The sequence below is a fragment of the Hibiscus syriacus genome, unplaced genomic scaffold (assembly GCF_006381635.1).
Source record: "Hibiscus syriacus cultivar Baekdansim isolate YM2019G1 unplaced genomic scaffold, ASM638163v2 tig00001818_pilon, whole genome shotgun sequence".
NCBI lineage: Eukaryota > Viridiplantae > Streptophyta > Magnoliopsida > Malvales > Malvaceae > Hibiscus > Hibiscus syriacus.
Genome location: NW_024061892.1, coordinates 650,380 through 722,468, shown reverse-complemented (window position 1 = coordinate 722,468; position 72,089 = coordinate 650,380). Strand labels below are relative to the sequence as shown.

Here is a 72,089-nt window from a genome sequence, read left to right as displayed (position 1 = left end):
AAAATTAGTTTATTTAACTTATCAATTTCACCTCTATTCTCATACATCTTGTAATTTCTGTTGCTCAAACTCAACATTCTGACTTCCTTTGTCTTATAATCTGATCATCGATATACTCATTCTTAAACTCTTCTTATCAATCCTCAACTTTATTCAAATATGCAAATCCTTACTTCCGTTTTTTTTACTATACCACATTATTATGATCCAAATATACAACTGTATCCAGATCCATTTCATATTTGGTTATCATATCCTGACAATATCTTATAATCTTATAATTCCAGTACATTTTATCACGTACTCTGGTTAGCCAACGCTAACTCTTTCCGTCTTAACTGCAAACCCTTATCATATAAACACTCTTGCTTATACACAATACTATCCCTTCGTTTCAAACTCATAAGCTCTGACTTTATACATTTTATACGCTCGTCACTGATACACTTATTCTTGAACTCTTCTACCAATTCTCACTACATCATTTGATCTTTTAACGCTCTTATGGTGACACTTGTTCACCTTATTTTATCTTATCCACGAAATAATAAAACTACTCCCTATCATTTTTCCGATTCAAAACAATTAAAACCTGCTATCACTATTCTAATATGATTTCAACTTTCTGAAATCAATCTTTGATCTTACGAGGCATTTCCTGATGTGTCCGCTCTTCATCCTGCCTGGTCAGGGCAGGTGAATTGCTATTACAATCAGATTTACCTCTCACTTCATTTCGAAACTATTGCAATCAGATTTCAATAATATCATACTATTCTTATTCTATTAGCAAGACAGTATACTCCTTACACTTATCAGATCAGAAATTATTGACTTTGTGTTGGCATGTACACATTTTAAATCTCATTTAACTTCGGTTTAAGCCTAGAATCGGCTAAACCTTAGCTCTGATACCATTAAATATAACATCCCCAACCCGTATCTGACTCGAATCCGAGTCCAAAGTGTCACATTGACTTTTCAAAACCTTTACTAGTATAAAATAGTGAGTAATTTAAAATTTATTATTACATATAACTTATTCAAAACATTTACCGAACTATTCAGAGCTTAATATATTATTTTGAATACATGCCAACTAGAACTTTATATATTAAAATACATATTATTCACCTTTCTTATGATTTGACCTTTGGTAAGGAGAACTGACATGTCTTGCTCCACATTGCTCTTTACTCTTCTCACTTCGGTAACCTACGTGTGAAACAATCACACGCTAAATCTATGACTTAGTGAGGCAATAAACATAAAATATAAAGTATAGCTTGTAATCATGCATGAACAATTACTACTATCACTTATACCCTTATTCATGTAACAAATCCCTATAACACATAAGCAATATATCATGACATATAAGAACATATACACACATATATTCATCACTCATCATTTCCATCATTAGCCTTATTTCATTATCAATATTATTATCGTTTATATCACTTAATACATATCCTCTTATACCTAGTATTTTAACCAACATTTGACTCATTTAATCATACAATCCACATATCATCATATAAATCATATAATACCATTTATAGCACAAAAGCATACAAGTCACATGTAATATATTTGTTGTTATTTCTTTATTAGCCCGTGTACACATGTGAGAACTATAGATATGTGAGTATATAGAGGTTGTGCACTAATGATGTCACCACAGCTCGTATAAATGCACCGAAGTGCCTCATAGAATTGCACCGTAGTGCCGCATAGAAATGCACCGAAGTTCCATATAAGGTTGTCCCTAAGGACCACGTAAAAAATTCCTTAAGAATCATATACATATGCCAAGGATCAAGTATGTGTCTCAAAAGACCTCACACATGTTCCAAAGAATACATATATGTCCCGAAGAACCGCGTAGACTCTCGACTCTTGGCATGCCAACTATACCCTAGCTCTCATGACACATAACATGGGCATCATCATTTATGTCATTTCACATTTTCACATAAACACGTAGTTCACTTTCACATAGCACATAGATTATGTCACATAAGTTGAATCACATATACGTATAAACACGTAAATCACTTTCACATATCACGTAGCTCATATCCACTTTTCATACTATTTTACATTTCTTATCACATTGCTTATATCTTATTTTTATGTATTATCATATATATATATATATATATATATATATATATATATATATATATATATATACATATTCATATAATCCATCATTTCATCATCTAATGTGTATTCATATAATTCATCTTCCTATATATATATATCATTTTTCCTATACTTGTATTCACATCATTTATATTCTCCTTCTCATAATCTCATATGTCCGGATTAATAGCTTATATCATATATGTATAAAATAACTTATATCATGTCATATAGCTTATACCTCATTCTATGATATTCACCTAGATCATATCACTTCTGTCATACTCATAAACATATATCACTTCTATTATTTCATTTATATACTAATCTAATCTATTTACCTAATTCAATTCATATAGTACCTATAACTTTCTAATATGACTACGTAGATTTCCTTCATACAACCCATATATCATAATTTTATTTACGCATATGTATCTTTCCCATCTAACTCATCTTATATATTCCTATTATCACTTATGTTCAAGTCTCCTATTTGATCTACTATTCTCATACCATCATATAGGTCAATATTATCTATCTTGTCATACCACTATTCACTTACCCAACTCACATTCTTATTGTTTATATAACCTTTACACTTGATTACTTCATTCCTATCATTTCTTCTAAACTCGCTTTTTACTATATTCCCATATTATTACCTAATTTATCCCATATCATGTATTCGCATAATCTTATATTCCATTTCTATATATCTCAAAGATCTTATCATATAACTTCTCTTTTATATTCATATAATTTCTTATCATATAATATAATTTATATCATCATAACATAGCATATATTCACATCAACCATGAAATACATATACAATAACATGTCAACACATACCATAACATATAACTCAGACACTCATAACAAACACATGTTCATGTTCATGCTTCATGCACAATACTATAGAAAATAGACTTGTCGCAAGTCTTATTTCCCATTAAACATCATATATAAAGTAATGCGCACTCACTTTGGCCTCACTAAGTTCCAATCCATTTTTATAATTTCCTCTCTTGCGATCGAATTATAACTTGATAATCGTTCCGAGACTTGTTCATGCTCGATATCTATATAATCATACATTGATTGTTGAGTTAATCGATTGATGGAATTGGCCAAGAGGGGGTGAATTGGCAATTAAAAATTTGGTGGAAGCTTTTGCAGAAAATTGAAAGTAATTGCACAACGATTTAGAGTGGTTCGACTTTCTCAATCAAAGTCTACGTCCACTACCTTAGCTATCCACACTAAGGATTTTCCAACAAATTCACTAATTTGTTCTATCTTTTAAGGCCAAAGAGATAACCTTACAACACCCTCAAGAATATACCCCAATTCTTGAGAACACTCTTTCCCAAAGAGAAGATTACAAATTTGCAAACTTACAAGGAAAACCTCTAAAGGTAAGATGTTTGCACAATTCTAGAACAAGAAAAGAACACTCACAAATAATTACAAATGAGCACAAATGGTGTTCTTTGAAAGCAAAATGAATATTGAAAGGAAAATTGGCTTGATTTGCACAAACTTGGTGTTTGATGCTTTCTCTCTTGTTTCTCTATAATTTCTTGTTGACCAAGGGCTTCAGAACTTGTTTAAATACACTTTGAATCACTTTTGAACGTTGGGGATGATTAGTGAAGATCATATAGTCGTTTTAGTGTGAAAACAATTAATAAAACAGCTTGGAGCGTGGGGGGAATCGGTACCCCCTATGGGGAATCGGTTCCCTAAGTGTAAAATTCAAATATTTCGACCGTTATACAAGGGGGGATTCGGTACCCCCTGGGGGGAATCGGTTCCCTCCGAGCATTCTGGAATTCTCGGAGCCAAACCATTCAGGGGGAATCGGTACCCCCTTAGGGGGGAATCGGTTCCCTCTAAGCAATCTGTAATTTTTGGCTTTGAAATGGTTAGAAATACTTTGTAAAATTATTTTGAAATTGTTTTAAGATTAAAACTTAATTTTACACTTTGAGTAAGGATTAAAAATGATCTTTGAAAGATTTGGAGTAATGTTTTGATATTCGAATAATTCTATCGAATATACTTAGAAAATCATTTGGAAAATCTTAAAATTCATTTAACTTAATTTGTTATATCGAAATATCAAAATGTTTTCAACAATCTCCCCCTTTTTGATATAACAAAACATTTTAGTAATTTTAAGATTTTGAAATCAAGTTTTGAAATTACTCCCCCTTACTTTAACACTTCTCCCATTTATCATTTAAAAAACACTTTAACACTTCTCCCCCTTTTTGTTAAATCAAAAAGACATTTTAAAGAATTTAAACAAGGTTTTGAAATCATTTAGCCAATTGATTATATATAATATAAGATGCTAAGATCACAAGCAAGAGAAACGTTAGCCATTAGTTTCATAATCAATATTCATAATTAATGTGAAATGGCAAAATTGGTCATATATCTAATCATGAAGTAAATGATGCAATAATGAATAAATTTAATCACACCAAATAGATAATTTCTAACCATTCATAGATCCAAACAAATTCAAAGTCAATCAATCCACAAATTTAAACATTCCAAAATATTCAAAAATGTTAAAACAATAAGTTTGGAGTTCAAAGCAAAACATTGAATCACATATTCGGATCAGGAGGAGGAAAACGAGATCGCATAGCGGCCATTTCGTTAGTGAGGTCATTAATACGTGTGTTGGTTGCTTCATTATTTGCACGCATTTCTCGAAGAATTTCTAATTGTGGATAAATGAGACTCTATAGAAGTAAAGCGCGAATCCATAGTAGCGTATCGAAAATCAAATGTCTCCATAAAGGATTGGAAATATGGAGGCATTGGATTCGTTTGTTGTGCTTGCTCTTCGGGCTGCTCCTCGGGTTGCTCAGGCTCATCTTCGGCTTCATCGATGTCTCGCATTAATTGCTCAAGCTCGAGATCTTCGTCAGCTTCGGGTGGAGCTTGTGAAGAACTAGCTCCCAGAGTATTTTCAGAAGATCGAACCCATTCACCGGTTTCCTTATCCTTAATCCATCCCGCTCTCGTTAAGGAAAGTAGGTTAATTTGTTTCTTAAGGGGAAAAATGACATCTAGACCGACTCTAAGCCCAGCTTTGGAAAACAGATTACTCAAAATGCAACCGTAAACAAGAGAGGAACATAGTTTCTTGTTAGGAACAAGATTTACGGTTTCAGCAATCTCAGCAAGAATAATGACCTCTGGATGGTCGAAACCACCAAGAAATCATTAGATGAAGAAAACGTTCATGAAGGTCTAGGACACTTGCACTATCCCTTCTTTTATAACGAGATCCTAAAACCTGTTTTTCATTTGAAATACCATCATTATCTAATCCGAATGTATTGGCTATGTAAGCCGAGTCAATATATAAGAATTGTCCTAGAAGGTAGGAACGAATTCCTATGGTTTCGGTTTCAGTTTGGTTTTTAACACAAACGGCATTAGAATAGAAAATACGAACAAGTTGATGGTAAACGATGGGTTCAAGGTTAAAGAGTTTATCAAATTTTCACTCTTGTAAAAGAGGAAGATATTTAAAATTGATAGCTAACATAGCTTGACGAGAAGGAATACGTTCTTCCCGGATTTTGTAAGAGTCGAAATATTGATAATACCAAAAATGATGATTTCTAGGACCAGGATGATTGAAACACAAATTTTGGATAGTCAAGTTAGGATCAATGGGGATTAGGATTAGAAATTGGAATAGAAGGAGGATTTGGAGGTGGATTTGGTTGACGGTGTGAACGACTAGATGAAGACCTAGCACGTTTAGGATTGGACATGGTTTAGGAAATCGGAATAGAATTGACAACCTGCAATTTAGAAAACACATGTATGCAATTTAATCAATCCCAAAACTTAATTGAGTCTTTAATAATTCAAGGTTCTCTAAATCAATCCTAATGAGCAAAGTTTTTGAAAAACTTTTGAAAAATATGGTTTTGAGAAACAATATATGTATAGTTTTCATAATAACAACATAATTTAATCAAAGCACAATAATTTGAAAATTAATTTTTTTTATTTCAAAAATTTAGAAAAAATCTTGTGTTTTTGATGAAATTAGTTGTAATATCTAGTTTCTAATCACTAAATAATCAATGCCCGATCAAAAATTCAACCTAGAACTAATTAAAACTAGTTATATGTTCATAAATTGATAAAATAGAAGTTTTGGAAAAATACCTTGAAGGATTTCGGATTTGAGTGAGATTAGATGAAGTTTGCACCTTTTTTATGATTCCAACAGGTTTAGAGGATGATATTTGAAGTGAATTCTGATTAAAAACGTTGATTTAAGGCAAGAATGGAGATTTGAGAGAGTAGAGGTAAGAAATGGTGTGAAGGAAGAAAAGGGTTTTGAACAAAAAATAAGGGTTATGCCCATGTTTATCCAGAACCCTAGGGGGGTATCGATTCCCCTGTGGGGGGAATCGGTTCCCCTTCAAAGGGGGAATCAGTTCCCTCAAGGGGGAATCGATTCCCTCTGCACCAAAATGCTAAAATCCGATTTTAAACACCAAAAATGCTAAATTAATTTCCTCTAGTGGTATTGGCAACTCATATATTGAAAATTAATCATGTTCAAACAATTCAATTAATCTTTAAACGATATTTGAACATAAAATTAATTTTTCATCACGAATCATAAACTCCCCCTAACTAATAGCAATGAATGCAATCAAAAATTGCTATTATAAGCATTTTTCATTTATTATTAAAAGTGCTAAAATTATTTTAAACACTCAGTGAAGATAGATTGGCCAAACCTAATTCTCTCCTAAGTGTCGAAAATCGTTCCTTGTCTAAAGGTTTTGTAAAGATATCCGCTAATTGGTGCAAAGTATCAACAAATTCTAGAACTTCATCTTCCTTAGTGACATGGTCTCTAATGAAGTGATGTCTTATTTCAATGTGCTTAGTTCTAGAGTGTTGGATGGGATTTTTAGTGAGACAAATAGCACTAGTATTGTCACACTTGATAGGAATGGTACCAACTTCAATTCCATAATCAAAAAGTTGTTGTTTCATCCATAAAACTTGTGCACAGCAACTACCAGCTGAAATGTATTCGGCTTCAATGGTAGATAATGCAACACAATTTTGTTTCTTTGAAAACCAAGAAATTAGCATATTTCCAAGGAATTGGCAAGTACAGGAGGTGCTTTTCCTATCTAATTTGCATCCTCCATAATCCGCATCAGAAAAAGCATGCAAGCTAAAGCTAGAGTCTCTAGGATACCAAAGTCCTAAACTCGGAGTGTCTTTAAGGTATCTGAAGATTCTCTTAACAGCTAGTAAATGTGATTCCTTAGGACATGAACTAAATCTAGCATATAAGCAAACACTAAACATAATATCCGGTCTACTTGCAGTTAGATAAAGTAGAGATCCAATCATTGACCTATATAATTTAACATCTACACATTTACCTACTTCATCTAAGTCAAGCTTTGTTGAAGAGCTCATTGGAGTGTCATGAGGTTTCCCATTTTCCAGTCCAAACTTCTTGAGCATATCTTTGACGTAATTAACTTGATTGATGAAGATGCCATCTTTTCTTTGCTTCATTTGGAGTCCCAAGAAAAATGAGAGCTCCCCTATCATGCTCATCTCAAACTCACTTTGCATTAGCTTAGAAAATTCTTGGCAAAGAACATCATTAGTAGAACCAAATATTATATCATCAACATAAATTTGAACTACTAATAAATATTTACCTTTATGCTTCAAAAACAATGTAGTGTCAACCTTCCCTTTTGAAAAACCTTTTTCAATTAAAAAATTTGACAATCTTTCATATCAAGCTCTAGGAGCTTACTTTAAATCATAAAGAGCTTTTGTCAATTTTAAAACATGATCCGAAAAATTTGAATCTTCAAAACCTGGAGGTTGTTCCACATACACTTCTTCTTTTATAAAACCATTTAAAAATGCACTTTTAACATCCATTTGATATAATTTAAATTCATTGAAACATGCAAATGCTAATAATATTCTAATTGCTTCCATCCTAGCTACGGGAGCGTATGTTTCATCATAGTCTATGCCCTCTTCTTGAGTATACCCTTGAGCAACAAGTCTAGCCTTGTTTCTCACTATATTACCACTCTCATCAAGCTTATTTCTAAATACCCATCTAGTACCTATAATAGATTTATTTCTAGGCCTTTCAACTAATGTCCATACTTTACTTCTCTCAAATTGATTTAACTCTTCTTGCATAGCCATAATCCAATGTTCATCATTTAATGCTTCTTTAATATTCATAGGCTCTATGCATGAAATAAATGCAACATAATTACAAAAATTTCTAAGAGAAGATCGAGTTGTTACCCCTTTTGATGGATCACCTATAATTTCACCATCCTTGACATAGTTGTACTCTCTTAGATAAGATACTTCTCTTTCTTCAATGGTTGGATTCTCAAGAGGATCATGAGTTTCCTCATTTTTCGTTTCTTCCTTTGATGATGGTTCTCCAACGTTATGTCTAACGTTATTTGTATTTATAACACCTACATCATCATTCACACAAGAATCCTTCCTCGGAAGGGGGTTATCATCGAAAACAACATGTATAGACTCTTCTACAACTAAAGTTCTTTTATTAAATACACGATAGGCTTTAGAATTTAAGGAATAACCCAGAAAAATTCCTTCATCACTTTTAGCATCAAATTTGCCAAGGTTTTCTTTACCATTGTTTAAAACAAAACATTTACATCCAAAAGGATGAAAATAACTAATGTTAGGCTTTTTGTTTTTGAAAATTTCATATGGAGTTTTCTTTAAAATTGGTCTAATCATTACTCGATTTACAACATAACAAGCGGTATTTGTGGCTTTCGCCCAAAAATATTTTGGCAAATTATTTTCACAAAGCATGGTTCGAGCCATTTCTTCTAAAGTTCGATTTTTCCTCTCAACAACTCCATTTTGTTGAGGGGTTCTAGGTGCTGAAAAATTATGGCTAATACCGTTAGAGTTACAAAATTCAGTAAATCCAAGATTTTCAAATTCAGTTCCATGATCACTCCTAACACTAGTTATAGAGTAACCTTTTTCATTTTGGATTACTTTTGAAAATGTGATGAATTGTTCTAATGATTCATCTTTAGTATTTAAAAATAGAACCCAAGTATATCTAGAATAGTCATCTACCAAGACAAATGCATATTGTTTTCCACCCAAGCTAGTAGTTCTAATTGGCCCAAAAAGATCTAAATGGATCAATTGTAAAACTCTACTAGTTGATACATCATTAATGGATTTAAAAGAAACTCGCTTTTGTTTTCCTTTAGCACAAGCATCACAGATTTTATCATTATCAAATTTAAGCTTAGGCAACCCTCTTACTAGGTCTCCTTGAATTAACCGTTGCAAAACACTCATACTAGCATGTCCTAGTCTCCTATGCCATAACCAACTATCATGTTCATCCTTAGCAACTAGGCATAAGTTAGTCATATCAAAAGAATCTAAATGCACCATGTATATGTTTCCTATTCTATGACCAACAAGCATAATCCGATTAGACAATGACTTTACAACCATTAATTTCAAATAAGACATTGAATCCTTTATCGCATAATTGACTAATACTCAATAGATTATGCTTTAATCCATTCACATATAAAACATTTTTAATTTGTATGGAAGAGGTATTACCTATTGTACCAATACCTTCAATGTGACCTTTTGAATTATCTCCAAAAGTCACTTCTCCTCCATTTTTGGCGTTAAGCTCAATGAACCGGCTTTTGTCTCCGGTCATGTGTCTTGAGCATCCACTATCAAGGTACCATGAATTTGAATTTGTTTCCCGTGCCTTGTAGCAATGCTCCTTTCCCTACAAACATAGATTAATTTTTGATTTTTGGTACCCAAATTCTTTTGGGTCCATATTCATTAGTTTCCAAAATCCTAGTCCCCTTAGGTATCCATTTGTGTAGGATATATTTTTATCTTTAGTAGTAATGAGTTCATTAGGAACCCACATACTTCTAACGATTTTTCCATTAGAGGTTCTTTGGGGACCTCTATGATTGTAGTTTCTAAAACTTTTTCTAACAAAGTTGGATTTTGAATTTCCACCTTTTTCAAAATGTTTTGTTCCAACTTTATCAAAAGAAGTTTTAAGATCATCAATTTTCTTTTGATGATCATCATTGATCTTTGAAAGTAAATTTTGCAAATCTAAATTTTTCTTTTCAAACTCTTCTAGTTTGATTTGCAAATCTTTGATTTTACTTTCAAGATCGTTGTTGGTTTTGGATATGAGTTTGTTTTCATTTTCAATTTTGAAACATCATTTTTATATTTTAAAAATAATTTCTCATAATCCAAAGCCAACCCATTATATTCCCCTAATAACTCATCATAGGATAAATCATCAAAATCGGATGAGTTAGAGGTTACCATAGAATCTTCCCCAAGTGCCATCAAGGACAAGTTAGCTACTTCTTGTTCCTCTTCATCGGAACTTTCTTCATCGCTCCATGTAGCCACATGAGCCTTATGCTTATTCTTTGATTGACCCTTTTTCTTCAATTATGGGCAATCATATTTTGACATGCCCTGGCTTTTTGCATTCGTAGCAAATGATTGGGTCCTTCTCTTTCGGTTCATTTTTGAGGCCTTCATTTCGTTTGAATTTTCTTCCTCGATAAGGTCTCTTCATTTTTCTGAACCGTTTGGCAAACAATGCCATTTCCTCGTCATCGTCATCGTTATTCGAATCACTCTCATCTTTTATGGATTTGAGAGCAACTCCAATGTTTTTCTTCTTCTCCTTCTCCTTTGGTGTCTCGTCAATCTTGTTGAGGTCCACCTCATCTTCGAGCATCATTTCATGAGTGAGGAGTGACCCAATTAGCTCTTCAAGAGTTAAGGACGTTAAGTCCTTAGACTCGATGATTACCGTCTTCTTTGATTGCCACGATTTTGGGAGGGAGTAGACTAACTTCCTCACAAGCTTTTCATTTGAAATGATCTCTCCATATGATTTGATACCATTGACAATCGTTGAAAATCTATCCATCATAGCTTTGATATCTTCATTTGGTTTCATCCTGAAATTTTCATAGCTGTGCGTTAGAATACTAATTTTAGATTTCTTTACCTCATCGGTACCTTCATGAGTAACTTGAAGTTTGTCCCATATTTCTTTGGTGGTTGTACACGATGAAACTCTTCCATATTCATCTGGTCCAAGAGCACAAAAAATGATATGGATGGCTTTGGAGTTGAGCTGGAACATTCTTGTCTCTCCTTCACTCCACAACCTTGGATGAGTGAGAAGTTTGATGTATCCTTCTTCTACAGCATTCCATGCTCCCATGTCACTTGCTTGAATGAAGTACATCATTCTATTCTTCCAATAGGCATAGTTAGCTCCATTGAAGAAATGAGGCTTGTTGACGGGAATCGAGTCGAGACCGGAGTCGAAGTTTGAAGCGGAGGCCATTGATGACTTTGATTATCGATATAACTCTTCCCGAATCGACTCAAGAGGCGATTAAACCTTCAAATGAGTTAGGCTCTGATGCCAATTGTTGAGTTAATTGATTGACGGAATTGGCCAAGAGGGGGTGAATTGGCAATTAAAAATTTGGTGGAAGCTTTTGAAGAAAATTAAAAGTAATTGCACAGCGATTTAGAGTGGTTCGAGTTTCTCAATCAAAGTCTATGTCCACTACCTTAGCTATCACACTAAGGATTTTCTAACAAATTCACTAATTTGTTCTTTCTTTTGAGGCCAAAGAGATAACCTTACAACACCCTCAAGAATATACCCCAATTCTTGAGAACACTCTTTCCCAAAGAGAAGATTACAAATTTGCAAACTTACAAGGAAAACCTCTCAAGGTACGATGTTTGCACAATTCTAGAACAAGAAAAGAACACTCACAAATAATTAAAAAATGAGCACAAATGGTGTTCTTTGAAAGCAAAATGAATATTGAAAGGAAAATTGGCTTGATTTGCACAAACTTGGTGTTTGATGCTTTCTCTCTTGTTTCTCTATAATTTCTTGTTGATCAAGGGCTTCAGAACTTGTTTAAATACACCTTGAATCACTTCTGAATGTTGGGGATGATTAATGAAGATCATATAGTCGTTTTAGTGTGAAAACAATTAATAAAACAGCTTGGAGCGTGGAGGGAATCGGTACCCCCTATGGGGAATCGGTTCCCTAAGTGTAAAATTCAAATATTTCGACCGTTATACAAGGGGGAATCGGTACCCTCTGGGGGGAATCGGTTCCCTCCGAGCATACTGGAATTCTCGGAGCCAAACCATTCAGGGGGAATCGGTAGCCCCTTAGGGGAGAATCGGTTCCCTCTGAGCAATCTGGAATTTTTGGCTTTGAAATGGTTCGAAATACTTTGTAAAATTATTTTGAAATTGTTTTAAGATTAAAACTTAATTTTACACTTTGAGTAAGGATTAAAAATGATCTTTGAAAGATTTGGAGTAATGTTTTGATATTCGAATAATTCTATCGAATATACTTAGAAAATCATTTGGAAAATCTTAAAATTCATTTAACTTAATTTGTTATATCGAAATATCAAAATGTTTTCAACATTGATACATATTAGTATCCAATTGATATATACTAATCTATCATTTCTTAGACCAAAAGAAAAGTATAATTCTATTTCCCTTGAAGTGCATCGATGCACTACCCATGCATCGATACACAAATCACCTTCGATGTTTTCATTTTAAGGGAGTGCATCGATGCACTCCTTATGCATTGATGCACTAATTGCATTCGACGTTTCCATTTTTAATGGGTGCATCGATGCACTTCCGGTGCATCGATACACACTGAACAATTTCTGGAAATTTACCCTTGATGCATCGATGCACATAGCCCAGAATTCATTTTTACGCCCGAAGATCTACTCAAATTTCATCTTTCATACCCTTTCATGTTCTCAACTCATATACACATGCTTAAACCAATTTATATCCATATAAACCATCTTTAACTTCAAAATTCTATTCCTCATATGTAACTCAAGAATTAAACCAACTTTGCAATATGTTTTAATTCCAATTCTATGGCTTCTAACTTCTTAATTAGACCCTTGACAAGTCAAATTTAACTTCCAACTCTAGTTATGAACTCTATTTCAAGATTTCACCCAAGAACCTCAAATCTTTAATCCCTCCTAACTCCATTATACTTTGATTTTAAGATAACTTAAGCTTTCCTTAAGCTTAGTTATCACCTAATAATCAAAACCCAACCTTAAAATCAACAATTAATCCATAAACAAAGAAACTCACCTTTGAGCTTGGAGATACGGCAGGTGGAAGAAGAAGAAAGAAAACTCTGGTTAATTCTCTCCTTTCCCACGTGGTTCCTTTTCTTATATAAGGAATAACAAAATCTTACTTGTTAATTTACCATTTTACCCTTTAATTCATTCAATAATTACTAAATAACCTTCATCATATTTTCAATAAATCATTGAACTATTCAATTATCCTACTTTAATCACCAATTTTTGAAAGTTTACAATTTGGTCACTAACCCGGTATTGAGGATGTTACAGCTTTATAATAATAATAATTATAATAATAATAATAATAATAATAATCGGGACGAAAACCACTTTCTACAGGAATATTTTAGTTATGAACATGTTTTCTCTTTGAATACGGAGTTTATCACCGGTTTATATAGAAAGCTTGTATGAGGAGGGTTAGAAAAGAGAAAGTAAATTTTGGGAGAATTTTTTTAAATCTTTTTATTTAGGAAGGAGTAAAAATAAGTTTTAAAAAATTTGGTGATTAAATTAGAAATTAACAATTTTTGTTAATGTGCAACATTAACAATCTAACGGACGTTAACGTCCGAGTGATCAAAATGTCTAAAAAAGGGACAAAAATGACCATTTGTAATAGGTATTGATTTTATCGCTGTCTTTTTTTAAACACCAACTTTCAATAAAAGAAATACTATAAATGATGATACAAGTAAATGTAGATTCTGAAACAATTTTTGGTTAGATATAATGTTAAAAAAAATGCTCTTAACGTTTGACTAAATAGTTATTCTGGTCTATGTTCTTTCTTGGAAAATTTTGGTCTTCAATATTTTATTTTAGGAAAAAGTATCCAAAATATTTAACTAATTAGTCACTTTAGCCCCCTTTTTGGAGTATTTTGGTCACCAACACTTCATTTTAGGCGGGAAAAGCCTTTATTTTGGAGCATTAACCATTTGTTACTAACAACTTTAATTTACAGATGAACTTTAGAATAAGAGTCAAAATAATCATTCGGACAAAGTGACTATTTAGTTAAATAATTTGGGTGATATGGCATGTTATTATTAAACATAGTGAAAATATCATATTAGCAACATGTATTGATTGTTAGTTAACTAACGATTTTTATTCAACATGAACTATTTTAATAAAAAAATTAATTCGTTGAGAACTAAAAATGCTCCAAAAAAACACTGAAGACAAAATGATCATTTATATAACGTTGAGTACTAATTTTATCATTATGCCAAATAAAATAGAATATCATACTTATGACAGCTTATACTCAAGCTTTAATACATTATCATTCCTAAAGAAATAAATATATAGTTATATTGTAAAAACAATATTAAAAATAGTTACATTATCAAAATAATTTAATTTTAAATGAAAAGGTTTTAATATAAAAATAAGTGTCAAAACTATATCCTTTATTAATATTAGGTTTTTAAAAAAAATCGTTTAAAGTAGGTGTCTAACATTTTTAACGTTATAATATTAAGTTTCTACGTCATAACAATCGTTAAAAAACTGTTACCTGACACGTATCACATTTATATATTTTAAAAAAAATTCAAAAATAAAAAAAAAATTCAAAAACATTTTTTAAGAAAAAAACTAATACTATAATTTCCCCGCACCTACTCTAATCCCTCCCATGTTATTCTCAGTTCATGCTTTAATCAATCATATTTCAATGATAAATTTGAGATTAGAGTTAGAGATTTGAGTATTAGGTTAAAGATTAAAGTTTAGGAATTTATAGATTTAGGGGAATTGAGAAGACGAGAAGAGGGATGATTGACAATGGAGGTTCGATGATTAGTAGTGATCGTTCGATGATGGCAAAGACAACTGATAATGATTGCCAATTGCTGGTAATGAGGTTGAAATGAAAGATTTTAAGGAATCAATTTTTTTAATTTTTAGAAAAAATGAGTCTTTTAAATTAATAATATTCTTAATTTTTTTAACGGAAGCAACTAATTTTATTCAAAATAGGAAGTATCCAAAATTACAATAAAAATTTACAATCAGAATCGTAAATTAAACACATAATTAGGACAATTTCTTATAATCATTCAAACAAAACTAGCAACTTAAAATCATAAGGGTCATACGAGGAAATATTAAAATCTACCAAGAAACTCGAACAAAGATAGAAAAAAAAACCGAACCACATTTGCAAATAAATCACAAAAGGGGATCAAGCTATTGAATGACCACTGAAAAAATTGTAAATCAAACTCGAGCGACGTGAAAAGATATCCATGAACTGAAAACGGGTATCCAAATCCACTAAGAGAGTCCAAAACAAGGAAGATCAACAAGATATCATATAAGTGTCATCTTGATCAGTCGTGGCGACGTCAAATCAACCTTAGAAAAAGATAAATGAAAAAAACAACTAAATGACAAAAAAATATGCCAAAAGACAGATGAAAACGTGCCATTAAGACAGAATTATTGAAAATCAAAAAACAAAAGAAAATAGAGATACAATATAAGTTTTTTTAAAATATAAAATTTTAAAAATATAAATGTGACCTATGTTAGATAACAATTCTTTTAACTAATGTTGAGTCGTAAGTACTTAAAATTATAACGGAGAAAATGTTAAGCATCTACTTATAGCGAAAAATTCTTTAGGCACCTAATATTAGCATATAGTATAATTTAGACACTTATTTTTTATTAAGCCTAGAAATAAGAAATTAATTTTTTTAATTAATGTAATCAAAGAAATTTGAATTATTATTATTATAATTTTATAAATATATATTTTTATTTTGTACTTTAAATATTATATATTTTTCAATGTTGTTAAGTTGGGCGATACCAAAATAGAAGACACTTAACATATACATTAAAAAATATTATAAAAAAATTTGACCAGATTCTATTAAAATCTAAGTTGATAGAAAACCCTAGTGACAAAACCCTGGTAAACTTAAATCGGAATACTAGAGCAAACCCGCTGCATAACCTAACCCCATCGGCATACCCACCGTATCTGCGACCAAGCAAACCATCGGACCCTCCCTCAGACGTTCACATGATGGAAGAGGTTTCCTTGGTAATTCTTGCGATTTTAGAAAGATCTGGCGAACCAATTGTTAACAATTGTGAACTTAAGAAAGCTCGAAACGACGAAGTGATTATAAAGGAACTAAATAACATGGGGAATGAGATGCTCAGATGGTCGAATACAGAGAAGCTAAAAACAAAGATGATGAGGTTACGACCTAAGAAGGGAACCCATACTACCAAAAAAGCATGACGTATGCTGGTGCAGTGTCACGGGCGGGGAATAAAGCAAATGGAGAAGAGCTAATCTCTAACATGAATAGTATAATAGTGGAAGAACCAAATGTGGTTATCGACACAACTGGTCTGATTTCTTCGATAGAGTTCTCTGAAAGAGTCCATGGTAGCATAGATCACAACATGCGAAAATCTATAATACTTAGACTTCTGGGATGAAGGACAGGGTACATAACCCTATTCGACAAGATACAACAACTGTGGAAACCTAAAGACAATTATCATGTGGTAGATATCGATAACGACTATTACATAGTCATGTTTGAAAAAAATGCGATTACGTGCATGTAATTACGGAAGGACCTTGGATAGTGTATGGTAGTTACCTCACAGTGCAACCCTGGAATAGAACAAAACTTCTGAAAGATTTCCATCCCAGATGATAGTATGGGTGTGTATCTGAAAATTACCATATCGATACTATTCGAAAGCGCTGTTTAGATATGTAGACATCCGTTTTTGTCTAGGTCTATAAAATAATAATAATAATATTATTATTATTATTAATAAATTTTAATTACATTTTGTAGGCTCAACAGCCCACTACTCCAACATCAACAGTAGCCCACTATAATACAAACCCACCAGAAACCCAACAGTAGACCCGACCCAAGACCAGGCCCAAGGTCCAACCCAAACCTGGCCCGTTTGTAACACGAACAAATTAGGGTTTTTGAACCCTAATCAGCCACCGCCACAGAAGATCAATCGTCCCACCGGCGCGTGTGATGCACGAGTTTCTCAAGACCGGTGCATGAGCCATCGTCGAGGAATCCCACACTGCCGTCGTCATCGGGTTGTACCAAACAGTGCAAAATTATCATCTACAGTGCCCAAATCAGTCCATATCATAACCAAATCAAAACCCTATTTTTAAAATACCCAATAATCCTAAAATTTTGGGATTTTACCAACCCAAATCTGAAAACATCATCCCCTATCGTTCTAGATATCATTATTTGACCAAAACAAATTCAACAAGCAACAATAAATAAAAGAAAACCAGATTAGAAAGAGAGGAGGAGCATTCGGTGAGGGTTGAAAAAAAGGGAAGAAAAAAACGAGAGAAACAAAATCAAACAAAAAAGAAAAAGAGAAGACCTGAAAGCTTTCACCTTTTGAGCCATCACCGCCGTGAGTGTCACCGAGACCAAAATTACGCCACCGTTGAAGGTAAAAAATTACCTTTGGGATTTTAAGGTTTGTTTTTTCGTCAAAAAGGCTTTGAAGGGTGTAGTTTAGGGGTTTTTGAGATATAAGGTGGGGTTTAAAAGGCTCTCTTTGAATGTATTAACCCTGTGGCCATCGATTTACGGTGGTCGGGGCTTTGTTTTGCTTTGATCGGCGGCGGGGATACGAAGAGAAAAAAAAGGGATGGAGAGATTAGAGAGAGGGGTCGGGTGAAGGGTAGGTATGAACTGAGTTTAAGGTTTCAAAATAACCCTTAAGTGGGTTATATTTATGATGATATATGACGTCGTTCTGAATAGAGGAGGGTATGCATGTTTTGCTAAATGGGTTAATATCAGCATAGGTCCTCATAGTTTCGTAACCTTTCTCCGTGTTTCTCACTTTTTAGGGGATAATTACATTTAGGGTACCTCTACATTTGTAATGTGTGTTATCAATCATCAATGAAACTTTTATTTCCTTTTGTTTTGAGCTTCAATTTTATGTTTGTTGTAATTAGGTCCTTTATTATCTTTAAATACTTTTGTGTTTATATTTGAGCCTAGATTATTGTAATTTAGTTTATTTATATTTATGTATACCAATTTTCAGGCTAGTTCATTTTAGTCATTGATCTTACATATTTATGTGATTGTTTGAATATGGTCATGATACTTTTAATTATTTTATTTTAGCCACTGTTTTATTGTATTGTTTATTTTTGTTGACGTTCTAATTTGGCCATGACATTGGTATATAGTTTATTTTAGTCATTGCTATATTTAGGTTTAATTATTATTTAGTTCTCCATGTTTCTATTAGTTCATTTTAGTCCTAAACTTGATTTATGGGTTATCTTCATTTCTAGTACCTATATTATTTAGTATTTTCGGTTTTGGGCTCTGGTTTGTGATATTTATGTTTTTAGTTCCTTTAGTTTCTATTTTTATTTTTTTTAATCCTTTAAGTTTATGTTTTGTTGTTTTAGTCCTGTAAATATCTGTTTTTGCTATTTAGTCCTTTATTTTACAAAGCATGTCTAATTTTATTTTGTGTTTTAATTTATCATATTTGTAAATGTGTATATTGGTCCAAATTTGTAACTTTGTTTTATTAATTGTTATAATTTCATGTATGTATGTAAATGGAAAATTTCATTGTGTGTTAAATCTACAAAGACATCTCCTAACTATAAGGGAATGTGTCTTTTTTTTAGGATTTTTTGAATAAACGTTTGTTTTGTATTAAATAATTATATTTGTTCCACGTTTATTTATTTTGATTATCTTTCAACTTTTTTACTTTTACTTTTATTTTGTTTTATTTTATTTTATTTTATCATTGCAAAAAATTGCAAAATAATGTCTTCTGTGGGGATAATCTATAGGAAAGTCTCCTAACTACAAAGGAAGTGCTTTCCCGAAGATTGTTCGCACAAAATGGCATTAATTATCTGAAAAATTGACACTTTTTAAATAAATTCAAATGAATAAAAGGATCGTAATTTAAATATATTTTCGAGTTTGTAATTCCAATATTTAAACAACATATATTCATTTAGGTACCAAAATTTGGGCTTTATGGGGGTGCTCACCCTTCCCCACACGTAATCAACTCCAGGACTCTTAAAAATGAATTTTTGGTAAAACGCAGAGTTTTTTTTTTACGTTTAAGGTTTCCAACCTAATTAACTTAATGTTGGTGGCAACTCCAAAATAAAAATGTTTTACAAATCATATTTCATCGCTTTCCCGAAACTAATATTTTAAGTCTAACGATCCCCTAAGGAGACGTTATGACAGCTTGGCGACTCCGTTGTGGACCTCAAGAGGCAGGACATAAACGATTACATTTTGTTTTATTTTTTGGGAATTACAAATTTAAATTGTATTTAATTTATGATCCTTTTATTTATTTTGAGTTTCAACATATTATTTTTTTAAACTAATTGATTTTTTGATTTTAGAGATTTTCAAATTCGAACATATTTTTGGAAATTGTGAGAGTATTGTTTTTTGTCGTGTTTTAAAGGTTTGTGAGTTTCTCCTTACACACAGCACGCACATTTACATATCATAAGCTCACTTACGAGCTTTGTCCCTTTTAAGTTGAGGTGAAAGGTTAGCCTACGTGAGATAATTTGTTTCTCCGTATGGGTTTTAGCTAGTAACTTTTGGGTTTCATATACCTTATGTCTACGTGAGATAAATTGTTTTTACGCATGGACGTAAGGGAATGTATCCTCTCGAATTGAACTCGATCCGTACGAGCTTGTAATGGGCCAAGATTGAGGGTTTGACAGCCTAAGGAGGCACCAACATGGACAATTCAAGTACCTTTATTTTAGAAACCAACACAACATATAGTGAGCCCTAGTAACCCACCCCGATAAAATTCATGTTGAACCTCTGTACGTCAGTAGGTACCCAAAATAAGTGTACACAAAGGAGAAACGACTCTAAACCTCTTCTCTTTACCTGCATTATTTTATTTTCTTGATATTTGCTTGATATTTGAATTCTTTTATACTGACACATTTTCTATGTTTGATTTTTTTTTATTATTTGGTAATACATGATCATCATAAATAAAATAAATGTGTTGATTAACTAAGTAATCATCATAGTAGAAAAGCGACCATTAAAATGGAAAAGAGTTTTCATAACAAGGAATATCGTAATTCGGTGGTCCGAGCTTGGCAGTTTGCCTGGGGATTACGTATCACAAACTGCATTCGTCTATGGATCTCTCTTGCAAAGATGAAAATTCTTTTGGACGAATGAAACTCTTTCTAAAAATGATTACTTTTGGAAATCGATACTGTCGAAAATATTTTGATATTTCGATATAACAAATTAAGTTAAATGAATTTTAAGATTTTCCAAAAGATTTTCTAAGTATATTCGATATAATTATTCGAATATCAAAATATTACTCCAAATCTTTCAAATGTCATTTTAATCCTTACTCAAGTGCAAAATTAAGTTTTAATCTTAAAATAATTTCAAAACAATTTTACAAAGTATTTCGAACCGTTTCAAAGCAAAAAATTCCATATTGTCCAGAGGGAACCGATTCCCCCTGAATGGTTTGGCTCCGAGAAAAACAAAATGCTCGAAGGGAACCGATTCCCCCCCAAGAGGGTACCGATTTCCCCTGATCAACAATCGAAATATTTGAATTTTACACTTAGGGAACCGATTCCCTGTGAGGGGGTATCGATTCCCCCCCACGCTCCAAGCTATTTTATTAATTGATTCTCATCCCCAAACGGCTCCAAAACATCCCCAACTACTATATACGACTTCAAACACATTCCAAGCTATAAATACAAGCTAAGGACACTTGAAGAAACAAGAGAACAACTATCCAAGCAATCAAACACAAGAGAAGAGTTTTTTATTCTTATTTCATCTTTCTCTTGTATATATTTTGTTCTTGTGAGCTCAATCTTGTAAACACCTACCTTAGAGAGGTTCTAGCTTATCACTTGTAAAAGCTAGGGAAAGGCTCTAGTTTAGCCCGGAAAAACTAGAGAGTTTGTAAGGTTACTCTTTATCCTCAAAAGAAAGAACAAATTAGTCAATTTGTTGGAAAATCCTTGGTGAGGAGCTAAGGTAGTGGACGTAGACTTTGGTTGAGAAAGTCGAACCACTATAAATCACTGTGCAATTCTCTATCTTTCAATCTCCTTACTCCCTAAACACAAAACCGTTCCGACCCCTATTTACAAACCGTTCCGATTGTCGATTCGAGCTTCCGAAAATCCTAACAATTGGCATCAAAGCCTAACTCGTTAAGAAGGTTTAACCACCTTGAGATGATCCTAGAAGAAGCTCTACCAATTCCTGACAAAACCGAGAAGATGGCTTCCACCTCCGACTCGTTCCGCATGGAAGACTCCCTACCAACTGACAAACCTCCATACTTCAATGGAGTCAACTATCATCATTGGAAGAAATTAATGAAGGTATTCATCCAATCCAATGATCTTGATGCATGGGAGATAATCGAGAATGGCTACTCTTCTCCAAAGAAGAAGGAGAAGAAGAATAGTGACAAAGAATGAAAGAAAACTCAACTTAATACCAATTCCATGCACATGTTGTTTTGTGCATTTGATCATGAAATCTATGAAGGGGTTTCTTCATGTTCAAGTTCCAAGGAGCTTTGGAATAAGCTTGAAGAAATCCATGGAAACAAGAAAGAAGAACCAACAAAGGTGGTGTCTCTAATGGCTCGTGAAGAGCCCGAGGTATCTTCTAACTCAAATGAATTTAATTCTTATACGTTTGATAAGTTACAAGATGCTTTTAATAGGTTATATTCGGAGTTTGAGATCATGAACTACAAATATAAAAAAATGATTTCAAAATTTAAAATCGAAAATGATTTTCTTTTGAAAACAAAAATAGATTTTGAAAGCCAAAATGAAGTTTTGAAAAATGATTTAGAGCTTTCAAAAATAAAAATTGAAAGTTTTGAAAAAGAAAATTTTGATTTAAAAGTTAAGTTTGAATGCTTAACAAAAGAAAAAGAAATCATTTTAAATAATTCAATTAGTTCAATAATGACAATATGTTCACATTGTCATTATCATGGTCATAAGGAACATACTTGTCCTTTGAAGAAAGGAAAATGTTTTAGAATTAGGCAAGTATGGGTTCTGAAAGGAACAAGGGGCATTGAAACTAACGTCCAAGGATCTAAAGTAATTTGGATACAAAAATCTACTTAAATGTCTCTTGTAGGTATGTGGGAGCAATGGTGATGAAAATGATGATATTCAAGATGCTCTAGCCACATATGAAAAAGGAATGGGTAACCTCTAAGCTTAATGCTTTTAATTTTGGTTATTTGGTTGCTCATTTGATTTTAAGCATGCATGAGTTTTGATTTTAAATGATTATGCATTTTTTTTAATCTCATGTATGTTAAAAAAAATTGGTTGTGATGAACATTTTAAATTTTTAATGATTTTTTATAATTTTTAGTTCATCATAATAAAATTTTGGTCAAAATTGGTTTTAGTGCAAATGATATCTCTCTAACAATTGATATCAAATTTTAAAATACTTTGATTTTAATAATTTTAATTTTTGACCTAAATTTGAATGTTTATGCATGTGGTTTAAATGAAAATGATATCTCTCTAACAATTGATATCAAATTTTTTTATGCATAACATTTTTTTTTGGAAAACTTAAATTTAACAATTGGTATTGCATAAAGTATTTCAGACTTGGATACATTGAATTTCATGTTCTACTAACATGTTTGTTATTCTTTGTTGAAATTCAATTTTGTTTAAGTGTCAAGATCCTAAAAGTATAATTTTATTTGGAATGCATTATTGAGGGAGAGCTTTGATTTTTCAAATGATTTACTACTTACTCTCCAAAGTTAGTTTGAACTTCAAAGATTGAATTCTTTTTTATTAAACAAAAAGGGGGAGAAGTGTTTTAAAAGGGAGAAGTGTTAGTGTAAGGGGGAGTAATTTTTCCAAACTTGATTTCAAAAATGATTTTCAATTAGAAAATCTTAAAATTACTAAAATGTTTTGTTATATCAAAAAGGGGGAGATTGTTGAAAACATTTTGATATTTCGACATAACAAATTAAGTTAAATGAATTTTAAGATTTTCCAAAATATTTTCTAAGTATATTCGATATAATTATTCGAATATCAAAATATTACTCCAAATCTTTCAAATGTCATTTTTAATCCTTACTCAAGTGTAAAATTAAGTTTTAATCTTAAAATAATTTCAAAACAATTTTACAAAGTATTTCGAACCGTTTCAAAGCAAAAAATTCCAGATTGTCCATAGGCAACCGATTCCCCCCCAAGGGGGTACCGATTCCCCTTGAATGGTTTGGCTCCGAGAAAAACATAATGCTCGGAGGGAACCGATTCCCCCTGATCAACGGTCGAAATATTTGAATTTTACACTTAGGGATCTGATTTCCTATGAGGGGGTATCGATTCCCCCCACGCTCCAAGCTATTTTATTAATTGATTCTCATCCCCAAACGGCTCCAAAACATCCCCAACAGCTATATACGACTTCAAACATATTCCAAGCTATAAATACAAGCTAAGGACACTTGAAGAAACAAGAGAACAACTATCCAAGCAATCAAACACAAGAGAAGAGTTTTTCATTCTTATTTCATCTTTCTCTTGTATATATTTTGTTCTTGTGAGCTCAATCTTGTAAACACCTACCTTAGAGAGGTTTTCTTGTTTACATTTCTTATCCTTTTGTAAAGGGGAAAGATTCTAGCTTATCCCTTCTAAAAGCTAGGGAAATGTTCTAGTTTAGCCCGGAAAAACTAGGGAGTTTGTAAGGTTACTTTTTATCCTCAAAAGAAAGAACAAATTAGTGAATTTGTTGGAAAATCCTTGGTGAGGAGCTAAGGTAGTGGACGTAGACTTTGGTTGAGAAAGTTGAACCACTATAAATCGCTGTGCAATTCTCTATCTTTCAATCTCCTCACTCCCTAAACACAAAACCATTCCGACCCCTCTTTGCAAACCGTTCCGGTTGTCGATTCGAGCTTCCGAAAATCCTAACAGATACCTTTTGCATTTGCATTCTGCACTGTCTTTATTTAAACATTTTCACATTTTTTGCATCTGTATTTGCATATTCGCATTCTGCATGGCATTCATTGAAGTATTTTTTACATGCATTAATCATGAAATCATGGGTTTATCTCGTTGAAGAATCTGAGGAAGTGCTTCTAACTGTGTAACTTCGTTTACATATTATTGAAAATGAAAGCCAAATTTGAGAAACTGAAGAAAGAACTGGAAAAGAGTTTGCAAAAGATGCAATCAGAGTGGGAAGCAAAGATGGAGCAGGCACAAAAGGCCACTATGGATCGTATCTTGGAAAACCAAATGACATGGTTGATCAAATTATAGCACAACTAAATGAACTCAACCAAGAAAGAGGCAAAGAAAATATTTTATCGACCAGAGAAACCTCTGAGTGTATGATAGCCCATGCAAAGAGAGACATTCCAGGGAACAAGAGGACAGAGCTCTCATAATGAAATGGATGCAACAGAACTAGTCTTAGTTCCTAACTTGGTGCTTTCGTCCAAATTCAAGATGCCCTATTTTGAGAAGTATAATGGAACCAGTTGCCCTAAAACCCATCTCACAATGTTCATTTGAATGATGACTGGATACAACAACAATGATCAAATGTTGATCCACTGCTTCCAAGATATTTTGATTAGACCCGCTTATAGGTGGTATAACCAACTGAGTCGTGCTAAAATCCACTCTTGGAAGGATTTGGCTCGTGCCTTTCTGGGTCAATATAAGTACATGATTGATTTGACCCCGGATCGAAAAACATTACAGAATATGGAGATGAGGAGAGATGAGAGCTTTCGACAATATGCTCAACGATGGAGAGATGTTGCGTCTCAAGTACATCCACCAATGACTGAAAGAGAATTCATCACTCTATTCATCGACACATTAAAATCTCCATATATCAATTACATGATAGGAGCTGCCACCAAGAGTTTCTCTAACATTGTCATGTGTGGAGAAATGATCAAAAGAGCTTTTATGAATGACTAGATAGGAGGTATTAGCTATACTGACTTTGAGGATAGAGCTGAAATCAACATCGTGGGATCTTATTTAGCTAGTCTGGGGACCAAACCTCATAAGGCATTCCGTGATAAGACTTATATCAATCTAATCCCAATTACGTATAAGGAATTGCTCCCAATGCTAGTGGAGAGGAACCTTGTGACTCCAGTTAAATCCAAACCAAGAGAGGCCCCATATCTTGAAGGTCATGATATTAACGCCATATGCAGTTATCATATTGGGAGCTCAGGGCACACCACTGAGAACTGTAGGGAATTGATGCGTAAGGTCCAAGATCTGATCGATTCAGGGGCATTAACGTTCAATGTATGATGGGGGCATTCTGATAGGGAGTCGGTTAGGGCATCCATCAGGAGTTTTTTTGTTGCATTCTCATGCATGTCATCTTGTTTCAACTTGTTTTTCTTCTTATGTTTAAATGTTTGTAAATCACTTGAAGTTCGAACATTCAATAAAATGCTTCATTATTAAGAAATGAACAATGAGCAAATTTTAATCTTGAATTCTTTAAATATCATCTTAATTAAAAGCTCTTTAATAATTGAGGTTGTAAATCTTTGACAAATTACAAGATTGAACCCCAGTAGAAAAAGGACCCCTTGATCCTAATCTAATACATCAGAGTGCATACCCTTCCCTTGAAGGAACCAAGATAGCTCTCTCATTGCATGTACAGTCATTCATTTTGGTATTTAGGTATGTGTTAGGAACGAACAAAATAGGGCAACTAGCACATGAGATTACAAAACAAATTGGGTTTATTTATGTTAATAACGTTCAATGATGATAATAATCTTCTTAGATGGAATGGTCAAGTAGATGAATCTAGTTTAGGTCAGTTGCTTGGGAATTGCACTCTGACGATGAGATTTTATGACCTTCAACAAGCACCGAGACTATAACAGGTTTTCCTCAGTGAGATTAAGAAATTGAATCCGTATACCCAGATATATATATATATATATATATATATATATATACAATAAAGTTGAGTTATTCCACAAAAGCAATTGGTTATAGAGGAAACTCGAAAGCTCTGGCTTTATGAATAGATTATATTCAAACCATGACATTGATCGAGAACTTGAAAATTCGGTGTTTGCTCCACTTTGGTTGTCAAGTTAAAGACTTTGTGACGACACGAATCCTTCAACTAGCCAAATAAGGCAATTATAAGATATATGTACAATAAAGTTGAATTCAGCTAGCCAACAATGACAGATTAAATCAAATTTACTAAATAAGGAGTTTTGGTGAATATGGACTAAAGGAGTTGAGGAACACTTGTTATAGTCAAACTCACACGAGCACTTAGAAATCTCATTTTTAGACCAATATTTCTACACTACCTTGACTATAGGAGTCTACGAAGCTTGAACAAATGGAAGATTTCAGAGAACTGAAATAGAAGTGTTATGAAAGTCTAGCAATTGACTATGCTAGTTGTGTCATTTTGTCTGCCTCCGATCAAAATGCCAAACTAAGAAAGATGGGCATGCCATGATCTTCACGATGCCGAATCGATGAAAGAAACCTTATAATTTAGGTAGCCTACCTTAAAACCAACTTGTCAATCTTGATATTTGTCAAAGATTTGTAACTATCAAAGATTAAAAGAACAATTGATTCTTTTGATATTCAACGAACTCTTGTTTTATGATTTGTTTCAATTGTGAAACCTAGAATGAGGCAATATTTTTCAAACTTTTGAAAACCCAAAGGAAGAAAAATATTTTTAAACAAGATAAGTTCTCTGGAAGTATCTTTGAATTCAACAAATATCTCTCTCAAGCTCAAGATCGAAGCTGGGGCAAGAAAAGACAAATTTTTGGGGCAAAATTTGATGGGGAAAAGAAAACAAATTGTCTCAGGTTAGGTTTGCAAGAGTACACCCTGGTAGAAATGAAGACAAACTGAATCAAGAATATAGTGAAGACTACTCTCGCAACCATTCCCCTTCCAGATCGAGAAAACATACATCAACATATACATATATACATAATACATGAAATTTGCATCTTTGTATCAAACATTCATCATCAAAGACATTTCCCCCTCTATTGAAGACAAACTCAACAATTCATCAAATCAAGCACATTATCTATAAATGCATTATTGATTTTTCAGGGAATAAAGGTTTGAAAATGACCAAATGTCTCTAACTTAGGAAGAACAATGCCATCCACAGATTTGATTTCCTAAAGTCAACGATCAGATTTTCTAAAGATGTTTCCTCAACATGCAGTAATTAATAGACAAACTATGAGCTTTTGATATTATCTTATTAAAAATACAAAGTGTCGTCTCGCTAGAGACAAATTTCTTAAAAACAAATTTTATCTCGTTAGAGAAAACTTTCTCTTAAAAACAAATTATGTCTCGCTTGAGACATTTTCCACAAATTTTGAAAATTTTAAAACAAATTTTGTCTCGCTTAAGACAGTTTCTCTAAAAAAAATTGTGTCTCGCTTGAGACATTTTTTCTCTGAGATGTAAATTTCAAAGTTTTTGTACTTAAAACAAAATTAATATCACTTGAGCTTTTCAAAACCGATTCGTCTCGCGTAAGACAATTTCTCCTTTAAACAAAAATCCTGAAATTGTTTCCTGTGAAACAAATCAAACACCTTTGAGATTGTTTCCCTATAAGCAAAATCGACAATCTTTGAATCTTTTTCTCTTAAAACAAATTTCGTCTCACTTGAGACATAACCCATCTTTGGAAACAAAATTTTGTCTCTCTTGAGATAATATCTTTGAGTTTGTTTCTCTTGAAACAAAAGTCTTTGCGTCTATTTATATTAAAACAAAACAATCTTTGAGTCATTTCCTTCGAAACAAAATTTTGTCTCTCTTGAGATAATTTCTCTTAACAAAATCATCTTTGATTCTGTTTCTTTTTAAACATCATCTTTGAGTCGGTTTCTCTTAAAACCATTATCCCTAAAGATGGACATAACTCTTCATCACGTATGAGTCGTGTCATTTCCCGACCAGATCTCCTCATCACGTAGGAGCCGTGTCACCCCTAGATAACCAGTCGTCCTCATCACGTAGGAACCGTGTTATCACAATTCCTAAAGATGACCAGAACTCTTCATCACGTATGAGCCGTGTCATTCTCTGACCAGATCTCCTCATCACGTAGGAGTTGTGTCACCCCTAGATAACCAGCTGTCCTCATCACGTATAAACCGTGTTATCACCATTCCTAAAGATGGCCAGAACTCTTTATCACGTATGAGCCATGTTATTCCTCGACTAGATCTCCTCATCAAGTAGGAGTCGTGTCACCCCTAGATAACCAGCTGTCCTCATCACGTAGGAACCGTGTTATCACCATTCCTAAAGATGGCCAGAACTCTTCATCACATATGAGTATTGTCATCCCCCGACCAGATCTCCTCATCACGTAGGAGCCGTGTCACCCCTAGATAACCAGCTGTCCTCATCACGTAGGAACCGCGTTATCACCCTTTCTAAAGATGGCCAAAACTCTACATTATGTAGGAGCCGTGTCACCCTTAGACAACCAGAACTTTTCATCGCGTATCAGCAGTGTTGTCCCCACTAACAAATATATCCAATTTCTAAGCAAAAAAAAAGAAGAAGATAATCGGACAAAAAATGATTGTATTTTTCATCTTTGCCCTATTCTTATTAACACAAGAATGTGCAAAGAGGGGCATCTGTAGACACTCATTTTTGTCCGGGTCTATAAAAATATTATTATTATTATTATTATTATTATTATTATTATTATTATTATTATTATTATTATTATTATTACTATTACTATTGTTATTATTTTTATTAATAAATTTTAATTACATTTTGTAGGCTCAACAGCCCACTACTCCAACATTAACAATAGCCCACTATAATATAAACCCACCAGTAGACCCGACCTAGTACCATGCCCAAGGTCCGACCCAAACCCGACACGTTTGTAACTCGAACAAATTAGGGTTTTTATACCCTAATCAGTAGTCACCACAGAAGATCAACCATCCCAACGGCGCGTGAGATGAACGCGTTTCTCCATACCGGCGCGTAAGCCACCGTCGAGCAATCCCACACTGCCGTTGTTATTGGGCTACACGAAACAATGCAAAAGTATCATCTACAGTGCCCAAATCAGTCCATATCATAACCAAATCAAAACCCCCATTTTTAAAATACCCAATATTCCAAAAATTTTAGGGATTTTACCAACCCAAATCTGAAAACATTATCCCCTATCGTTCTAGATATCATTATTTGACCAAAACAAATCCAACAAGCAACCAGAAATAAAAGAAAACTAGATTATAAATAGAGGATGAGCATTCGGTGAGGGTTGAAAAAAAGGGAAGAAAAAAACGAGAGAAACAAAATCAAACAAAAAAGAAAAAGAGAAGACCTGAAAGCTTCCACCTTTTGAGCAATCACCGCCGTGAGTGTCACTGAGACCAAAATTACGCCACCATTGAAGGAAAAAGCTTACTTTTGGGATTTTAGGGGTTTTTTTCGTCGAAAAGGCTTTGAAGGTGTAGTTTAGGGGTTTTTGAGATGTAAGGTGGGTTTTAAAAGACTCTCTTCGAATGTATTAACCCCGTGGCCACCGATTTACGGTGGCCGAGGCTTTGTTTTGCTTTGATCGGCGACGGGGATATGAAGAGAGAAAGAAAATGATGGAGAGATTAGAGAGAGGGGTCGGGTGAAGGGTGGGTATGAAATGAGTTTAGGGTTTTAAAATAACCCTTATGATGATGTAGACGTCGTTTTGAACAGGGGAGGGTATGCGTGTTTTGCTAAATGGGTTAATATCATCATAGGTCCTCGTAGTTTCGTAACCTTCCTCTATGTTTCTCACTTTTTGGGGGATAATTACATTTAGGGTCCCTCCACATTTGTAACGTGTGTTATCAATCATCAATGAAACTTTTATTTCCTTTTATTTTAAGCTTCTATTTTATGTTTGTTGTAATTATGTCCTTTATTATCTTTAAATACTTTTATGTTTATATTTGAGCCTAGTTCATTGTAATTTAGTTTATTTATATTTAAGTAGAACACTTTTCAGGCTAGTTCATTTTAGTCATTGATCTTACATATTTTTGTGATTATTTAAATATGGTCATGATACTTTTAATTATTTCATTTTAGCCACTGTTTTAGCGTATTGTTTATTTTCGTTGATGTTCTAATTTGGCCATGACATCTGTATATAGTTTATTTTAGTCATTGTTGTATTTAGGTTTAATTATTGTTTAGTCCTCCATGTTTCTGATTAGTTCATTTTAGTCCTAAACTTGATTTATGGGTTATTTTCATTTCTAGTACCTATAATGTTTAGTATTTTCGTTTTTGGGCTCTGGTTTGTGATATTTATGTTTTTAGTCCCTTTAATTTCTGTTTTTATTTTTTTAATCCTTGAAATTTTTGTTTTGTTGTTTTAGTCCTGTAAATTTCTATTTTTGCTATTTAGTCCTTTATTTTACTAAGCATGTCTAATTTTAATTTGTGTTTTAATTTATCTTTTAATTTATCATATTTGTAAATGTGTATATTGGTCCAAATTTGTAACTTTGTTTTATCAATTGTTATAATTTCATGTATGTATGTAAATGGAAATTTTCATTGTGTGGGAAATCTACAAAGACATCTCCCAACTATAAGGGAAGATGAATTTTCAAGGGTTTTTCGCATAAACGTTTGCTTTGTATTCTATAATTATCTTTGTTCCACGTTTATTTATTTAGATTATCTTTTAACTTTTTTCACTTTTATTTTGTTTTATTTTATTTTATCATTGCGAAAAAATGCGAAATAATGTCTTCGGTGAGGGTAATATATGTGAAAGTCTCCTAACTGCAAAGGAAGTGCTTTCCCGAAGATTATTCACACATAAGGGCATTAATTATCTAAAAATTGACACTTTTTAAATAAATTCAAATTAATAAAAGGATCGTAATTTAAATATATTTTCGAGTTTGTAATTTTCAATATTTAAACAACATATAATCGTTTAGGTACCAAAATTTGGACGTTGTGGGGGTGCTCACCTTTCCCCACACGTAATCGACTCCCAGACTCTTAAAAATGAATTTTTGGTAAAACACAGACCATTTTTTTTACATTTAAGGTTTTCAACCTACCTAACTTAATGGTTGGTGGCGACTCCAAAATCAAAATATTTTCCAAATCATATTTCATCGCTTTCCAACATATTGCGGAGTTGATCGGAAAAGTGATTAAAATAGATTCCAACATATACGTTGGAGAAAGGGGCAAGTGTAACACCCTTAACTCATATATGTACCCGTATACGAGTCAAATATGCCACATTAGTCGTATAAAACATATACTACTCGAAATTTGATAAAATTTTGTTTCTTTTTAAAATCAACCATTATAATTCCTGAATCATAACCATTTGTGTACCCTCGTTAGCTAACTTATGTTGTAATTATGTTCTATTAAAGATTCATATAAATCTTTTTCGTTATTACTATATTTAATATCTTAGTTCTTTTATTTAAAGATTATATCGAGAATGAAAAGATAAAAAATATTATTTTTTAATTATTTATTTTAAAATTATAAAGGTATAAAATAATATTAATTTTGAATTTAAAATTTATGTAATATCAAAGTAATATTGTTTATGATTTAAAATAATAGATGATATTTGCAACCAGAAATTTTTTTTCTAATTGAATAGATATAGGTTTTCCCGCGTAAACTGGTCTGCGATCTAGAGGATGAAACAGATTTATCCATGGATAAATCGCAACCGTTGACGTCATAGAATATCAACGTGGCGGACATCGTGACCAAACACAAGAGAGGGACCCTTTCTCAGCAGAGCCGCTCAGCAAAAAATAAGGTAAAAAAACTAGACAAAATCGGAAAGGCAAGGGCAAGGGCAAAATCTCGTAATAATAACAAAATGCAAGGGCAAAAGTACGAAGTTCACCGATATTTAAATGAGCAAGAATGGAAATGAATAAAAGCGAACCAGAAATCCAAAAGAACCCTTCTTTATCTTTCTCAATTTCTTTGGTGGATTTCTCTTGGCGGGGTGGTGTTGTCTTTCTGAACTATCCCATCTTCTTCACAGATTCATTATCTTGTCGATCTGCACCTATCTGTAAGTCCCTTATCTCTGAACCTGAAACCCTAAATTATCAATTTTTGCGCTTCGATGTTTATCTTTCAAGATCCATGATTTCTATTACCCTGTTTGAAATATATAAGATATGGCGATTCATGAGGTGCTTTCTTTATTTTGTGTTGTTTTTATTGATTCATTGTATTGCATGTAGGCAATCATTGATTTGTCATTGGATTGGGAATTCGATTTTTCTTGGTATTGGATTTTGAATTCATTTTTGTTCTTTTGATATTTATGTAGGTGCCTTTATTTTTATCTTCTAGTTGTTCGACGCTTATTTTGTTGATTAGTTTTTCCTTTTGTTCTGGAAATTTGGGGTTCAGATTATTTAAGTCTGAAACAGGAATTTTTATGCGATTTATCAAAAAATTGTAAGGTTTTGGTTGCAGTATTTTTTGTGTAAATTGAATGGGATTTTTGGGAGTTCTGGTAAATTATTTTGATAAATTCAATTAAGGTTTCAGCGACTTTGTGGAATATAATAGTATTCTTGTCATTATGTAGTTATTTATTTGTTTTGAGGTTTCAGGCAATCATGAGTGATGAGGGAGAAAAGACCTGTCCCCTTTGTGCGGAAGAGATGGATATTACTGATCAGCAACTGAAGCCTTGCAAATGTGGTTACGAGGTCTGAATTTATTTCTTTTTTTTCTTCTAAAAAGTTTATTTCATTTGTTTGTGCATACAAGAAAACCGGAAAAGAAGTAAAAATGTGATACAGAAATATCGAATTGGAAAAAGGGGGTGATAATTTGTGTCATAGGCCTTACCTCTTTTGATCTTTGAGGCAGATATGTGTTTGGTGTTGGCACCACATAATGAATATGGCTGAGAAGGATAGTACAGAGGGGAGGTGTCCAGCATGTCGTAGTGCTTATGATAAAGACAGAATAGTAGGGACGACTGCTAATTGTGAGAGGTTGTTAAGCTCCCTCGCTTTTTATTCTCATTAAATATATTGCAGTATTTGCCTGCAATCGTCTCATGTATGTTGTTTCAATATGCAGGTTGGTTGCTGAATTCAATATGGAAAGAAAAACGAAGTCGCAGAAAGCAAAATCTAAATCATCTGAAGCAAGGAAGCACCTGAGCAGCGTGCGAGTTATTCAGAAGAATCTTGTTTACATTGTGGGGTTGCCACTTAATCTGGCAGATGAGGAGGTACTCCCTTTCCATCTTTACTTTCTACATCTGCAATCTAGTGATGATATTTGACCTAAGCAAACATTTCTTTTGTGCAGCTTCTCCAATGTAGAGATTATTTTGGTCAATACGGTAAAGTTCTTAAAGTATCTATGTCTCGGACTGCAGCTGGTGTCATTCAGCAATTTCCAAACAATACATGTAGTGTGTAAGTACATTATCTAATGTATTTGATTTTAAGTCTTACAAACATTAAGACCTTGTTTTATGCATTGTTTTTTTAATAGAAGTCATTCCATCATGTATATCTTACCATTTTGTAGTGTTCTTGTTGCCTCTTTTCTGAACCTCTGTAACTTAGAAATTTATTTTTTCAAACTACGTTTGTAAACAGATATATTACGTACTCAAAAGAAGAGGAAGCGATTCGTTGTATCCAGTCCGTACATGGATTTAACTTGGACGGTAGACCATTAAAGTATGAGAATGTGTTTGTGGAGTTATTTCTTTTGTTAGTGATTGAATGCATATGCGGTTATGGTTGTCTTCTCTAATGCTTGACATGCTCATTTCAGGGCATGCTTTGGTACAACAAAGTATTGTCATGCATGGTTGAGAAACGTGGTATGTTTAGAAGTGATTTTTGGTTAATTTATTTTGTGAATTAAAGTAAATTCATTGTTGTTGCTAGTAGTAATATAAATTACAATAAAAATTAGTTGTATGAAAATTGAGACACTAATATATGATATTTTACTCAAAAGGCTATACTCTACCTTCTCTTCAAATTGGTCGAGACTTCATTTAGTTAATTGCCAAAATAGTTTGAAATCATTAGTCACAGTAAAATATTCAACATGTAAATGAAAAGAAAAGATTTGAATTAAAAATTGAAAAGAACACTGTGCCATAACAAATGATGATCTTATACATTTAGATCATTATGAAAATAAAACTAATATTGATGTTTATAAGCATTATGGTCAAAACAAAATAATAAATCTATAATTTAAGTAATGGTTTTATGAAATGTTGTGATTTTGCCAGATTGTAAAATTGCAAAATAGGAAGGAATCAATGATGGTAATAATATACTCGTAAACATAATATGCTTTGTTACTGTAATAGAGGAATAATCAAGTTCTTTTTGGGTTGCAGCCTTGCACCAATCCTGATTGTCTATATTTGCATGAGATTGGTCCTCAAGAGGATAGTTTCACAAAAGATGAAATTATATCAGCCTACACAAGGTATTGGGTTTGCCTGTCTTCTGTATTTTTTCTCTTGTACATGCAACTTCTTTTTGAGATGAAGTAAATCAACAAGTAGATCTTCTCTGATTTTAATGAATGCATGTCGGCACTCATTATAATTTCATTCTTCATTTTTTAGTTTAAACAATTAGAGCTGACATATACACGCACGTATACCTTTTATGGCAGCCCATGTGAACGGGTGCCATCATGTTCTTAGAGAAAGCCTTTATATAATATGCCCCATTATATTGGAAAGTATGTTAGAATGGCATTTATTATCTGAACTTTAACATCTGCAAAGAGTGTTTTGGGAAGTTTTATTTCTTTGGAATTTTGGCGTGTCATTATGATGCTTCAAAAAGGTTCTGGCCTCCCATTGGGTTTTCGTGGGGATAGTTTGCATTGCTTTTGAAAAGTACAGTTTAAAATATTACTGTTCAGAATCGCTGTCAAAAAGTCCTTTTGTCTATTTTAGACATGGTATTATAAAATGAAAATAAAATAATTTAAATGATATTAAATTCTTTAATATTATAATAAATGAAATATATCAATTTAAATAACATATACAAATATTTTTCTAACTTAACAAACAAGTAGAAAGAATTGGTTTATCTATCAAAAGAAAAGAACAAATATATATTTGTAAACATATGATATAATAAAATGATTAATAAAGAAAAAAATAAAAAGATGAAGAAAAGTAATAATAGAAGAAATATGAAAGATATAAACTACCTCAGTGGTTAAAGGGATCGTTGCTGTTCCTAGAGGTCACAGGTTCGAGCACCAGCGACCGCTCGGGTGATTGAGTGTTCATTGTCAAATGGTTGAGAGTACTTAGAACAAATACTACTTTGCGATTAGCTTAGCTTAATGAAAAAAAGAAGAAAGAAATAAACTACATAGTTTTGTTCTTAGGTTGAAGATTAAAAATATAAATTACCCCCGCAATTTGCAAAGCGATAAAGCTCAATTATTTGGCTTTTCTGTTTGGCACAAAAAGGACGTGTATAAAGAATATTTAGAATATTTTCCGCGAAAAGTTGAGCGTTCTTTATTTCTTATTGGGTGAGAAAGTGTTGTTGGCTTTCTAAACAAAATAACAAATGGGCCCTTGGATCCTCACTCATTCTTTTTGCAAGCACCAGACGTCAAAGGGTTTTCTTCTTTAATAAAATATGTTTACTATTGTGAGTAATAACTTTAAGGAAGCAAACATGAGTGAGAAAGTTAGTGCGAGAGTGAGAGAGGAGCTGATTGGCACGGAGACTTTTGGATTAGGTAGAGTGGTGTCTGGAGGTGAATCGTGGGTGGCATTCGTAGATAATCTTAGTAGGAGAGTGCTAAGAAGTGTATTATGAGATCGTTTTAGCCTTCATGGCAAGGTGATTAAAGTGTTCATTCCATCTGTTAATAGGAGACCGAATTATAAGGATAAGACGTTTGCCTTTGTGCACTTTGCAAGCAAGGAGGATTTGTTTAACGCTAAGGAGAAGATGAACAACGTCTTCGTTGATGGGAGGAGAATATCGGTGTCGACTGCGAAATATCAGAGTAGTTTTCCGGGGAACTTGAAGAGCAATGGTGTTGCATAGATTGGAGGTGTAGGTGGGGGATATTCAAAAGGAAAAGTGCAGTATGTCAAGAGGCTGAGGCAGGAAAAAAGGAGATGCTGAACAGGTTCCATGATGGTAGAACATACAAGGATACGGTAGTGGGTGTGAAAAAAGTTATGGGCAAAATAGAAGGAAGTTTTGGAGATAAGAGGGAGGAGAAGAAGCCTTTGGAAGTGTTCATTCCAATGGAGGAAATGTCATGGTTAAGATCGTCTTTAACTGGTATCTGCAAAGAGATTTTTGAGGTTGAATTTGTGTAGAGGGCTTTAAGAAATGAAGGAATTAATGTCAAGGTGGTTAGGTGGGGATATGCGAAAAATGCATGTTTGATAGGATTCCAGTCGGAGGAAGAGAAGGTTGCAGCGATGGAAGTTAAATGGGAGGCCTTATCCTTCTGGTTTGAAAGGTTGGAACCTGTGATGGAGGAGAAGTGTGTTCCTTTACCTTGTGCAGTATTCATGATCGATGTTCCATTAAATTGTTGGTCAATTTCATTCTTTACCAGTTTGGCGTCGAGATGAGGCAAACTAGTGAAGATTCAGGAGCAAACGGCTCAAAGAACAAATTGCAGGGTGGCTAAGATGTTGTTAAGGGTTGAGAGTCCGTTTGACATTCCTCATGTCACCATTAATACTTATGGTAGGTCTTTTATTATTAAGATTAAGGTGGAAAGTAGCGAGGATTTCTTTCCTGAGCTTGATGATGGGGTTGAGGAAGATGGTTCAGGAGGAGGAACAGTGGATCCTTGGGAGGAGACCTCGTCGAAAGGGAGCAAAGGGGATGATCGAGGAGGTCTGCAAGAGCAGTTGAATATTCAGCCGATGTTAGAATCTCGGAATCAGGTTGAGTGGGTTCGTGGTACTTCACAGGGGAGTGGTTCACTTAACGAGGGAAATTTGAAAAATAAGGACGAAGTAAATAAGAGTTGTAGTGTTGACATTGGGAGTGAGGGGACAGAACTAGGGGAAGGTTACAATAATCAAAAAATGTCGGGGGCTTTTTCTGAAGGGAGAAAAAGAGTGTCCAGCTTAGAGGGAGGCACCTCGGGGCAAGATAAAGTAGTCCAAGATGATGGGCTGATTTCCAGCAAGGGTGGACTACTGGTGTTTGGGCCTGAGCAGGAAAGTCCAATACAAAATACAAATGGGAATAAGATTGCAGATCCTAAAAATGTTACATAGGAAGATGGTATGCAGACGGGGCATGTTTATGCGACTCAGCGTCGTCCTTCTGGGAGAAGTGCGTCAGTTAGTAAAGCTGATAGAGGTTTCTATAACAAGGTTTATGTTAGGAGGTGGGATGTTAAAAGTTGTGGTGGTAAGGATGCTGATTGCGATTCTGATAATGAGGAACAGGGGGTGGCAAAAGCATTAGAATGTTGGAATGTCTCGAAATTGTTGGGGGTCTAATTTAAAGGAGGAGAAAAAGATTGTGTCCAAAGTTGCTTATATGGTTAAGGATAGAGATGATTAAGAGGAGGTGGTTGGATCATGGGATTATGGTAATAAGTTAAGTTTGATGGTAGAGTGGTCTATTATGTGTTGGAATGTTGGGGGTTTGGGTAGGAAGGTCAAAGCTCGAGCTATTAGGAGATTTGTTGAGGAGAAAAAACCTACATTTTTATTTCTTCAAGAATCTAAATTGGAAAAGGTCAGTTCTTTGTTAGTAAGGAAAATGGGAGGCAAAATTCTTACTAGTTCGGTGGTGGTGCCTGCTGTAGGTTCTGCTGGTGGCTTAATAACTTTGTGGAACCAGAAGGTATTTGTGGTTAAGGAAGAGGTTATCCATAGTAGATTTGTGGCAATAAAGGGTTGGATGGATGGTGGACCAGATATTTGCTTTGTAAATGTTTATGGTCCAAGTGTAGAGGCTGATAAGGAGATTTTTTGTAGGGAATTATCTTCCTTTCTGGATCAGGTAGAGTGTCCAGTGTGCTTAGGTGGAGATTTCAATGCCATTTTGACTCGGGATGAGAAAAGGGGAGGTGCTTTGAATTCGATATCAATGAGTCTTTTTCGAGATTTTGTTTCAAGGGCGAATTTAATTGATTTGCCTTTAGTCGGAGGACAGTTTACGTGGTGTAATAATAGGGAAATTGCCACTTTTGAGAGGTTGGATCGGTTTTTGGTTGACCAGAATTATTTTTCTTATTTTCCCAAGATGAGTCAAATATTGCAACCAAGGTCCGTTTCAGACCACAATATTATTGTGCTGGAGAATAAGGAATGTAATTGGGGGCCAAAGCCGTTTAGGTTTAATTATTGTTGGAAGAGGAAGGTTTTAGTGAGATGGTGAAGGAGCTTCTTAAATTCGGTACTAAGGAGAATGCAATGCCCATTTCCAAAATTCTTAACCGGGTGAAGGACGAGGCAAAGCAATGGTCTAGTAAGGGTTATCTTCAGCTACCAGGACAAATCAGGATGTTGGAGAAAGCTATACAGGAAATGGAAGTGGATTTGCAACAAGGGATTTCCAGGGGGTCAATGATGATATTGTGAAAGCAAAGAGAGAATTATGGGAGCTACAAAAGAAGGAAGAATCGATTTGGCTACAAAAGTTTAGGTTGAAATGGAGTTTGGAGGGTGATAAGAACACTAGATTTTTTCATCACAGTACAGCAGTTAGAGGGAGGATAAATTGTATTAAATTCCTCAAAGTTGATAATGAAGTCATAGAAGATCCTAGTTCAATTAAAGCCGAAGTGGTGGAGTTCTTCAAGGGGCTGTTTAGTAAAAAAAAAACACACTGGGGGCAGAGGAATTAAATCTGGAATTTCTTAAGCTTTCGGATGGTCAGTGTTCAGCATTGGAGAAGCCATTTACTGAAGAGGAAGTTTGGGAAGTTATTGTTCATGCAGATAGTAATAAAGCTCCGGGTCCAGATGGTCTGAATTTAGGTTTTTTTTAAGAAGTTCTATAATTTTTTGAAGGAAGATGTGATGCTGTTTTTAAGGATTTTTTTGTGGGAAAGGAGTGGGAGTTGGAGGTGAATTATTCCTTCATTTCCCTTATTCCTAAGAAAGCAAATCCGGAGGGGTTGGATGATTTTAGGCCAATTAGTCTAGTGGGGGTTTATATAAAGTTCTTTCTAAGGTCTTAGCTAGAAGATTGAGTTTGTGTATTAATGATATTATTAGCCCGTCTCAATTCACTTTTATTCCTAGGAGGAACATATTGGACTGCTCGTTTATTGCAAATGAAAGTATTGTCTTTTGGAGAAAGAAAGGGTTGAAGGGAGTTGTCTTCAAGGTGGATTTTAAGAGAGTATACAATTCGGTTGATTGGGCAATTTTGATGCAAGTAATGAGCAAAATGGGGTTTGGTGACAAGTGGAGGTCTTGGATGTTTCAATGTATGTCAACAGCTTCAATTTCGGTTTTGGTTAATGGGTCACATACAGAGAAATTTAAAACAGCTAGGGGACTAAGACAGAGATGTTCGCTTTCGCCTTTGCTGTTCAATTTGGCTGCGGAGTTGTTGCATTTTTTGTTGACTAAAGCTGTAGAAATGAGACTTTTTTCGGGTTTTGATTTAGGAGTTCATGACAGGGCATTTAAGTTATCACATTTACAATTCGCGGATGATCTTATAATCTTCAGTAAGGGTTCTATCTGTGATTTGAGGAATGTTAGAAGAGTGCTACTAATTTATGAGCTTTTGGTGGGGTCGAAGCTTAATTTAGTTAAAAGCAGGATTTATGGTATTAATGTTGAGGATGGAGAGCTGGCTACTTGGGCAAATGATATTCTCTGCTCGGTAGGTTATCTTCAATCAGAGTATTTAGGCTTACCTTTAGGGTACAAGAGGAACTCGACGGCTTTGTGGAAGCCAATAGTGGCGAGATTTCATGCGAAATTGAGTGGGTGGATGTCTAATTCATTGTCGTTAGCAGGAAGGGTGGTGTTGGTCAAATCGGTACTTTGCTTTCTACCCGTCTATTTTCTGTCCATTTTCAGAATTCCAGCTTCTGTGTTATTAAAACTAAATTCTATCATGGCTTCATTTTTGTGGGGGGGGGGTTCGGCAGATAAGAAAAAAATCCATTGGGTCAACTGGAAGTTGGTTACTAAACCAAAAAAATTGGGGGGTCTAGGGATCCCAAACTTATCACTGTTGAACAGAGCTTTGCTAGGGAAATGGGTATGGAAGTTTGCATCAGAAAAGAAGTCTTGGTGGAAGAGAGTGGTGTGTGGTGTTTATAATTTGGATTCTAATTCCATTATGATGGGAAAGTCTTGGATAGGCCGTGCATCGTGGATTTGGAAAGGTGTGGTTAAAAACTTCTTCAACAATGATGGGTTTGGAGATTGTGTTAGAAGGAATATGCGTTTGAAGACAGGGAATGGGGTATCTGTGGAGTTTTGGAATGATGTTTGGTTGGGTGAAGTTCCCTTGAAAGTTCTGTTTCCTAGACTTTATGTTCTTTCTAACAATAAAGAGGGCAAAGTGATGGAGTTTGGGGAGAATAATGACTCAGGGTGGGTGTGGGACATCCAAATGAGAAGAAATTTGGCTGATTGGGAAATTGAGCAGTGGTTACAGTTGCTTTCTATGTTGAATAATATCTCTCTATTTACTGATGTTGATGATTGTTGGATTTGGTTAGGGAATGGAGATGGATGTTTTACTGCGAAATCTTGTATAAACACCTTCATTGATCAAGATGGGTCTGGGCAGAATCAGGAGAATTGGGAAAGGCATATCTGGGTAGGGATTGCACCTCCACGGGTGGAAATGTTTGTTTGGCAAGTAGCGCATCAGAGATTGCCGGTTAAAGAGGAATTATTGAAGAGATGTGTGACAGAGATGATTGATCATCTATGTGTATTGTGTGGTACTGAAGTGGAATCAGTTTCACACTTATTTCTGCATTGTAAGATAGCGTGGGGCCTGTGGTCAACATTTTTGAAAATGTGGAATGTGTCTTTGGTGATTCCAAAGCATATCACTGATTTTTTCATTTTGTGGGATGATTTAATGCCTAAATCTTCGATCTGGAAGTTTATTCCAAGGGCAATGATGTAGTCAGTGTGGAAATGTAGAAATGAGATTATCTTTCAGAATGGAAAGCTGGATTTGGTCAGACTATTTTTCATCATTCGATTTAGAGTAGCTTCCTGGTTTGTTGCAAGGTTTAATGATGTGGTTATTCCTTTAGATTCGCTATTAGGTGACTTAAAACTTGCCGATTCGAGGGGAAAACATCGACAAGACTGCTCTCAATCTTCTTGCTGGGTTCCTCCCCCGGACGGGTTCTTAAAGCTAAATGTTGATGGAGCGATGGTATCGGGTTGGGATAAAGGAGCTATTGGTGGTCTGATTCGGGATAGTAAAGGTGTGTTGCTTCAGTGGTTCTCTGAACCAGTAGGGGGAGGTCCTCCTATCATGGCAGAGTTGTTGGCGATTAGGAGGGGGCTTTGTCTTTTGGAAGAGCAAGGTTATGTTCTTATTAAGAGGTTTATTCTGGAAACTGACTCAATGAATGCCTTGAAGTGGATCAAGAATACGGGTTTATGCCCCCCTTTGTTTCTTTCCTTGGTGAACGATGTAGTTGCGCTACTGGCTAGAAGGGACATTATTATTAAGCATATTTTGAGGGCGGCAAATTGAGAAGCTGATAAACTAGCTAAAGATGGGATAGGGTGATTCTTGGTTTATATTGGTTGTGTTGTTTTGTAGGAAATGTAATTTCCTTTGTTGTAAGGTTTGGGAGTTAAGTCTTATGTTCTTCAGTTGGAGGTTTTGGAGTATGTTATGCTATAACTATGTATTATGGTTTTTATGAATAAAATGTTCTAGGTACTATTTTCCTTCTTCCTTGATCCTTCATGTTACTCTCATAACATGGAGGGCTAGAAGGGGGTTTTAATGAGGCCTACTCTTCTATCAAAAAAATATATATATATGTTTACTATTGTAGTCTTCACTTTTCAAATAGGGGTTTCAAATCAAATTTAGATTTCTTTGCACTTTCTTTGAGCTTTTTATTGCAACATTTCATTTCTAAGCATGCATTCAGGTTTCTTGCTCAAAATTCTGCATGATTTATAACTTAATTAGTTGTTTAAAGTAGGGTTCAGCAAATAACTGGTGCAACAAACAATATGCAACGGCGTCCTGGAAATATGTTACCTCCACCAGTGGATGATTACTGCCCCAATAGTTCTGCTTCTGCAGCTAAACCAATTGCAAGTGCTCCAAAAGTAAGTTCACGTTTGTAATTCCCAAACAAAAATTGGCAGGTAAAATAGTACACAGAGCTTAGGAAAATAGTCAAGTTCTGCTCTGCTTGCTAGCAGATTTTTGCCGAACTTCTTAATAGTGTGTATTTTTAATCTTGAATAATTGTAATAAAATAGTAGCATGAATGGGTTGAGGTGGCAATGAATCGAAGCACCATTCATACTTGGCCTTGGTTCCTACACCTAACCTGGTTGTTATTTTATATATTGTGCAGAACGCAACAGTGACTGTTCCTAAAAGTTCTCCTCCAAATGGAAGCTATGGTAGATCTATTACTCTCCCTGCTGGAGTATCATGGTATGCTATTTGATTTGTTCTTTGACAAATTGTTCTTTTAATTGCTGGTGCTAAAAGTTCTGAATCATTCTGCCAGGGGGATGCGTGCTTCAAATCAACCACAACTGGCTGGTTTAGCATGTTCAAATGGACCTGTTAAGCAGAATTCCAATACAGTCAGCAGTGCATTACAATTTTCATCTGCAGTAACAGACACCAATCAAGCTTGCTCATTACATGCCGATATTGTAAAAAAGCCATCTGAGGAGATTCATGCTATGCCTATAAAGGGTAAACCTGATTTGTCAAAACCTTCAAAGCAGAATACTGGTTTAGATTGTCAAACTACTGCACTAGACAAACCTTCTTCATCCGATGGAGTAACTGCTTCTAAATCATTGATCAGTCAGTTATCTCCTAAACCATCATCCAATCATGATCACCAGGGCACTAATATGCCATCAACTATTACAAACTCCTTTGATCATGGTGGCCATACTTCTATTTCCTCTGGTGAGAAAGTGGGGAGTATTTCCTCTGCTGATGGGAACACATCGAGGTTGTGCTCTGATATGTCAACATTGACCTTAGATAGGAGTGTCTTGAATGGACATTCTGAGGAAGTTAGACCAAGCAGTTCAGCTTCTGAGCATGGAACTAGCAGTTCACCTAGCAGTCAGGGGTTACAACAATGTTATACTGATTACTATCGAGAACCATTAAGTTCAGCAACTGCTGGGATATCTGTGACCTCTCCCAATGTGGTGTTTGTTTCAAAAGAGCAGCCTCTCTGGGAAATTGATGCACATACTCAAGCTGTGGAAAATATAAATTCTGAAGTAGAGGAAGATGTACTATCATTTGATAATCAGAGACTCAAGGATCCAGAAGTGATTAGTCGTTCAAGTTATGTGCCAAATTCACCAATCCCGCTCCACTTGGCAGATCATACTAGGTCTCATTCTCTGCAACATGGTGATGCTTTTGGTGCTGTTAATTTGAATTCCGATACTCTCATTGTAGATAATAAAGCTCTTGATAGTTCATGTCTTATTGGAGCTGATGTTTCTTCTTGGTCTAATAGATACCTTAAGTACATAAGCAGTAGTATTGGTTCTGATATTACCACAGAACGTCATTCTCTGCTTTCAAATGAAGAGAAAGGGAAGCAGTTGGGAAGATTCCTTGTTAATGCTGAGAGCAATGCTACTAATGATACAGGGGAGATCAACATAATTTCAAACATATTGTCACTAGATTTTGATACAGGGGAGTCTCTAACTTCACCACAGAACTTGGTGAAATTGTTGGGAGACGGTGAGAAGCAGCAGCCCAATACTCTCAAACTATCTAGTTCAAGGAAAACACTAAATAATAATCAGTCTCGATTCTCATTTGCGAGACAGGAGGATTCTAAAAATTTCCCAGCTGATGTTGAGTCCTCCTTTAGTGTTTTTGGGCAAATGCCACAGAACCGACCCAGTCAAGATCTTGCAGACAGCAGGGATTCATATCTATGCAAAATTGGAGTTTCTGATGGTTTAGCTTCCTGTAATTTTGAGGAATCCAACAATTTTTCCAGCAGTCCAATTTTCTCCAGTAAGCTTTCTGGTGAGTGTCTAGAAATTTACTTTGCTCCAGCTAATCTTAGTTGAATTCTTGTTTCTAATTGAACTTCACTCTTGCTGTCTGAATATTTCGTTCACTGTTTGTTTCAATAAACTACAACCATGCAACAACCATTGTCACAACGTGTTCTGTAACATCATGGATTATTAGTTGTAACTTGTAAATGGCTTTTTGAAATTGTATTTTGAAATTGTATGTGATGTACCATCTTCTTTGCCCAAAATGTGTGTTTTTCCCGAACTCAAGTATCTAGTTGATTTGTTTATTTCTGTCCATGCGGAACATCATTTCTTTGTTTCATTACTTTTAGATCTATCCAATTTTGGTTTTGATTTTAGTTCATCACTTAATGTTGCCTGACACCTTCAAGTGCTCAAATTTCAGCCCCACCAGGATTCTCTGTTCGTAGCAGGGCACCGCCTCCAGGCTTTTCTTCAATTGAGAGAGTAAACCATGGTTTTGACTCCACATCTGGTAAGATTTTTTTCTCTTGTCTTTTGATTTTGGGAGTTGCTTGCCTGCAAAAAATTAATGTTGACTGCTTTCTACTATAGGAAATCATTTGATGGACTCTTCATCCCTATTAAGATATTCTTATCAGGCTCCTCAAAGTGGTGGTATTGGTGGCCCTGGGGATATAGAATTTATAGATCCAGCAATTTTGGCAGTTGGTAAGGGTATAATTCAGGGAGGGCTCAACGATCCAGGCTTAGACATGAGATCAAATTTTGCTCAACAGTTGGGTCCCAATGAAAACGAGGCCAGATTCCAGCTAATGATGCAGAGATCTCTTTCTCCTCATCAGAACCTAAGATATGATGTTGGGGATAGCTTTTCTTGTCTGAACGATTCTTATGGAATTTCTTCGAGGCTCATGGATCAATCACAAGTTAACAATATGTCCCCATTTGCACAGTTGAGTCTCCAACAGTCAAGAAACACACATAATGTGTCAAATGGTCATTGGGACAGATGGAATGAGATCCAGGGTGGAAATGGTCTTGGTGTGGCGGAGCTCCTAAGAAATGAAAGACTGGGATTTAACAAGTTCTATTCCGGGTACGAAGGTTCAAAGTACAGGATGCCCACTTCAGATGATCTGTACAACAGAACATTTGGGATGTGATTGCTCTCTGGAACCAAGTTGGTTGTTTCATTGCCAATATTGCTATAAGCTAAGAAATAGAGTGACTGAGTTTGTGCAATCTTGGTTTGCACCTCGACGATGGGCATGTTGAATTGTGTGGTATCCTTGGCCTTGGGCACCCTCATGAAGGAATGATATTCTGATAACTTTCCCTAAAAGGCAGTATCTGGAAATGAGCACAAGCTGGTAAATAAGGAGATGAATTTAATATTATTAGCTATTATATTCTGCCTGCATATTGTGTCTGCATCTGCTTGTTTGGGCAAAATAGCCGGTCGGAAACCAATCCCGTGAAGGCTTTTGGAGGTCGATTTTGGGTAAAAAGATTGTTGAAGGTTGGAGGCCAAAATGGTTACGATTACAAAGTAAAATGTTCATTCAACTTTGGATTGCAAGTGGTTTTTAGAGGCTTTGGGCTTTCATAGGGAAGATGGAAACGGTTTCCCCCCATTTAAATTATACTTCTGTTCTACCCTTCCCAAAACTATATATTATGTTTATAATTTATTGCTTTCAAAAGAGGTCATTTGTTTTTCGTTGTTTATTGTAATCATACACACACACATATCCTGTTATTCAGAGTCGATTGTGGTTAAGGTTGATGAGGTTTGGGGAGAGGAATTAATGCCTTGAAACACGAGGCGTAAGTCACTACTATCTCAGTACTCTTTATTACCGTCAATAAAAACCGTCAAGCTTGTAAAAAGGATGTATTTGAGTAGTACAGAAACAGGAGAAATGAGTCGGAAGCGACTTGGAAATCCCATGAGAGAGCTTTGAACTGATTCGAGAATTTTTTGGTCAGTTAAGGCTTTTGACAAAGAAAAAGAACGGATGGATGAAAGGGAATGTAGGAGAGATTAGGGATGCATACTATAAAAGTTTAAAGCCAAGTTTAAATTTAGTGTTGGTCAAGCTTTGAGTTAAACTCGAGTAATTTTCGATTTTTCTGGTCTCATTTATAATCCGGACGAGATTGGGAAACCAAGGTGGTTGAGTGTACAATAAATATTAAACAATGAGTGCATAAAACTTTATTCAAAAAATAACTTGAATATTTTTAATAATTAGTAGATTAATTTTTAAGTTATAGTTGTGTCTCTCAACGTTGCATGATATATATATATATCGCACGTGAAGAAATATATATGTATCGTATATGATTATACTAATTTAAATTAAAATCAATTAGTGTCATAACACCATAAGTATTTACAATTAAATTTAATCAGAAACTTGACTCGAACAATTTGACTCAATTCAAAAAAATTAAATAAAATTTGGTTACAAATATAATTCATCAATTTGACTAACTCAAAATTTTTGTTGACTCCAATGGTTCGAATATATTAGCTTTTGGACTTCAAAATAACCCTTGGTATAGAAAAAATAGATAGATTTTAATTATGCAAAAATAAATCTCATGTTTAATATATAGATTATATTTTTATTTGAGTTTTGATTTTTATATCTATAATTCATTTCAGTATAAAAAGTATTTTTAAAAATAAATTATAGTTTTAAAATAAAAATATATAATTGATATAATGTTATGAATTAATAAGACCAAAAAATTTATCCCTAAAGTGTTTTAATTTATAGAAAGACCCATAGTTTTTCTTATCTAAAGATCAAAGGTTAAAATAAAAGTTAAATCATTTTATTAACGTGTCATGTCAGCAATCTATTAAAGATCTAACGATAGCTAACCTTCAGTGACCACATCTTAGTTAAAAAACGAAAGTGACCAAATATTATGTTTATTGAAATCATTGAAGAAAGTGGACAAAAAATAAACAAAAGTGATCAATCATGTAGTTAACCCTTATTTTTATTCACATATTTTAAATAAAATATAAGTATGATCTATGTATTCAATCAAAATCTCTTATCATTGGTAGTTGTTCACAACTGTCGATCTTCCATCTTCACCGATACTCATTAGACTATAAGATTTATAGTTCACTCATTTTAACCTCCTAAACATGAATATGATGTATGTTTTACCGAAAACTATCTTAAACTTCTCAAATCTAACCTAAAACCTTTGTGCATTATCATAAAACGGCATGAAAAGCAATCGCAAGAGTAAGTAAGGATTAAAAAAATAATATTTGAAGTGTATATTAAGTGAAACCCAGTCACTTACCAAAAGATTTCCCGCCAGAAGTTGTTAGAACCCTAACTGATTAACTGAAACCCCATATCCTTATTAAGATATTCATCCAAGAAGCCACTTGAAATGTTTTATTTCATCAAATCAATCTCTCTTGAGAAGCTTGAAGAAAAGAAAAAAGAGTTTAAGATGATGAGAGGCGGCAGCCAACTTCCAGTTTCGATACCGGCCGGAAACCCCGCGAAGAAGGAAAGAGGAGCTTCTCGCTCCGGAGTGTTCCCATTGGCTGAGATTTGGATCCATGCCATTCCCGTCGTCGTGTTGATTTGCTTCTTCACTCTGTGGTGGATGTCTCGCCCAGGTACCTATGAGAATCTCATCTTTTAATGACTATTTGCAGTCTCAAACAACTCTGATGAAGTGTTTAATCTTAGAATCTGTGTTTTGGGTTTGGAATCAGTGAATGTAGAGATGGAGGATGGGAGAATTGTGGCCATACATCATGTCGAGATGCCATTGCCCCTTAGTAAGTCTCATATTGATGTATCCCTCCTGGCATCACCGATTGCCCCACTCCCAGTCCCACCTGAGAATGGAACAGTAATCCGTGAATCGTCTTTTCTTGCTTCCGATTGACCATCTCGTTTCGATCGGTGTCGTAGTTAAGAGTCCGTTATCATCGATTTCCTTTAGCTCTGTCATCAGTAAGAGAAATCAAGGATTGGAATATAACTGTTCTTGCTTTTGTTCATCTGTTTGTACTGAAATTACACCATGTAGAGGACAAAGAAATGTATGGCTGATTAGTATGCATTTATTTCTTCGCCACATTTCAACATTTTCCCTAGTTTATCTCTTTTCCAATCAAGTCGCACTATGAACTTTTTGGACCAAGCCAAATTGATTTCAGATCTCAAACTCTAAAAGTATCCACATTGGAATGAATTTTAAAAGTACAAGATAAGGCGACAAAAAAAATCTGAATCTCGACAAAAAAAAAATAGATTCTTCACCTCTTTCACTAAACCCTTAACGGGGCGTTTGGTCCGCGAAATAGATCATTACCAAGTGGAATACTATTTTTTCAGAATTACATTTTTCATATTTAGTTCACGAAAAAGATTATTATCCAAGAATAATATTTTCCCAATAATAGAATTTTTTGGTTAAAATGGTTGGAATGTTATTACCTCCAAATTCTTAGGTATTAGATAATTTTTACCACTTTGGACAATAATACCCTTAGACTAATGAATTCTTTTTATAATGATTATTCTCGGTTCTTATTTTTTATACTTTACTCAAAATTATAAACACAATAATAATATACAAAGAGTTTAATTTAGTAAAATATTAATAAATTTGAGTATTTAAAATTATTTATATTTTTAATATTCAATATATTAATTATTTATATTTTATGAGGTGAAAAATAATATTATTGTAAAAATGTAATTATTTAAAATAATATATAACGTTAAGTTATTAAAAATAGATCTTAGACATTGAAAAATAATACTTTTGTCCACCCAAGACCATAATATTATTTTTTATTATATTTTATATAAAAATATGATATTTGTGGAAATTATTTTAAAATATAAGTTTAATATACTAATTATATATTAAATTTATTTTTTCTCAAAATTTAGGTAATACAATGATTAAAATATTTCTATAAATTTTCATTTTAAAGTTTATTTTAAAAAAATATATATCACAAGGATAATTAAATAAAATATGCATTCAAGTAATCTTATATTCCTCTAACCAAACACTGTAATTTTACATTCATTCTAAATAAACCTAACAAAGTAATACAATATTCCTATAATAATATCATATTCCAATAATATTATTTCCAAAAGTAATATTTTCTTAATAAAGAACATTAAGCAAGAGAGTAATTCTCAAACTTGGATATAGAAAATGGCTTAGTCACCATTTCCAAAAGATTATCATGAGTTAACTTTGCTTATAATAATATCACACATCAAATGAAATCAAATATCCATGAGCTTCGTCATCTCATCAAGCATTATTTGAAATATAAGAAAATACTGTTTTGATCTTAAATTCGTTAGATTCACTAAACAAAATCTCTTTGACCAAATAATTTTTTTTTGCCTAAACTATACGAACTGTCCCATTTGTTTTCGGTGTGATCGACTTTGGTTACCAATTTAAAAATTAAGGATAAATGGTCCTTAATATTATTGATCCATTCGGTTGAAATCGAGCAGCCATTTGAGAATAAGAAAACACTTCTTGCTCCAGAAGTATTCGTTGAAATCATCATAGTTCCTCCATTTATCAGGAGAGGCAGTTTTGTTTTATCTTTTCCTCACCTCGATGTTATATGGCTTCACAATGCAGTTTAGAAATACATTTTCGCCTGATAATGATAGAATCCATGACTTCTTAACGCAGTTTAGAAACACATTCATTCTTGAACTTCAAATTCGTAGATTCTCCCCAAATCAACAAGTAAAGTCCAATGTAAATCATTTCTCTCCGAGACCAAGTACTATCAGAATCAAAGTTGGAGCTGTACGACACACAAAGGTTGGATGCTTGCACGAGGTAACAACACCATTTTATGTAATTCTCGATCAACTGACATCAAAACTCTCAGATGAAAATGTTTGGAAAGGTTCCAACATTGTTGACCGGATGAGAGTGACACATTTGCGCGCCGGGCAAGTGGAGAACAAGGTCCCTTCGATTTTTCACGTTGTCACCTTGAAAACTGAAGAACAGATCCAACCAATCGAGAAGGTTCGTGGAAGGAAGCCAATGGACAAATGGTGGCTTTCGAAGGTCATCGACAGTGCCTAAGACTGATACGATGGCGCGTATTTTAGGATACTCTAGGCAGGGATGATCGGAGAGGAGATTGTGTAATGTGATTATGTTACACTGTTCATCATATGGTGGAGATGGATGTGAGTAGGGTCTAGACATGGTAACAGGATTGGTGTTGGCCAGTTGGGGTAACTTGATGGGTTGTAATGGTGTGTTGAACTTTTAACAAAATTTAACGGCGGAGAGACTTAAGCAGAACTTATCGATAATGTTAATTAGTAACCATATATTCTTAATTTTTAAATTGATGACCAAAACTGATCATATCGAAAAAAGACTATTTGCATAATTTATCCCAACTTCTTTACAAATTCGCTAATTGTCATATAAATGGCTTCAATAGTAGACAAAATATTAGTAATAGTTTTTAAAATGGCCTTCCAACTGATGAAACAACCCTCAACAGTATAGATTTGGCATGTTAGACACATTCTTTTATCCATGCTTCCAACAAAATTAAAATCAAACGAATTTAACAATTTCATCGGCAGCTCTGTCGTGCGGAAAAGAATTTGGTGGGAGATTTTAACTTAAAATGATATATTTTCTATTTTAAAATATTATATAATTAATAATAATTTCGGTTACAACAGATAATGTTATATTACGATGAGTTTTAACCTAAATATTACCATGTATACTCTATAAAGTTAAACAATTGATAATACTTTCATTTACAACAAAGAATGTTACATGAGTTTTTTGACGATAATTTTTTAGGTTGCAACCATAATAATTATGCAATTTACATGATTTGTTATGGAAAGCATAATATATTTTTTTAATCTAAAATGTTAACCAATTTACTCCTGTCGAAACGATTTTTTTCTCAAAAGGTGAAAATGTGATATTTTAAAAAACCACATTAATTTTTATTTACCTCTTTCAATTGATTTTTAATTTAAAAACAAATGCGATTTAAAAGACCTCTCGTTTCAAAATTTTTGGATTTCCTTTACGATAAAAAAAATACGGTTCAAAGAGTCGCCACCAATATTTGATTAGGGTGTGATTGGGCACCCAAAAATGTTTGTTATTTTAAATAAAAATTAATTTTAATTAAAACAACAAATTAAGGTATGCGTTACGAAAATTTGAGTTCGAGAGTCGGTTACGTGCGAGGAAGGATTAACACCCTCACAACGCCCTAAAACGGTACCTAGTCGATTAATTAATGTCTTTGCAATGAACTTTAGAAATTCGAACCTTATTTGACTTTTGATCCCATAAAACAAAGATATAAATTTAAAAACATTCAAAAGCACTCAAATAAATTAAATTAAAATTACCGAGTCGTTTTAGAAAGATAAAGAATGTTCGATTATTTATAAATATCGAGACCAGATCTTAAAAGCTATAACAATCTTTTCTCGATAAATTTAAATAGTCGAACATTTCTTTTTCTTCTATTCCCAAATTTTAAAGTGATTGATCAATTTTTAGGCGTCATTAAGGGGATACACTTTTATTTTAAAATCATTAAAAGCGGACCTCAAATGCGTTATGACAACCCACTTAAAACAATTTTAAATTAAAAATGTATTACACTTAATCCAATTATGTAATATATCGAGTTATGCAAATGAGGTTACCATGCGAATCGTGCAAAAAAGGATGTCATGCCAAAAATTAATTAAACAAAATTAAAAATATCATACAACATGACATACAAAAAATTATACGTGTATTTAAAATTAAAAACTATAAACCATGCATATTAACATATAATGTACAAATGTGACTTAAATATAAAAATAAAAACATAACATGTCAAACTATACATTTTAAAATATATACATAATAAAATAATGGCTAAATTTAAATATATGCAAAATTCAGCATACAAATAAAAAATAAACCAGGGACTTAAATAAAAACACACGAATAAACAAAGGATCTACACGTGAATAACTCAACAAAATTATAACAAAAACTAAAACTGGAAAAATAGCGAAATTAGGACAAACACAAAAGGTTAAAATTCGAATATAGACTTACAAGTGACTGAAATACAAACACGCTAAAATTTGGGGGACTAGAACCTAATTCAACTTTCATATTCAGTGACTAAATATTAATTAACCCAAAAGCTATTGTATAAAACCTAACTTTACAGACCTAAACTAAACTAATAACTCAGCCGCTCTTGCTCATTTCTTCCTCAACCAAAAACCATTCTTTTTAAAGAAACATAAGCAACAATTAATAGAAATAACCATCCCTTATAATCAGATGGCAGTTTGTTGGTTATTGAATAATCTACAAATGTTAATCTCCCACAACAAACTACCAAATTCATTCATGGAATTTATTAAGGTTAGTTCATCAAGCAACATAACAATCCTGGTTCTTTAATTCCTTTTCTCACATATAACATTCATCTATCCTATTTTTATGCAACTGAAAAGCAGGATTCACCCAAGTTCCACAATTGCATTGCATACCTGCCCAGTTAAATGAACCCAGACGAGCTTTACACCCGATGCACTGAAGCTTCTCTTCGACGTACCCATCTTGAACCGGCTGCATCCACTTCAATGGCTCGACGAATATGGAAAAACATTAGGTTGGTTCCTTCTCTTCCTCTCCCCTTTTACATTGTTTTGAGAAATAACAGAAAAAAGGTGAATCGAAAACCTTATGATGTGTGTCCTGCTTGGTATTGCTTCTGTCAAAAAGAATAGAGAACCCTTTACAAATCTCTCTGGTTCTTTATGAATGCTTTCGTTTTTTTCTTTTTGTGTTGTTTTTGCTGAAAAATCGATGTAAAACGATGAAGGAAAATGTTTTTATATTTATCTTTTACTATCTGATTACAGGAACTAAGGGGAAACCCCTATTTTTTACACTGTATTTCTCTAATTCCTTTCACTCGAATGGTCGTCCTTTCCTTCGTTTTTTTTCCTGTGATGCCTGATGATGTCCCGTTCTCTCGTTCCCCCTTCTCTTTACTGATTGACAGGTTAATAAAACCCCCCACTTACAAACGATTTACCAATGCAGTTTTCTTCCTCTCTTTCATAACCGTTGCAAATATGCTTGAAGCCGGTTGAGCAAGTGAGATAGCTGGCAAGTAGAGGCTCCCCGGTTTTTGGGTGCATCTCAGGCTTGCTCCAATTGGTTTGGGTCAGGTAGTAACCGGGTCTCACTTGGGCTGGTTTTAGGCTCATGCTAGGTCAATTGTAATGGATATGGACTGGGTTGTACTGTTTATAATTGGCTTCGCTTTTTGGCCTACAAAACGCAATAATATATTTGTTAGAATAATAATAGTTATAATATAATATTAATAATTATAATATAATATTTATAACCCAGACAAAAACGGGTGTCTACAACTGCCCCTCTTTGCTCATTCTTGAGTTAACAAGAATAGGGCAAAGATAAAAAAGACAGTGCGTTTTTGTCCAGTTCCATCTTCGTGGTTTAAAACTTGATGAGGGATCTACTCCCTCTTCTTTGAACAATCTTCAACCAGAGGGTTCGCTCCCTCTTGCTTCAGGGAGTAGAACTCGAACAATCTTCTGCCTACGAGTTCGCTTCCTCTTGCTTCAGGGAGTAGAACTCGAATAATCTTCTACCTACGGGTTCGCTCCCTCTTGCTTCAGGGAGTAGAACTCGAATAATCTTCTGGTGTGATTCTGCTTCACTACTCTTCTGTGAAGGCTTAAGATGGCCCGAAGGACTTATCACCTTGCTCAAAAGTCTGACAGATGACCCGAATGATTTAATCATCATGCTCAGAAGACTTACTGATGACTTGCTTCACTACTCTTCCGTGAAGGCTTACAAATTACTCGAAAAATTTAATCATCATGCTCGAAAGACTTATTGATGGCCCGAAGGATTTAAACATCATGCTCAAAAGACTTATTGATGGCCCGAAGGACTTACTAAGTGAGAAATTTTGGAAATCACCTTTTTAGTTTTCAAAGGTTTCATTTCCTTAAAACATCACTTTCTTATTTTTCAAATTCATGTGAAAACATCCTACCCGAAGGTCTTATAGATGGACCGAATGACTTATCATCTTGCTCTAAAGGCTTATAGATGATCCGAAGGATTTCATCATCATGCTCGAAAGACTTACTGATGGCCTGAAGGACTTAAATTGTTTACTGGGTAACAAACCTTACTTATTTTTCAAAATCTCAAATTTCATATTTTAATGAGAAATCCTTCTTATTTCACTTCATAAAAATGACTTAATGATCGGTCCACGTGCCCCACTTCAAAGCAATGCTTCCTCTATGGATTGTCCCCTGCGTTCCTCAGGTTCTGCCTCTGTAAACATGATTCCCTGTATTTGATGTTTAACTTCTACCTTTCAATTGTCGGGATTTCAACATCCTGCATCTTCTCTTTTCACTGGAAGATCTGTCAAAACCATGTGTTTATGCATGAAACATGAATGCAATTAAATGTATTAGTATAATGCATTTTCTTTTATGCAAATGATGTTCTCATGAATGCATAAATGTCGATTTCATCTTCATTTGACTTCAAAGTGACGAACTTAGTCTTCTTCTACTTGATCATTCCTCTCTGGGGTTTGCTTTAGATATCTGTATAATAACTCATAATTTCCAACTTGCATTTTTGAAGAGCCTTCTGATCTTCTTCTATCTTCTTGTTGTCTTTGTTTTCTATCTTCATTTCGGAGAAATTACTTTCTCTCCTAACTTCTTGCTATAGTCAGAAATATGACTATGTTGCCCTATTTCTGTCATTGGCTCAATTACGATTTTTGAGTTGTTCTTTAAGGTCTCTGCCATTGATTGATGCTCGGTTGGTTTCCTCTACAACTTAAGCTCTGCTCAAATTCACGGTCTGCCCCTGACACTTCAAGTTGTGAGACTTATTCTCAATATCTTCTTGGTTTAAATCTTGTCATCCCAACATGATATGGATTTCTGGTCATGCCGCAAAGTGGGTACTCATGGATTTCTTTGTGCCCAACATATCATAACTTGAATAGTCTCAATCTGGTGTCACTAAACAACAGTATTATCAAATAGCTCGAGGGCTTATCTTCATGTTTCCACAAACACTTAAGAAGTGGTCAACTCTTTTAACAAAATGTCTTGCATTTTTATACAAGTTGGGATAATGCCCCTTCTGAATAATGAGACCATCTTCTTCTTGGCGGGTTACTAACAACATCACAAGGAAATGTTACAAGTTGTATTCTTTAGTCTTTCTAATCTCTCGGACCACTTGCTTTCAATACTGTGAAATGCTTCACTATTCTGGCATTATTTATTTTTTCTACAACAGAGGCAGAATAAATCTTTCTATCTTCAAGGACCTTTGACATTTGAGACTGTCCTGTTTGAAAATGTTTTTCTCTTTCTCTTATTTTAGGGATCAAAGAATGAAAGAATTTTATAAAAAATTGCCCCTTAATTCAAGCTCACAATTAAATCAAATCATAAACATGAGTTCAAAGAATATCAAAAAGAATCAATAACTCTTTTTAATGTTTTCAGAGTTATAACTCTTTGAAAAGTGCCGAAATTGATAAGTTGGCTTCAGGTTGGCTTCCCTTTTTTTAAGGTTTCGGCCACCAAAATTTCATTTCTTTATCAGTCTTCGTGAACATTTTAACATGCACCTCTTTCTTGGCTTGGTATTTTAAACGGATGCGGACAAAATGACGCAACTAGCATAATCAATTACTAGACTTTCTAGAACACTTCTATTTCAGTTCTCTGAAATCTTCCATTTGTTCCAGCTTTTTAGACTCCTCTAACCAAGGTAGTGCAGAAATATCGATATAAAAATGAAATTTCTAAGTGCTCGTGTGAAATTGACTATAACAGGTGTTCCTTAACTCCCTTAGTCCATTTTTACCGAAACTTCTTATTCATAAAATTGATTTAATTTGCCATTGTCTGGCTAGCTGAAATCAGCTTTATTGTAATTTTCCTTTATCGGGCTAGCTGAAGGGTTCATCTCATCACAAAGTCTTTGACTTGACAATCATAGTGGAGCATACACCGAATTGCCAAATATCCGATCAAGGTCATGGTTTAAATATAATCTATTCAGAAAGCCAGGGCTTTCAAGTTTCCTCTATAACCAATTGCCTTAGCGGAATAGCTCAGCTTTATTGTATATATATAATATAATCACATTTATTAGGCTAGCTGAATTTTGTCCATAAAGTCGGGGCGTTTAACCAATTGCTCTAGAGGGACAACTCAAGCTTTATTGTATACATATAATATTATAATCCGGGTATACAGATCCAATTTCTTAAGCTTGTCAAGAAAACCCTATCATAGTCTAGGTGTTGTTGAAAGTCAGAAAATCTCTACGTTAGAGTTCAATTTCCAAGCAACTGACCTAAACTAGATTCATCTACTCGACTATTCCATCAGTAAAGATCATAATCATCATTGAACGTCATTAACAAAAGTGTGGTCTATTCAGTTTCGTGACATCATACACAAGAGATGCCCTATGTTGTCCGTTCTCGTGCATACCTGAATACCAATCCTATTGTTCATCTCCTTATGATAGAAGAAGGCTATATTGACCCCTGCAAGAAAAAGGTATAGTGTTCGATTATATCTTCTAGGGATAAGGTCAAGGTCCTTATTTTATCAGGTTTCAACCTTGTCATCTTGTCAAAGATTTATAACTCTAATCATTTAAAGAGTTTTTAATTCAGTTGATATTCAAAGAATTTCAAGTTGCAAATTCGATTCAATGCTTACCATCCTTAAAGTAACATGAATTTATTTAAACATCATTACAAAAAATTGATGAATGATGAAAAACAAGTTCAAACATGATGCTGCAAATGGAATAAATCTTCATGATAGAATGAAATGTTCTCTTCATACCTAGGATTCCCCATTACCTATCTAATGTCGTGGTACTTAACTCAAACGGATGTACATATTGTTCTTTGATGCCCCACTCAAGCTCGTCATCCATTGTTCCACCAATTCCTCTGTCAATGTCCCATTTGCCACAAACATCTCTATCTCTTTTAAAAATGGCGTACAATTTCCCGTAGAATGTCCCAATACCCCAAGTGGTAATCACAAACACTATCTTTATCATAGCTGTGAGCAGAAGGGTCTGGTTGTACTTTCACTATCCTCGGTGTGAGGTATTAACCTTCAATCAAATGGGGATACATGTCTGATATAAGAGTTTGGAACACTTTCAAAGTATTTTTCGATCTTGGGACTTTCTTTGAACGTCTCGAGTAACCCGCTGCCCATTTTCTTTTACGGCTATGAGAGCTCTGGACGTAACATTCATTCACCTCATCAGCTTGTTCCTTTTGATCGGTTGGATGTTTGGAAATGACTTTCAAGTTTCCTTTGCTGATTGTATCCTCAATTAACTCCCTAGCTATCATAAGATCCTTGAAGTTATTCGTCGACTTTCCCAGCATTAACTCAAAGAAATGAGCTGGAAGAGAATCGTGAAACATATATGATATTTCTTCTTCTAACAAAGGAGGTTGAACTTGTGCTGCCACTCCTCTCCATCTTAGGGCATATTATTTAAAGCTCTTAGTAGCTTTCATTCTTATCCTTTGAATGTTATGACATTTTGGGGCTAAGCCTTTAACATATTGATATTGCCCCAGAAAAGCATCAGCTAGGTTGACCCACGTCTTGATATGTTCTTTGTTCAAATGGTTATACCATACTACAGCTGGCCCATCAAGACTATCATGGAAGTAATGAATCAACATATTGTCATTATTTAGGTAATCTTCCCTCTTTCTATAAAACATCTTCAGATGAATTATGAGACAACTAGTGCCATCATATTTCTCAAAATTAGGCACATGTGGGATGACCAAATCAGGGACCAAACTGGGTTCTCTAGCTTCTAAATTCTTGTGAGGGGCATTAACAATCTTCATATCTTCAATGGCTTCATTCAACCACCTGAATTTGTCTTCAAATTGCTCAAAATTGACGAGGCTCATCCCTAGGTTTGAGTTAGATGTTCTAGGGAAAATTATCACTCTTGATGTACCAGTCTGATGAGATTGATTTTCTTTATCCTCCATTTTCTCTTCACCAGCAGCCTGTGGTACCAGTTCATGGATCATTTGATTCGATACGCCTTGCAGAGAACTCGATGCTTGATTCCTCATATCTTGTTGTAACCCGACCAATTGCTCTTGCAACTGATCTTGTGATTCCTTATGAGATTGCTCCATTGTTTCCATTTGTTTATTCATGACGATGAGGAAGTAGTATGAATGGATGATCTTGTGATTACTGTCACATATCCTTCCATAAATTATTTCTGTGTTTTTATAATTAATGCATGTAAAATGCTTAAATAAATACATGTAATGCAAATGCAATTGCCAAATGCAAATACAAAAGGTGTCATTCCAGAGTGACCATCTTAAAACAACTTTCATTGAACACAAAGGTCTCGATACATCAAACAAACTTTACATATAACAGTCAACTTTTAATCCAAATTTTTCTATCTCCTTCAAAATCCAATTTAATTTCCACTCATGCTCGGGGGTCGAGTTGTCAATCTTCTTCAATTCCCTTGCAAAGCCAGCTAAATCAACCCATTTCTGAGCCACATTGCTTGCTTGGGTCATAGTTTCTTCCATGACATTGTCTCTTTTCTCTATCTTGAGTGTCGATTCTCGGAGCTGTAGACACTGCTGTTGAATCTTCCTTGTAAGAAATTCATTGTTGTTATGAAGCTCTTGTATAAGATCACTACAATCATCCATAATCTTCATCAACTTCTTGTTCTTGGCTCTAACGGCTTCTAGCTCAGCGTCATTCTCCCGCTTGTGGCGTTGATATTAAATTTCCATATTGGCAATGGACCTATTGAACATCTAATTTTCGGCCTGATATCTTCCCCAATTATCAACAACTATATTGCATCTTTTTTATGCAATTTGTAAATCGTAAGAAAACTTCTCAGCTCCATCTCCGTGCACCTTGCAATTCTTTCTCAACTATTCAACATCATTTTTAAGTTTAGTGACCCCTATTATGCACTCCTCTGGAACATTTACTATACCAGCAAATTTAAAAGCTTGACTGATCCTATAAAAACTATCTCGCATGGCTTCCATCTCTCTACTCAATTTATCATATTCACTCCTTAAATAGTGAATCTAGACCTCATATTTTGGTAAACAATCTTCTTTCTGGATGTCATCACCCTTACCTTTGGTCACTTTTGGTTCGAACCCAGCAGGATAATCTATTACCAAACTAGGTTGTTCTTTCAATTCAAACTCCAATACTCCATGATCTAGTAGAAGTTGGACTCGATGTTTGAAGGTAGAACAATTCTCAATAGAATGTCCTTGAATTCCAGCATGATATTCACAACGAACGTTGACGTCATACCAACTTGGATATGGAGGTTGCAAAGGTTTCACATAATACAGGGCCACTTCTCGGGCTTCTAACAGTTCATCATACAATTTCTTATATGATATTGGGATGGAATCACAACGAGAGCCATCTCTCAACTTGGGTTGAACTAGAGTTTCCAGTTTTATTCCCCCTGTTGTTGGGAGTAGACTATCAAACACCAACGAGTTCTAACTGCATGGCTTCTTTTCATCCTTATGAACTTTTATAGTTGCCACTATTTCCTTGGCATTTCCAAACAACTTGTTGATACGAACAATTATTGTGCATGATTTCTCATACTGACTAGAATCAACAGGTTCTAAAGTAGTCACTTGCGTATTTGACACCTCAAGATTGTTTTCATCGAGCTCTTTCTTTTCTTTGGTATAAGTCTCTTTTCCTTTGGACAAAACATCTATTTTATCCATCATCTTGGTCATTTGATCTTTTATTTCTCTTATCTCCTTGTGCTCTTCGTCAGACATATGATCTTTATGTGCACAACTCTCCACTATTTTCGAAGCTTTCTCAGGATGCCATTTCTTGACTGTGTTATAGTCTGTTTGATCACAAAACCCCTCGTCCGTCATGAAAACCTTTTACTATGATGACCACTCACAAATCAACACCTTTTGAATATGTCATGATCATGCAATGCGGAAAAAGAGAAAAAACAATATAGAAACAAGTTAGTACAAATGAGATAACAAAAAGTAACAATAACAAAATAAATAAATTAATGCTAATAAGAATGCAAATGTAAATGCACAAGGTGTTAATTCTAAAAGTGACCACCATAGAACAACCTTCATTTAGACAACAAGAATTCAATACACCATGTAGTCAAAATATAAATGTGATTCTTCATTTCTTCATTTCCTTGAGCCGTACTCTTCATGGAATCTAATATTGCACCCAAAGTTATCGGCGTACTTTATCACCTTTGATGGCGCCAGATGTCTTTAAATTGAATCTTGAGGTCTCCATTTTTACTTTCAATACGAAGTGATCTTCATGTCTTTGTGAAAGGTCTTCTTGTCCTTGGTATAATTGTATCTATCTTCTGAGAGAATATCTTGGCCTTCACTCCTTTAAAAGAAGTCTTCAATCAGTTTTAGATTTCTTCATTCATCGGATGTCCTTCTTCATGGATCATTTGAACATCTTTGAACCTCCTGATTTTGACTACATGGTTAAGAATTTCTTGTCTCATTATGTCCAGTCTTTTTATTAGTCAATCACTTGCAAATTAACACCTTGTGATGACATGAAGATACGAATGCAATAAAATCAAAATAAAATAGACATAGAACAAAAATGGGTTAGTGCACATAATATCAACAACAAAATAATAAGTATCATAATCATTAAATCAAACCTACCCTCACATGCTGGCTACCCAATCATGCTTTAGTAGATCCTACCCAACATGATATCTACCCCCATTCTTTGTTTGAACATTAAAACCCTAACCGCATGATATCTAATTTGCATGCTTGCTCGAGAAAAATAAACCTAACCGTATGATCTCTAGTTCGCATGCATTTATTCGAAAATAGAAAATAAATGACTCAAAAAGCTTTTTCTTGTGTACCCTCCTCACGGGACTCTTAAGGTTCAGGTTAGGCTCGACCTAAGTTCGGGCTCTATGTTCACTATATGTTGGGTTCGGTTCTAAAGTAATAGGTTCTCGAATTGTCTTTGCTGGTGCCCCCTTGGGCTGTTGAACCCTCAATCCTGGCCCATCACAGGCTTTAAGGGATCGAGTTCAATTTCGAGGGAACACACCTCCTTATGTCCATGCGGAGGTGATTACCATCACGAGGACCATAAGGAGTGAGCTGCAGGAGCAATCCACTATCCCATGCGGATGTAAAAACCTCACGAGGGCATAGTCTATCACTCATACTTAATTAGGCGGAGCGGGGTTTTAGCTCATGTCATGAAAATGCAGTTGTGCAGTGTGTGAGGAAAAGCGAAAAAACACATAATAAAAAACTCAGAACCAATTCCCAAAACACACAATTATTCTGAAACCATTAGCAAACAAATCAGTACAACTATTTATTAGTTAATCGAATTAAATTTAAAAAAAGCAAAATACAAACAAAACTTATTAAAAACCAAACAAGGGATCAAAAACCAAATTAAAAGGAATTTATAATTTTCAATTGCAAAGACAATTAATTAATCGACTATCGGCCTGACTCTCTAAAAAAAGTCCCCAGCAGAGTCGCCAAGCTGTCGAAACGTTTTTTTTCTCAAAAGGTGAAAATGTGAGATTTTAAAAACCACATTAATTTTTATTTACCTCTTTCAATTGATTTTTAATTTAAAAACAAATGCGATTTAAAAGACCTCTCGTTTCGAAATTTTTGGATTTTCTTTACGATCGAAAAAATACGGTTCAAAGAGTCGCCATCAATCTTTGATTAGGGTGTGATTGGGCACCCAAAAATGTTTGTTATTTTAAATAAAAATTAATTTTAATTAAAACAACAAATTAAGGTATGCGTTACCAAAATCTGAGTTTGGGAGTCGATTACGTACGGGGAAGGATTAGCACCCCCACAATGCCCTAAAACGGTACCTAGTCGATTAATTAATATCTTTGCAATGAACTTTAGAAATTCAAACTTAATTTGATTTTTGATCCCATAAAACAAAGATGTAAATTTAAAAACATTCGAAAGCACTCAAATAAATTAAATTAAAATTACCGAGTCGTTTTAGAAAGATAAAGAATGTTCGATAATTTATAAATATCGAGACCATATCTTAAAAGCTATAACAACTTTTTCTCGATAAATTTAAATAGCCGGATATTTCTTTTTCTTCCATCCCCAAATTTTAAAGTGATGGATCAATTTTTAGGCGTCACTAATGGGATACACTTTTATTTTAAAATCATTAAAAGCAAACCTCACATGCGTTATGACAACCCACTTAAAACAATTTTAAATTAAAAGTGTATTACCCTTAATCCAATTATGTAATATGTCGAGTTATGCAAATGAGGTTACCATGCGAATCGTGCTAAAAAGGATGTCATGCCAAAATTAATTAAACAAAATTAAAAATATCATACAACGTGACATACAAAAAATTATACGTGCATTTAAAATTAAAAACTATAAACCATGCATATTAACATATAATGTACAAATGTGACTTAAATATAAAAATAAAACCATAACATGTCAAACTATACATTTTAAAATATATACATAATAAAATAATGGCTAAATTTAAATATATGCAAAATTCTGCGTACAAATAAAAAATAAACCAGGGACTTAAATAAAAACACATGCATAAAAAAAAGATCTACACGTGAATAACTCAACAAAATTATAACAAAAACTAAAACTGGAAAAATAGCAAAATTAGGACAAACACAAAAGGTTAAAATTTGAATATAGACTTACAAGTGACTGAAATACAAACATGCTAAACTTTGGGGGACTAGAACCTAATTCAACCTTCATATTCAGTGACTAAATATTAATTAACCCAAAAGCTATTGTATAAAACCTAACTTTACAGACCTAAACTAAACTAATAACTCAGCCGCCCTTGCTCATTTCTTCCTCAACCGAAAACCATTCTTTTTTAAAGAAACAGAAGCAACAATTAATAGAAATAACCATCCCTTATAATCGGATGGCAATTTGTTGGTTATTGAATAATCTACAAATGTTAATCTCCCACAACAAACTACCAAATTCATTCATGGAATTTACTAAGGTTAGTTCATCAAGAAACATAACAATTCTGGTTCTTTAATTCCTTTTTTCACATATAACATTCATCTATCATATTTTTATGCAACTGAAAAGCAGGATTCACCCAAGTTCCACAATTGCATTGCATACCTGCTCAGTTAAATGAACCCAGACGAGCTTTACACCCGATGCACTGAAGTTTTTCTTCGACGTACCCATCTTGAACCGGCTGCATCCACTTTAACGGCTCGACGAATATGGAGAAACATTGGGTCGGTTCGTTCTACTCCTCTCCCCTTTTACATTGTTTTGAGCAATAACAAAAAAAAAGTGAATCGAAAACCTTACAATGCGTGTCCTGATTGGTATTGCTTCTGTCGAAAAGAATAGAGAACCCTTTACAAATCTCTCTGGTTCTTTATGAATGCTTTCGTTTTTTTCTTTTTGTGTTGTTTTTGCTGAAAACTCGATGTAAAACGACGAAGGAAAATGTTTTTATATTTATCTTTTACTATCTAATTACAGGAACTAAGGGGAAACCCCTATTTTTTTACACTGTATTTCTCTAATTCTTTTCACTCGAATGGTCGTCCTTTCCTTCGTTTTTTTTGTCTATGATGCCTGATGATGTCCCGTTCTCTCATTCCCCCTTCTCTTTACTGATTGATAGGTTAATAAAACCCGCCCACTTACAAACGGTTTACCAATGCAGTTTTCTTCCTCTCTTCCATAACCGTTGCAAATATGTTTGAAGCAGGTTGAGCAAGTGAGACAACTGGCAAGTAGAGGCTCCCCGATTTTTGGGTGCAGCTCGGGCTTTCTCCAATTGGTTTGGGTCAGGTAGTAACCGTGTCTCACTTGGGCTGCTTTTGGGCTCCTGCTAGGTCAATTGTAATGGATCTGGACCGGGTTGTACTGTTTGTAATTAGCTTCACTTTTTGGCCTACAAAACGCAATAATATATTTGTTAGAATAATAATAATAATAATAATAATAGTTATAATATAATATTAATAATTATAATATAATATTTATAACCCGGAGAAAAACGGGTGTCTACAACTGCCCCTCTTTGCCCATTCTTGAGTTAACAAGAATAGGGCAAAGATAAAAAAGACAGTACGTTTTTGTTTAGTTCCATCTTCGTGCTTTAAAACTTGACGAGGGATCTACTCCCTCTTCTTTGAATAATCTTCGACCAGCGGGTTCGCTCCCTCTTGCTTCAGGGAGTAGAACTCGAACAATCTTCTGCCTACGGGTTTCCTCCCTCTTGCTTCAGGGAGTAGAACTCGAATAATCTTCTGCCTACGGGTTCACTCCCTCTTGCTTCAGGGAGTAGAACTCGAACAATCTTCTAGTGTGATTCTGCTTCACTACTCTTCTGTGTAGGCTTAAGATAGCCCTAAGGACTTATCACCTTGCTCAAAAGTCTGACAGATGACCCGAATGATTTAATAATCATGCTCGGAAGACTTACTGATGACTTACTTCACTACTCTTTCGTGAAGGCTTACAAATTACCCGAAAGATTTAATCATCATGCTCGAAAGACTTACTGATGGCCCGAAGGATTTAAGCATCATGCTCGAAAGACTTATTGATGGCCCGAAGGACTTACTAAGTGAGAAATTTTGGAAATCGCCTTTTTAGTTTTCAAAGGTTTCATTTCCTTAAAACATCACTTTCTTATTTTTCAAATTCATGTGAAAACATCCTACCCGAAGGTCTTATGGATGGCCCAAATGACTTATCATCTTCCTCTAAAGTCTTACAGATGACCCGAAGGATTTCATCATCATGCTCAAAAGACTTATTGATGGCCTGAAGGACTTAAATTGTTTACTGGGTAACAAACCTTACTTATTTTTCAAAATCTCAAATTTTATATTTTAATGAGAAATCCTTCTCATTTCACTTCATAAAAATGACTTAATGATCGGTCCACGTGCCCCGCTTCAAAGTAATGCTTCATCTTTGTGAATATGAATATGGATATGGATATGGATATGGATATGGATATGGATATGGATATGGATATGGATATGGATATGGATATGGATATGGATATGGATATGGATATGGATATGGATATGGATATGGATATGGATATGGATATGGATATGGATATGGATATGGATATGGATATGGATATGGATATGGATATGGATATGGATATGGATATGGATATGGATATGGATATGGATATGGATATGGATGGATATGGATATGGATATGGATATGGATATGGATATGGATATGGATATGGATATGGATATGGATATGGATATGGATATGGATATGGATATGGATATGGATATGGATATGGATATGGATATGGATATGGATATGGATATGGATATGGATATGGATATGGATATGGATGGATATGGATATGGATATGGATATGGATATGGATATGGATATGGATATGGATATGGATATGGATATGGATATGGATATGGATATGGATATGGATATGGATATGGATATGGATATGGATATGGATATGGATATGGATGGATGGATATGGATATGGATATGGATATGGATATGGATATGGATATGGATATGGATATGGATATGGATATGGATATGGATATGGATATGGATATGGATATGGATATGGATATGGATATGGATATGGATATGGATATGGATATGGATATGGATATGGATATGGATATGGATATGGATATGGATATGGATATGGATATGGATATGGATATGGATGGATATGGATATGGATATGGATATGGATATGGATATGGATATGGATATGGATATGGATATGGATATGGATATGGATATGGATATGGATATGGATATGGATATGGATATGGATATGGATATGGATATGAATATGAATATGAATATGAAAAATATTAAGATATGAAATACATTAAATATACAAATGCTACAAAATTAAATTATTAACCAAAATTTTATTTAAGGACTACAATGATTATAAAAAAGTTCAGGGACTATATTTATCTTTTTACAAAAGTTTGAGAGTTTCAAATACTATTAAGTTAAAAAAAAGTGATTTAAACATGTGTAAGGTAAGTTAAAAATCTAGATATCATTTTCCTTATTTTTAAATTTCCTAAACAATTTTAATGAAAATACCAAAAAATCTTTTTTATGTTTTCATATTTTTCACTTATTTTTATTTTCATTTTCCAAAAATCATTTTTTAATTTTACAACCAAACACGTTTTCTCTATTTTCTAAGAAAATGAAAATGAAAATAGCCTATTATTTCTAAAACTAAACGGACCCTTAGGGTTCTTATAAGGATATTGTTGGTTTATTTTTTTATATTCTTTTGTTAGATTTTAAAATTTTGTTGACAATATTTTTTTGAGTTGATGGTTTCTCTGATAACAGACGAAGGATCAAAGAGAAAAGTTATTGGTCTATTAAAATAACACAAATTAACTTAAAATATTAAAACCAAGACAGAATTTGATGGATGAAATCAAACAAATCATGGATAATGGTTGAGAATAACCTTTTTAAAAGCATTTCAAAGAGTTATTTCTTTCTTTGGATTTCTGTATATTTTAGGGATCACAGCTTTTGCAAGGGTCTAGTTTTTTCCATCATCTGAGGCCACCATCCCCCTTAGTAGAATTTCAAGAGGGAATTAACAAAGATTACAATTCCAGTTAACTTATATATGAACCTATTTAAACTAGGGGAAATGATGAATAATTTCAAACATCCCAAATGATCAGGGTCATGCTCTTCCAAGATTAAAGATGCATATGTCCCGGCTTGTTCTTTAAGTTTTGCGGGGGTACCCAAGGTGAATCCTATTCAGACCACATAAAAAAGATAAAGCAAAAATTAGGGGGTGTAAATGGATGTAGCATTCGATGAATTATTCCTGAATCATTCATATAACATTCATTTATGTTTGTTTATTAATCTAAATAAACGAGTGTGAATATAATTTTTATGTTCATTTAATAAGCGAACGAACATGATCGTAGATGTGTTCGGTTCGTTTATATTCAAGAACAAAATTTATTGAAAGCTCATTTATCGACTCATTTATCTGGTTATCTTTTTCCTCTTTCCTTTTATATTTCAAATATTGGTAAAGACATGGACTAAATTGAATATAGAGTGAACTTTGAAGTTCAAAGTGTTAAGTCTAAGGAGCTTAATGACTAGTGGTATAATTTCACCAATATATTCACAAACATTAAACGAACATGTTGACGAATGCTAAAGGAATATATTGACGAACATATAAACAAACATGTTCACAAACAATAAACGAATCGAACATAAGAATTAAAAAAAAATAAACGAACACGAACACAATATTAAAAATTTAAATGAATACAAATTAAACATGAATTCCTTTAAAAATAAATAAACAAATATAAATGTAACTTTATTCATTAATTACGAATTATTTTGGCAATTTTGGTCCAATAACGTAGGCGGTTTATTTATTTAGCCCAATAGGGCACCCGAATTTTTATTTTGGAATCTACGGCAAATGCTACAGTGTCCATGGAACTCGTCATGCCGACATGATGAGTTCCATGTGATATATTTTTAATGGCTGTGTCACGTGGGTCCCACTGCCAGAATATAATTAATATATCCTACGGGACTCGTCATGCCCATGTGACGAGTCCCAATAAAAAATATTTTTTTAAAAAAAATTTAAAATCATTGTAAAAAAAATATGATTTTAGTGCTGAAGGAACTCGTCACGCCGGAGTGACAAGTTCCAACGGGTATAATTTTGAATTTGTTGACCGTTGGATTGACCGTTGTTGAACGGTCAATTTTTTTTTAAATTAAATGGATCTCGTCATGATTTTGTGACGAGTTCCAACGACTATTTTCAATTTTGAAAAAACTAGCCGTTTATAACCGTTGGGTAGAGTAGTATAAATAGAGGTTTGAGTTGGATTGATTTCTCACTTGGAATTAAACATTCTATTGAGAGTAAAAACTTTAGTGTTGAAATGGCCTCAAGAGAAGAAATGCTACGTCTTGATGATGTTCATATTTCGCCGACCGAGTTGACTACGGTAAATTTAATTTGTTTTATTTCATTTTAGTTTTGACAAAATTATAGTATTAATACTAATTATTTATGTAATTGTATTAAATAATTTATTTTCAAATTGTATTGAGAAGAACGAGGCATTCGTCATCGAGGAATGACAAATGAAGAGCCACATCAGCGGATGATGATATATCTTTCACAATTCGGCGTTGATTGAGTGTTGGAGGCCCAAAATGCATACATTTCGTTTTCCTTGTGGTGAAGCGACGATAACATTGGAAGATGTCGCATATCAACTTTGCGTTCCGATTAATGGTATGCCATTGGTGCTTCGCAACAATTATATGTGATATGATGTTATTTCAAATTTATTGGGAAATGAGGTTCCAACCGATGTCATTGATGGGATGCGAATACAAATGACGTGGTTGGAAAGAGAATTTAGAGTAGATGAACAATTAACAGAGCTAGAGGTGATATATGCAGCTCGAGCATATCTTATGATGTTGATCGGAGGGATCTTGCTACCGAATAAATCGGGCAATTTGGTGCACACCTAATATCTTCTGGTATTGAACGATTTCCTTGTATGTCGCCAATATAGTTGGGGTTATGCAATTTTGGCTTTTTTGTATATTGAACTTTGTAAGGCGACCATAGTGGTTAGAGGGAAAAATGGATGTAGAGGGTTTAGTTTTGCTCCAATCATGGGCGTGGTATCGTCTCCGTTTTTTACGCCTATTAATCCGCTCCTATGGAGTTTCTTCTCGCCCCAAGGTAAATTCTTATACTTAAAGTTTTGGTATCTTATAATATTTATTTAAATATTTTGAAAATGACAATAAATAATGTAATTTTTTAGATGACGACATCGAATAACCGATACAAAATTGTCAGGTGAACCAAGTAGATATTCGGATGAGGATTGATAACGTCGGTAGACATGCGGTAAATTTTAATATTTTTTGCATTAACTTTGAAATTGTAATATTAATTGTTTAATTATACTAATATAATACTTTTGACAGTTTAATTGGATGCCTTATTATGAGTCGGATATCCAATGATATCTACCGCCAATGTTCTTTGAAGGAGCAGAGACATGATGTGCTATAACACCATTTCTCCATTTCGCAATTATTGAGATCTATGTCTTCGATAGAGTTTTGTGACAATTTGGGTTTCACCAACCGATATAAATGTCCATATTTAACATGGATGATTTGCATAAAATAGATGTGCGTGAAAAGCATAGTGAAGATTAGCCGAGGAAGCATGCTATATTCATACAACAATGGAAAAATAGACATTTACATTTACCTAATCGTTTCGAGGTACAACCCAAAGATTTTGATTTCAATGTTTCTCTCTACCTCCAAAATTATGAAGCAAATAGGAAATCATACTTTACAACACCAGAGGAGCGGTCCGAGTGGGAAATAATGAAGGCAAAATATGCAAAAAAAAAAATAATCATCTTCATCGACATCTTCATCGTATGCTTCCGCCAATTATTATCCATCGTAAGAAAGTTATGGTGGATATGGTGCATATCAACTATTGATGGAGAGTCAAGCGTCGTGGGAATGAAGTTTGTGGGATCAAGTGTCATATTCACAACAATTTTCCTTAGAACTGGAAGAAAGAGGTCCATGGGATCATCTTGTTCAATATGGACAATCTCAATCTCATGGCAATTTCGATGTACAATTTGAGGCGATGACGTCAAAAACCTTGAATACTCTATTGTTTTCACCCGAAGACGTTAATCAAAGTGGAGGAGTAATGTTCAGTTCATTGGAACCGAAAAAAGATGAAAATGACGAAGGTGGACGACCACGATGAAATCGACGAGCACCACGTCATTACTATTCTACAACTCCTTGACATCGGCAAGAATTGCACATATATAAGTAATAAATTTGTTTATTTAAGTTTTTTGTACTTAATTTTTAATTGTATAAAAAATCATTGATAAGTAATAAATTTGTTTATTCGTTTTCACCCTTAAAAATGTTTAAAATTTGTCAATAATTTTAGTTTTAATTAAAATAACTTTGAAAAATATCTAAACAAAAATGAAATATATTTAATTAAAAAATAACTTTTAATTAAAATAAAATTTAATTAAAAAAATTCATTCATATTTAATGCAGTTTATACAAGTTCAAAAATTTCAAAAAAATTTTAAAAAATCTATTAGTTTTTGAAATTTTTAGTAAAAAAAGTGTAATGTTTTTGATTTTTTTTATATTTAGTGTAGTTTATAAAATTTTAAAAAATGTTATTTTTTTGAAATTTGGAATTAAAGAATATGCCAATTTTCAAAATTTGTATTTAAAAATATGTTCTTTTTTGAAAATTGAAAAAATTGAAAAAAAAATTCCACGGAACTCGTCACGCCGGTGTGACGAGTTCCAACGGGTATAAATTTAAATTTCGACCATTGGGGAATGGTCAAATTATTTTTTATATTCAGTGGAACTCGTCACCCCGGCGTGACGAGTTCCATTGGCTACTTTGGTGATTTTGGTATAAATAGGGGTTTAGGGTGAAGATTAAGATGAATGAGAAGTGAGAAAAAAATTAAGAAAATCAAATATGTGGTTTTGGGGAAATTTGGGATTGATTTGACTAACGGTGTTTATGGGTTTCACAACATAGACTCGGAGATCGACAATTCATATTCAAGCACTTCTTCAGACGAAGAGTGGGAAAAGGAGGCAATAAAGTATATAATTGAGGAGCATAAGAAGAAGGAAATGAAAATGGAAGAGGAGAATAAGAAGAAGTATGAAGATTTACCGAAACGGCATAGCAAATGACTCGTTGAGAGGGAAGAAAAAATTAATAATTTATTATAGAAATTGAGAAGAAGACGAAGGAATACAA

The 72,089-nt window shown here is 34.0% G+C and overlaps 2 protein-coding genes across 2 annotated transcripts; both read left to right on the top strand.

The window, feature by feature from the left end:
• The first annotated feature begins 32,611 nt into the window (after positions 1-32,611).
• Positions 32,612-46,696, top strand: LOC120134937. Its single transcript, XM_039151311.1, has 14 exons — positions 32,612-32,737; positions 33,291-33,389; positions 33,553-33,680; positions 33,769-33,922; positions 34,003-34,112; positions 34,299-34,382; positions 34,480-34,528; positions 35,063-35,154; positions 42,852-42,981; positions 43,236-43,318; positions 43,395-43,489; positions 43,604-44,908; positions 45,311-45,400; positions 45,481-46,696. Exons 2-14 carry the CDS (start codon positions 33,297-33,299, stop codon positions 46,050-46,052), a joined length of 2,985 nt encoding a protein of 994 aa, XP_039007242.1. The 5' UTR covers positions 32,612-32,737; positions 33,291-33,296; the 3' UTR covers positions 46,053-46,696.
• A 1,514-nt stretch (positions 46,697-48,210) lies between these two features.
• On the top strand, positions 48,211-48,825 carry LOC120134471. Its single transcript, XM_039150909.1, has 2 exons — positions 48,211-48,550; positions 48,650-48,825. The coding sequence occupies exons 1-2, from the start codon at positions 48,316-48,318 to the stop codon at positions 48,823-48,825; spliced, it is 411 nt and encodes a 136-aa protein (XP_039006840.1). The 5' UTR covers positions 48,211-48,315.
• The last annotated feature ends 23,264 nt before the right edge of the window (positions 48,826-72,089 follow it).

Bases quoted from the DNA above. Each gene is read 5' to 3' on its own strand.
- LOC120134937 (XM_039151311.1), top strand. From the start codon at position 33,297: ATGAGTGATGAGGGAGAAAAGACCTGTCCCCTTTGTGCGGAAGAGATG. The intron at 33,681-33,768 runs GTTGTTAAGCTC...TTCAATATGCAG, and splicing joins ACGACTGCTAATTGTGAGAG to GTTGGTTGCTGAATTCAATA. The intron at 43,319-43,394 runs GTATGCTATTTG...TCATTCTGCCAG, and splicing joins CTCCCTGCTGGAGTATCATG to GGGGATGCGTGCTTCAAATC.
- LOC120134471 (XM_039150909.1), top strand. From the start codon at position 48,316: ATGTTTTATTTCATCAAATCAATCTCTCTTGAGAAGCTTGAAGAAAAG. The intron at 48,551-48,649 runs GTACCTATGAGA...GTTTGGAATCAG, and splicing joins GTGGTGGATGTCTCGCCCAG to TGAATGTAGAGATGGAGGAT.